Below are 72089 nucleotides of genomic sequence, written 5' to 3' on the forward strand. Positions count from 1 at the left end.
CCTCAGATTCACGTGCAGCATGCAGGGCATCATAAAGGGTGTCATATCTCTGAATACTCATTCCACACCGAATTTCTAAGTTCAATCCATGTACGAAACGAGCAACAGTTTTTGTCTCTTCTTCATGTATGTCTCCCTGTTTAAGCAAAATACTTATAGTTTGGTAGTACTCATCAACTGACTTATTTCCTTGCACTGTTCCCTGCAATTTTCTTTCAAGATCATTGAAAAAAGATTTAGGACGAAAGGTTAGGCGCATATCTTCCCTCACTTGAACCCAAGATTCATAGGGAATAAAATTAGCAACTCTTTCTATATTTCTTTTTCGCCACCAAGATAATGCATACCCCTTAAAAGATGTAGCAACTATCCTAATTTTTGTAAGATCAAAATATTTCTTTAAATAAAAAAGAGTTTCAACAGCATTCTCCCATTCTATGTATTCGGTAGGTCCTTTCTCACCGGTGAAGTTAGGAATTTCATGTTTAATGTTTCCTAACTCCGCATTACGCTGCTGGATCCTTTAACATATAGGATCCACTCTTCCTACTGGTGGCAGGTGTCGCTCATCATTGTGTGGTGGTTGCACTTGCTGTGAGCGTTGCTCCAAATTATTCATTCGTTTGAGTAACCTGTCTATCTTTTGTTCTAATGTCTGGGGAAAGTTTGGAACTTGATCAGCCATCTGTATAGGAAAAAAATATCTAGAAAAAAAAAAAAAAAAAAAAAAAAAAAAAAAAAAAAAAAGATGTGTGAGTAATCACGTTAGTGAAACCAAAAAGTTGGCTCACTCCCTCACTATTCTCAGCTTGCAAGTAAGAGGTGGATTATATGGCTTTTGGGGGTGCACTACACACTCTTACAAACACACACTCCACTCGTGTATCACTCAAGGTGGAAGATACTCTCACAAGCCTTTTTCCAAAAAGGAAAATTCTAGTCCGGTACTCCAGTTGATATGGATTCAACCTCAAAGTTCAAGAGAACGTACCTTGGAAGACTTCACAAGCCTTTGAGAGTAAGGGTGTATCGCGAGGTAGGTAATAAAATTGAGAGCAAGAAGCAAAGAAAAAGGACAATACAAGCAAAGAAACTAAACAAGATTTGAAAGAAAAAGGAAACCAAGGAAGGAAGTATGGCAGAAAGATATACAAGACCAATATCAAAAGATAGAGACAAATAGAATATAAAAGGGGTTCACGTGTACCACAACCAATTAGGAATCTATCAAGAACTCCTTCCAACCTTATACTTTTCCCCTTCCTTGTCCCTCCAAAATTCTCCTACCAGCCAAATTCTTTCCCCAACCTTATTCTTCTTCTTTATTGCTTTCTCTTTTTTTTTTCTTTTTTTTTTCAACTTTCCTGATTTTTTTTATTTTTTTGATAGGTAACCTCCAAATAACTACTGTAAATAACAACAAAAATTTCGGACCAAGAGGAACCACACAACCCCTTCAAAACAGAATCAAGAATTGCCCAGAAAAACAGAAACAATGCCTTGACTTTGAAGATCAATATCTCACTAACCAGAAGGAATTAGACAGTGTATAATATATCATAAGAACGCCCCAGACGATATCTAAAACATATCCAAATTTCAGATAAAACTAACCAGTGGATCTCGAGATATAGGTAATTCTTTGAAACTGGTCACAGCTCGCGGAAATCTAGACAGGGTGTGATTGAGATGTGATTGCGCGTAAATGCGCTTTGGATATAGGTAAGGGTGAGATGGAGTTGTTTTCTTGACCAAATATATGGTAATATGGTTCTTAGGAGGTGTGAGGTCTCGTAGATATTGGACGGGAAAAATGGAAAAAATTTCCGGGATAGGTTTTTCAAGAAACTGGAGAACATGTATCAAGATTCAAGAACACAATCAAGAATGCAAAGGAAAATTTTTGGGGTTTTTAATGAATAAGACACGAATAAAAGTAGTATGTAAGATAAGAACGAGATAAACCTAGGGAACCAAAGAAACCAAATTTCTAATGATAATGAGATAAACCTAGGCTCTGAATACCAAATTTCTAATGATAATGAGATAAACCTAGGCTCTGATACCAAATTGATATGAACCTAGTCCAAGGTTCAAATAAAATGGAGTATTGTCCCAAGAATGCTCTCAAAACTAAAGATAGAGATGGATCAAAATACCTTAAACCTCACGAGAAACCCTTTGTCTCGAATCCTCAAAGACTTGGAAGAATCCCATGTAGCTTCAAGTACCTCGATGTTGCAATCTTCAATCAACTAGAGTCGGATCTAGTTTCCTTCGATTCAAGAACGAGTCCATGAACCTAAATCTAAGGTTGAAGAAAGTAAGATTGATTCGAGTCCACGAATCAATTTGCTAGTCGAGTCCACGACTAGCCACTAATTGAGTCCACAATTAGCCATAAGGTTTCTTACACAAGTGTAAAGAAAGACTTAAGAATTTTATTGAATTAAAGCCTGTTTCAAACTGATATGGATGTGCCCTATTTATAGGTATAGGGCAACATTGTAATCTAAATACAATGGGAAAAAGAGTCCAAAACCTAATCTAGAAAACAAGTAAATAGAGTTTTATTTAGAAAAGGATTTAAGGAATCCTTTCTAAATACAACTAGTGTTTTCTCTTTTATGCCAAACAATTTAAATTAATGATGACCAAAAATAATAGGGCTGATTTGGGCCTAATTCAATCACCAAAATCAGCACTTAAACAATTATAAAAAGCCTTGAATTCTTCTTCATCTTTTGCAAATGGGCTTGACTTGGATTTTCACCATCTTTGAATATCACCAATGAAGAGTTGCTTAATCGTTTGGACTTGGGCCTTGTGATTGACCCAATTGGTACTCTTGATAGATCTTCTTGATAGATCTTTGAATATCACCCTTTCTCAATGATCTCAACTCAATCATCAGTAAACGTTTGTCTCTATGTTTAAAAACAAATTCACACCTACAAAAATTTTCAGATATGAAGTAAAAAAAATCAGTAATTAAATACACACGCACATTAAGCATTACATAGACGCACATTAAGCATTACATAGACGCACATTAAGCATTACATAGACGCACATTAAACATTACATAGACGCACATTAAGAAGAAATTTCAAGCATATTAAGTATAAAACTCACACACATCAGTAACATTTAATAGCATACAGGAAACACTAACTTGTTAAGAAACTCATTTTACATATAGTAATTTGAAATGTAACTTACTTATTTGTATTATTGGCAGTATAAACCCAGTTGTTGAGCATGATTTCATTCGGAGTGTGCGGTGCAGTGAAGTTCAGGTTCATTGTAAAGCATGGGTAGTCCATCGAATAGATCTTTTTGATTTGGGCACAGTGTGTTTGTAGTCTCTCCTCAACAGGTGTTGATGCTTCTTTTCCAGCTTCTTTAACACTTGTCTTATTTGTATTCTGAGTGTTATGTGTTTCAACATGTTCTTTATTTGGACTGTCAGCATTGTGCTCTTCGTCACAAGACTTAAACTGGTCATTCTTGTTCCCATTCGAAGTATTCTGCTGAAGATCATCAACAACGTAGCAAGCAGCAATATTTAAAACATCATCTGAGATGCGGGTTTCTGTCTGTGCCTCCTTTGGATTTGAAGTGGCAACGGAGGTCACTGTAGCACTATCAGCATTGTTGCAAGTGGGGCTTGGGGTTGGTGTTTTTAAAAGGTTGAAACTAGGAATTTCATACAGCTGTTCTTCCAAATATTCTTTCCTTTTTTTTATTGCAAGGTCGATTGCAATATATGTTTCCGGATCGCCCAAAAAGGAGTCTTGGCTGCTAAATGCTTCCCGCTCTTCCTGGGAGAGACATGATTGCATGCCTTGAACTACAGGACTGAGTGCCTTCAAAGCCATTGAATGCAGGGTTTTTAGATTCTCATTGTTTTCAAACATGGCTGGTGAATTTTTTGAGTAGTCAATCAGGGTTACCATCTCACCAGTAAACCTCTGCATAGACTGTACATAACCAGTGCAGAATTCCTGTTGCAAGAATTAATATGCGTACGATTATGTCATAATGTGCGTGGAATAGGATCTTTAAATTTGCAAGAACATGAATTATTGTGTGTGTTGTGGTAAAACATAATGTGCTTTACAATTATACAGTAATATAAGTGAAAGTAGTTTGAATAAAAATAAACAAAAAACGTCATAGAATGAAGAACACACCTTCACTCTTTCTAGTGGCACAGGTTGTACTTCAGTCTGTTGTTGACCATTGACAGCAGGAAAAGCTTCCACTTCCGGTTGATTAGTGCAATCAAATTCTTCTGAATACGTTTGAGTGGGCACAAACTGTGGATTACATTTATGAATTCTGCCCCTTCCAAAAGCCCCAGACTTAAACTCTTCCAATTCTCGGTCTTTTAAATGTTTAGTTGTCCATCCTATTAAAGCTGGAATAGCTCTTTTAACAGGTCTATGGAATTGTAACAGAACACGATCAACATAGTGTACCTGAATACAAATGACAAATGTTAGCAAGAGAAGGCTCTATGTTTTGTATTTTAAATAGAACAAATACATATGTAAGACTTACAAGCATGAACAGGAGGGACCCAGGGAAATAACCAGTCGGGGTTGGTTGCCAAGCAAGTACTGCAGTATTCAATCGCTGCAATCGGAAGCGGCACCAATTGAATTCATGGATTTTGGAGATATCATTTAATGCCTCTAAGATGCGTGGACCAACATAGCCACTCTTAGGTCCATCGATGTACATAGAGCTTAGTATCACCATGAAGTGGATCTTGAACCAGTCTCCTCCATCAGTGCACTCCATCATTGCTTTAATAGCCTCACCATACAGGACTTTGGTTGGGTTCTTTGGTTGAATCTTGGCTTTCCAATCCAAGAACAGTGGGAGAGTAGGAGACAACCTGTCTTTCTCATATGCAATTTAAATTGGTCCCCTTGGAAGCCCAAGGCAGATTCAACGTCATCTTCTGTCACATCAAGCTTGGAACCAGAGTACAATGTTAAGGTTCCGTCCATTGGATCGTAGTTATGGAGTATCCAATAGCTCAGCCGTATTGGGAATTCAGTAATCTGCAGGCTAAGGATACTTCCAAAACCCATATCATTGACTGCAGCTCATTGTTCAGCGCTAAAATCTTTCATTGCGTCAACCAACTTAGCTGATGATCCTCTGTTCTTAACTTCAGGCACACCGTCATAAATTCCTTGGTTTCTATTTTTTGATCGCTGTCTTTGTTTTCCAACCTGTACAGCCCCCCCAGATGATGTAGCAATAACCATATCTAATTTCTGCTGGCTTTCCCGTTTTTTACCTATTGTTTTTTTTGAAAAAAATAAATAAATGCAAGGAAGGTTAAATGCATGATCAATGTGCAGTAAGTTGAATGTAGTTTGCACAAGGAAAAACTACATAAGTTATGTAACATAAAGATATGGGAGTTTTGAAAGTTAATGTGCGTTAGGATAGTTCTTTATATGTGTGTTAGTATAACTTATTCAGTGAGTCTGAAATTTAATGTGCGTCAGGTGAGTACAGGTTATGCGCTATTTTAGTACTTATTATGCGTTAGTTCGTAAAGTAATTGAATAGAGACATTACTTAAGGTGTGTGTTTAATAAAAACCTAATGTATGAATTTGAAGTTCAGTCCGTTGAAAAAACATGTTTGTACAATGAGATACTAGTATGCATCAATGAGTATATATATATATATATATATATATATATATATATATATATATATATATATATATATATATATATATATATATATATATATATATATGTATGTATGTATGTATATATATGTATGTATATATATTGCAACAATTTAGCTCATAGCATGGTTGAAGTAGCATGACGTTGTGTTTGCATCTAAACTTTATTTTTTTGTATCATTCTGAGATAAACATGGAAATCATACCCGCGGTGCGTGAAATTAATCAGTAAACGATATTATTGGGATGAACAGTGGTCGAATTTACCGTGCGTAGTAGCTGCTATTTGAGTAGATTTATCAGATTGTGGAGCATTTCCCGGCGACGCCATGCGTGCAATGTTGTTAAAAACAGTTTGGAATGGAGAATGACGGCTGTAATCTGTAAAATTTTTGAAAAATGATATTGGAATCTGAAGAAGACGAATGTTGGAAGATTTCTGTGGAGTAGTCGTGGAGTACTAATTCAGTTGTCTTAGAACCGGAGTGCGCGAAATTTGTTTGAAATGATAGAACAGTGATATTTTTAATTTGAATGCGCGAAGTAAACTAACACAAATGCATACCGAAGTATTATTCTAACGGCCGCACATCAAAGAGATATGATACGCACATTAAGGATATACGAGACGCATATTAAAGATATACGAGACGCTTATTAAAGATATTCGAGACGCATATTAAATAGATATGATACGCATATTAAAAGAGTAATGAGAGAAATGATTTATCTCAATTGGTACTCAAACGAACGCACATTAAGATATGAGGTGTCGCACGTTGTTCGTTAGTAAGTCGCACGTAATGATGAATATGAACGCACATTAATTTACTTGATTTTTTTTTCTTTGTTTTTAATAATTATTACTTTCAATGTTTTTTTTGGTATGCAAATGAACGCACATTAAGATATGCAGTCACGCAAGTTGTAATGTGCGTTAAAATATAACCTAATTTGCTTAACGTATCAAAAGGATTTTTATATAACGAAAATATATTAATGTTTGCTAATTACATAAACTAATACTAAGTGGGCTATTTTTTTTCAAGACCAGCTTTTTTGTTGTTCTCAGTGGACAATTGGTTATTTTCAGCATTTAAAATCGCTGCAATGTACTTGATCCTGAGATCATCAAGATCTTTTGTCTTTCCCTTTCTGATGCCACAGTCCCAATCGCTCGATCCAGTCCCCATGTATGTTTCCATGTGGCGCATTGTAAATACACCACAGTCATGCTTGTTTGTTGTATCTCGACATCTCATCTCCATTCTTGTTATTAAAGCTTTTTTAACTGTCTCTGAAGAAGTACGCAGCATCCTACTGTTCAAATATCGCGCAAAATATTGTTGCTGCAATAAAATAGATAATTATTTTTAAAAAAAAAATTATAATAAAATGTTAAAGTTTGTATAATGACTTAAAATGTGTGAGTCAATACTTACCAATGTACGAGGTAGATTGCCATATTTCGCTGTGCTAGTACCACCAACAGAGGAATTGTCAAGTATATCAATCCGTGCATACCCAGTGAATAAATCAATGCATATTACATAAATGTGATCAGATTTGATGACTGGAAAAAAGAACTGCAAGTTGGAATTTGTTTTAAATGTGTTAGCACAGAGAAACAATAAATACAAATCTTTTTTAAAGAATTTGGAAAATAATATACCAAACGTCGGGTCAAAGGATTATCATAAGCTTCAAGCTCCCCATCGACTTCTTTTTCGAACTTATAGTAGAATTTATCAGTGATCTCTTCTGTTGGTGCATTCACAATATAATTTGCCTACAAAATCATGTCGTTTAGATATTAATTATACATTTCATTAATAAGTGATGTTATTTTATATATTTTTTTCTAAAATCAAAGCCTGCGAAAGCATATGTTATCATGTGCACGCGTAAATGAAAAAGTTTACAATTACAGTTTCAATCCTATAGATGCTTCAATATGTTATTAAATGTGCATGAAACTATAACTGGTTCAAAGAATAACTTACCATTGGATTTGTCGTAAAAAAAAAAATCTCTTAACTGAGTCTTTGGAACTGTAGTTATACTCCAAGTAGTTTAGGATCAAACTCCATGTGTCTAACACTGCCGACTCTACATGATTTTTCTTTAGCAGTGACTTCATATTGATCAAGAATAGGAGTTTTTCACCATCCTCAAACACTTTATCAAATCTACAAATATGCAGATAAAAATATTTAACATAAAGATTAGAAAAAAGAAAAAAAATAATAAAATAAAAAATTCAAGATATTAGCAGGATCAATTAGCAAAAAAAAAAAACAAAAAAAAAAAAAAAACAACAACAACAAAATAGGGATCTTATGTATAACTTACTCAATCGATGCATCTGCCTTTTCAATCCAAACTTTAAGTGCTTTTTCAGCAGTAGTGATTGGTGATGAGACTTGCACCTGTCTTAAAAAGAACGGGGATTTCATTGTTTCTGACCGTTTTCGTGTTCTCCGTCCTCTCTGCTGATGATCTTTAGCAGGCTCTGATATAGCCTTTCCAGCTTTCTTTGAAGCTGCTGCTTCTGGGACTACGTTTGGTTGAACACCAGGAGTCACTGCATCGGAAGGAAGATGAGCTTCTTGAACACTAAGACGCGGTGTTGCTATGCTTACAAGTTCAGCGTCCTTCGCATTCGTCCCGGCATCAATAGGTGACACTGTAAGATTTATTTCAATCTCACCTTACCCTATCTCTGCTTGAACACCAGGAGGCACTGCATCGAGAGGAAGATGAGCTGCTTGAACACTAAGACACGGCCTTGGTATGCTTACAACTTCTGAAAGACAAACTCTATGCTCAGCGTCCTTCGCGTTCGCCCCGGCACCAATAGGTGACACTGGAAGATTTATTTCAATCTCACCTTGCTCTATGTTAGATACTGAAATGTCTGGTGTGACTGTTAGGTCCTCTTCATTTCTAGCAGTCATAGTTTTCTGACACTCACCATCAGCATGTGTAACACTGTCCAGCAGTGAAATTTGTTCTGGAAGCTCAGCTTGCTCAACCTCCTTAAGTCTAGTGTTTTCTGCAACGTCTGCACAAGCTGCACTGGCAACAGCCTTAATGTGCTCACTATCAACTTCATCGGCTCTAGTTTGTTGTGCAACGTTTGCAAGAGCTTCACTGGCAACAGCATTAAACTGCTCGCTCTGAACCTCATCAACTCCAGTTCGTTCTTCAACGCCCGCATTAGACTCTCTGGCAAGAGACGTAACCTGATCACTCACAACCTGCTGAACTATAGTTTGTTCTATGACGTGTGCAACAGCTTCTATGGCAACAGCCTCAACCTGCTCACCCTCTTTTTCAACACATTCTGGTTGTTGGTCTGAATCCTCATGCTCCTCTTCTGAAACGTCATCTTGTTGTTGTTCATTAAGGTAGATAGAGGCAACATGTGCAATATCATCCAGAGTATTTGTATGTGGTTGTGTTGGAATTGGTGTTGTTTGAAGGGGGCTAATTGCAGAGTCTGAAGCAGGGATATCACAAGATTCCCTAATATATTTCACCTTATTTTGTATTGCAAGTTCAATTGCAGTACAGTTTCAGGGTCAAATGCGCTTCTTTCCTCTTGGGAGAGGGTTGATTCCACACCTGGAATTGCAGCAGCAAGTGCTTTGTGTGCAAGCGTTTTCAGATTCCTGACCCTATCTGTGTTGTGGATGATGCAGGATGATCTGCTGTTGTATTGAATAAGATTGTTCACCTCATCACAGAAGTTTTTTAAACTCTGTTCATATGCATTGCAGTATTCCTGTGTAAGAAATGAATATTTGTATGATTATTACATGATGTGTACCAATGTTAATTACATCTAACAGACCTTAATGTGCGTCCTGTATTGTGTTAATGTGCTTTCAACCGATATGTATATAACCGTGGTAATATGCAAAGGGTTATCAACTAGTGTGCGCCACAGTAAATCCTAACGTGCGTGATAAAAATACTAAACGTGCATATGATTATAACTTTATATGCGTTTAAAAACAAAAAACAAAAAATGAACATACCTCCTCAGCATCAATCCTAACATTCTGTACCTCAGGGATACTCTGAGCATTAACAGCAGGAATGTGAGAAGCTGGTTGGGTTGGTATATATTCTGGATTGCGTGGCTCGACTCTTCCTTGTCCAAAACCACCAGCCACAGCTTCTGCTCTCTGCCGCTGCTTTAGAAGTCGAGTTGTCCACCCTACTAATGTCGGAATAGACCTCTGGACAGGTCGGTCGAAGTGGAGGATCACCCTATTAACATAATGCACCTGAATACAAATGAAAAGATCGTTAAAATAAATATCTACCACATTTTGCCTTTTTATTTTTTTGCAGAAATTTAATATGCTTCAAAACTTACAAGCATAAACAGCATGCAATTGGGAAAATATCCCTTTTTGTTTTCCCTCCAACTGACAGCTGCAACACTCAAGGTTCGGAGGATGAATCTGCACCAATTGAAATGGGGAATTTTGTCTACATTGTCCACAACTTCCAGAATATGTGGCACAATATACCCATTTTTTGTACTTTCGATGTACATGGAGTTGAATAGAAGAATAAAATGGAATTTGAACCATTTCCCTCCATCAGTGCAGGCAAGCATTGCTCTTACAGTTTCCGTATACTTAACGGATGACAGTTTTTCTGCCACAATATTCTTCTTCCACTCGTTGAACAATGCATTAGTAGAGGAGATCCTCTTTCCCTTGTATTTAATCTCAAGGGGTCCCCTAGGCAAGCCTAAAACAGCTTCCACATCATCTTCGGTTACATCCAAAGTTTCATTTGTACGTAGAGTCAGCTTGCCTGCCATGCCATCATAGTGTGTTAGGATCCAGTAGCATAGGTGGTTAGGGGACTCTTTGATTTTCAGATTTAAAATACTTCCAAATCCCATCTCCTGAACTGCAGCTTTTTGTTCTGGACTAAATTCTGCAATGGCATTAACCAACATTGATGATGACCCCCTGTTCTAAGCTTCTTTAAATTTGTTAAGAATGTCATCAGGTTTAGGCTTTCGTGATCGTTTCTTTTTTGAAGACTGTATAGGTCCATCATCCACTGGAGCTACAACAATCTGCATATTAGCTTCCCTCTTGCGTTTGGAACCTATATTTGGAAACAAATACAAACTTTTGCTATTTTAAACTGCAAAAGAGACTAAATGCAGAATGTGTGTTCATTTGTTCGAAGGTGTGCGAGTTTATAATTTATGTGCGTCAGTCTACAGGTTAGTGTGTGTTAAAGATGAAAACAAAATGCGTACAACAATTTCATAATTTTTGGGGCTAATCATAAAACATAGAAATAGAATATGCGTATAATAGTAAACAATGTGCGGCAAAAAAAAAAAAAAAAAAAAAAAAAAACATTAAGATGAATCCACGCGAAGTATACATTCAACGAAATAATATTCCTAAATTCGAATTTATTAGGGATTGTCAACTAAAATCACAATGCGTGAAAAACTGAAATCTTAAATTGATTTGAATTGACTGGAATTCTAATCGACGTCTCCAACTCCGACCAGGATCGAACCCCGGCACCCCTCCCTTAAAAGACTTAAAATGTTTTTGGCCGTTTGTTCGCACAACAAGAATAGAATATAAGAATATTGAAGTATTAGTGTGTGCATATTAAAGATAAACTTCACGCACGTTCTTTGAATTAATCGCGCACGTTCAATGGTGTGTGGACTCGCGCATGTAATGCATGTGTACACGCACATTAAGGTATATATCATTAAACAAATTATTATATTATTGATTCAAATCAGTATGTCCTCGTTTAATTAACAAATTTCACATTGTAATCATCTTTGTTAAAAGTTGTTGATTAAGGAATTTAACGCACATTAAGGCTATACTAAAGGGATATTCTGTTTTTTTTATTATTATTAATTTGTTAGTAGTTGTTAATTAAGGTTATGTATTGTTGGGAAATGAATGAATAATCTAACGCACATAAACAACTAAATACAGGCATATTGTTTCTTTTCAAGGAATAAACATATGAGTCCACTGGCGAAATGGTAGAAGTTTTTGAACACATCGACTCCGCCCAGGATCGATTCCCCCCGAAAGACTAAAAATTTTTCTGGCCGTTTGTTCGCACAGCAAAAACAGAATATAAGCGCATTAAACTATTAGTGTGCGCATATTAAAGATTAAATCCACGCACAGTCATTGAAGTAATCGCGCGCGGTCAATGGTGTGTGGACTTGCGCATGTAATGCATGTGTACACGCACATTAAGCTATTTTGACACGCGGAGCGTATCTCTATTTATTAGGCACACACACATAATATATACAATTAAATAAATTATTATATTATTGATACAAATCAGTATGTCCTCATTTAATTAACAAATTTCACATTGTAATCATCTTGTTAAAAGTTGTTGATTAAGGAATTTAACGCACGTAAAGGCTATACTAAAGGGATATTGTGTTTTTTTATTATTATTATTTTGTTATTAGCTGTTAATCAAGGTTATGTATTTTTGGGAAATGAATGAATAATCTAACGCACATAAACCACTAAATATAGACATGTTGTTTCTTTGAAGATTTGTGAACAGTTGGCAGGCAACATATATTTTGGTTTACAATGAATAAATGGATGAGCCCACTGGCGAAACGGTAGAAGTTTTTGAACACATCGAATCCCCCCAAAAGACTTAAAAAGTTTTCTTGCCGTTTGTTCGCACAGCAAGAACAGAATATAAGCATATTAAAGTATTAGTGTGCGCATATTAAAGATTAAATTCACGAACACTCGTTAAAATACGGGCGCACGTTCAATGGTTTGTGTACATGTGTACACGGACGTTAAGCTATTTGGACACGCGAAGTGTGACGCATGTTAATCCATGTGGATACGCTCATTAAGTTATACGTAAGGGCACATTTTACGATTGAGATAATTGGACGAATATAAATCGAAGTAACCGAATTTTTAAATGATTTTGTTAAAAGGCATTGATAGAATAATGTAACGCACATAAACAATTAAATGCAGGCATATAGTTTTGTTTTCAATTTATCAAAGTATCAAGACGCATATAAAGTTGAATAATGATTGGATGGTGGTTCTGGAAATCATTGTAATTCAATACATGGTGGAACGACGGTGTGGAACAGTGTATCTTCATCAACACGATGGGTTTGAGTTCTTGTGCTGAAACATTGGCGGGGATACTCACATCGAGATTCGAAAAAGCTGCAGTCTGATTGTGGGAAGGGATGCATAACCTCGCACGCGCCTAATACTCGGAAAACCCGCTCTCACGATAGTGTTTCTCCAGTCGTTTATAAAGCTCTTCCCCGATTTCCATCCGATAATCATAGCCCCTCGAAGCATGCTTCATACCTGGGAAGTTGAATTCCGAAAATGGGATGTGGATATTCCCTTCCACAACTTGAACAATCCAGCGTTGTCGGGTAGGGAAAATCGTCACCTGGGCTTCTTTGTCCAGGTCGGTTGTTTCAGGTTTAGAATGTGTCGCTTTAATTATTAATTATGTTTAAAACAACAAGACATGGGGGGTGGGGGTGGGGGGAGAGTGGTTAATATGAGCAGGATAAAGATTTCAAAGAATAAGAAGGAGATGAAGAAAAGATGAAGGATCCAGCGTGGGTGAGAAAGAGTCACCATACGGCATTGTGTATATCCATGTATTGCAAAGAAACCAAGTAGGAGTATTAAACAATTAGACAATATATAGGTAATGAATTTTGATGTTGGATTGTTGCATCTTACCTCCCTTTTATAGTCCAATAATAACATGGTACGGGGTGTGGGTGGGGGTCATTTACTTTCGTGGTTATAGATCATCATATTTTAATATGCGCTTACTCAGTTGCTTATGTGCGTTTCAAAATAATACAGCGTGCGTCAACGTATAAGTTTACTATACGCATGGTATTGTATTCATGAGCCGATATTAAGTAAACAATAAAAGCATTTTAAAGTACTTTGTCACGCACATTAAGCGTGTATCCAACGCACATATATAATTGTCATGCATAGGCAAATTAACCACCTCACCCCTATAAATCCTCCCTCACCACACACCCATACGGTGGGGTTGCGTGGTCAGGCGACAAGACTAATCGTTGTCAGCAATTTATCTACTCCCCATAAAGGAAATCTTGGTAAATGTAACTTTTTTGAAATGATCTCACATTATAAATTATTATCAACACGCACATTGTATTGTATATTGGCGCATGTTACAGTGGAAATTAAAGCACATTAAAAATTGGTGGACACCGTCACTATTCAATTACCAGTCGTATGGGCAAGGTAGGTGAAAAGACTAATCGGTGTCAGTAATTTACCTTTTCCCCATAAATGGAGTCTTCCAACATTGAGTTGTCATTTATTACTATTAACTATGCCTGTGTAGTTGGCGAAACGTACAGTATTTTTGTAGTGGTCAATCAATGCTTTAAAGGACTAAAAAAATGGACATCATTTTTTTCACACACGCAGTACTAATGTTTGGCGCACTTTATAAATTTATGTGAAGCACATTAAATGTGTGAGCTCCATTTCATTTCAATGTTTATGAAATGTCAAAATAATAATAAAGTGTGTCAAGTCAGGGAATGTGAACAGGTATTTCGCCTATAAAAAGGAATGAACACCCAACGACCGAGTATCAAGGGTTTTCTTTACATTTTTATATGTTGAAATGGCATCAATTCAGTTACCTACTCCATCTCAACAACAAGCATCATTTCTTCCTTGTCGCGTTCTTCATGTTGTTCATAATATTTACCCTCATGTTCTTCATACTCACCCCCCTTCTTCTGGTTGTGATTGTAATTAGTTACAAAAACAACACATTCTAAACCTGAGAATAAACATTCCATTAATGAAATACAACACCACAATAATTCAGTCGTCCCCAGATGCCCCCATCTTTCCCCACACTGGCCCCAGAGCGGGAAGTTAGCATACTCAGCCACTCCCTTACGTCGTTGAGCAATTACTGCTACGCTTCGACATCCTTTGAGTAGAGCTCAGCGGTGGTAGCTGTGGCGGACCATGTGGTCATATCAACTAAGACGGCTGTAACACCCCAATTTTCATATCCAAAATTTCCTTAAATTTTTTTTTCTTAACTTACAATTTTACAAAAATCATAGCGGAAGCATTAACTAAGCAAAGGAAATGGGTGTTACCGCCACGCTCAGGTATTTCTCTTATACCCAAACGCTAAGGCTAATAATACAACTTAAATTGAATAATCCAAATTCAACTTAATACATAAACTACAAATAACATTACAATCATTTACTCTCAAAATATCAAATCTCCAATAAGTCAATTTAATTCCTGCTCAACTTGAATTCATCTCAAATTCCTTTATCCATGTTCACCTGTAACAATAATTTTGACACAAAAATAGAGAGTAGACAAAAATTAGCATAAGCTAAGTAAGTTTCACTTCACCCCGTAAAATAATGGCTTGGATTTTATATTTCCAAAAACTCATACAATTTTATTCTTTTCCAAAATACATGTGGAGTTATACTTTTCCTTGTATATATATAGAGAATTAATATTTATAAATGGAGAATTAACAAACCTCATCAAAATCCACTTAGAATCTGGACTAAAACCTAGGTGCACACCCCCAGAGGATTCCAAGCCACTGGGTAGTATATGATCCAAGTAGTTAGGTTATCCTACCTACTACCACTCAAACAGTTTAAAAACTGGATCAAAACCTATGTGTTACACCCTCATGGGATTCCAAGCCCAATGAGTAGTCATTAGTCCAAGTGAACAGTATTCACATTCACTGTACACCACACAGTACATTATTTGCTCAAAATTCCATTATTTCTCCACATATAAATACTCTTCTCCAAAAATTCATTTTCTCCAAAATATATAATTTTCTCCAATACAATTCCTCAAAAATATAATTTCTCAAATTGCGATTTCCACCCCATATAATAATTTCTCAAAAACATAACTTTTAATCCACAATAAGGATGTAATACAAATTTCACCATATGTAACACTAAAAATTCCAAGCCACAGATTCATACAACACGCGGGTTCGACATGTCGAAATCCATTCTCGATATTTCGAGAATCACCACACAATAGTACTATTTATCGATAAATGCACTCATGTCCACATTAATAGCATATACCATATCATATAACATATAGTATCAATACATGTAATACTCGGGGAAAATAATAATTTTAGTGAACATGAAGTCTCACCATCGAAGCCAAGTTTCTATCAAACACTTAATTGCATCCTAACCACCTTGATAGAACCTGTGGATCAATCAAATATAATATAATGTAATTACTACTATAAAATACTACTATTATATTACCAAAATCAATACAGCAGTACTACTTCATCACTTCCCAGCGTATATTTTACTAACCTCATCCTCATCCTAATAATTTTTGTCATCATCATCCAATAATTATTACCCATCATCATAAATATTTAATCATAACTTCATCATCATCCCATCATTATGTAACCATTATCATAATATTTATAATCACTAATCATATGATCCTCAATTCACTAACAGTATATATCACGCCATTAATATTAACATCATCATAAAATTCATAATTCCATTAACTAGTAAACCAAACCTTATCATTCATATCTACAGGTTCACGTCATCCAGCCTCACCATTTCCTACGCTTCACCGTTCATCATCATCAACTTCTTCGCCGGAAAGTTCTGCCGTCAACCCTTCTAATCACACCACCGACCAACACCTATAACCATAGCCGTCGATCTACTACCAACGATCGTCGGAAAAACCAGGGTTCGTCCGAAAGAGAGAAAAAGAAGCGTGAGTCGGCTAAGTGTGTAGAGGAGGGAAGAAATCATAGAGTAATTCTCTGTGTATGGAGGAGGGAGAGAGATAGCCGGAAAAAAAAAAATGAGAGATGAAGATAGATGCACGTCTGATCCCTAACTTATAGGTTAGGAATATGATTAGTAACTGTAAAATGATTATGCTAACTTCAATATATATGGATAGGGATTGGCCATGAATTAAGGTAATAATAATAATACATTTAAATTAGATAATAATATATACCTTGTTAAGTAATTATATAATGTACATATATATACGTATCACATTAATTAATTTATAATTTATAACTTATAATAATAATTAATAATAATAATAATAATAATAATAATAATAATAATAATAAAGTATATTACATAGCATATATCTATTAAGTTTAGAAAATTAGTAGGCTCAATATAATATTTAAACGTAACATAGATTTAGGATGATACAATGTCAGATTTGGAGTCCAAAGGAATAAAATAAAATTAGGGTAACAAGAATAGTGCCCAAAAAATATGGGGTATTACAACGGCACATTCTAAACCCGAGAAGGTTCTTTTATGGGTCTAAACCGTAACAAATCCCGATGTTGTTGGTCTCCAATAAGTTGCATGTAACTGTTGGAGCAATTTAACATTTTTGGATTAGTTGGGGTTTACATTCATTGAAGTCAATCTTCTCAGGTTTAGAATGTGTCGTTTTAGCCCAGTCATACGGCAGGATCCTCTACTCCTCGTGGAGATATATCCTTTGGTACCTTAATGCAGGCTTAACCAAAAGAAATTGTTAGTGTTTTTATGTTCAAAAAGCCCATATTATAATTGGCAATATTATTATGGCATACTAAGATAGGTTTAGAGTCTGTCCGGTTAGGTCTACTGTTTACTGATCAAGCAGAAGCAACGACAGAAGAACTGACACTGAAGATCTGATTTAGGAAAGCTGTTTCCTTAAGAGTCTTACGCGGTATTATCAGCCCAGTATGGAAAGACGATCAGCGTATCTTCAAAGAAGGTAATGGACCTAATCTGCTGAGATTACATTCCTCTTATATATCCCTACCTTCTACAATCAAAGACAATTTATGGAGAGTGTTTATTGAAGGATCTATAATTACCAGTTCTTTAAGGGAACTAGGGTTACGCCAAATAAGATGAAGAAACACTCCATATCAGCTTGATGAGTCTAGATCTTTGATGGTCATGCACCTTCTCAATACAACATGTTCACGGTGATTAAGATGATGAACTTGAGAAGAGTTACTGCTGCTTAAACGAAAGGACATTAAGATCACACTGTTGTGGGAACAACCTTATAGAGCGTCACTGAAGTGGACTGCATCAGAGCTGGCTCTCCAAGTGAAGGGATTTCATTGGACTTCTGTATGCATGGCTCTCCATCTTCAACAATCCACTAAACCTGTGTAGACTGGGTATGTACCTTGTGTGGGGCACTTGGGTAAGATTATTATACATCTACCTTTGTACATTGGATTATGACTTAGTGGATTGGACGCCTATGTGATCGTCCCCCAGACGTAGATACACACCGTATCGAACTGGGTAAACATTGTGAGTGTTCGTTCTGTGTGTTTGTTTATTTTTCTCTGATGTTCTCTTCATGATCTATCATTACTAAGTAGGTGCTTAACTGAATCAATCAGTATTCTAAGTCAGCAAACTATTTCTGATATTTTAAGTAAAATGAGGAAATGCAAAATTACATGTGGTATCAGAGCTTTTAAGTCTACATAGTGACTTGATCCGAAGGGCTATCTTAGTTTTGCATTCTCTCTGTTTTTGTGGAAGTCTGTCTGTGTGTTCGTTGGCTGGTTGTTGGTTTCAGGATGGACGCAAGTATGAAACCACCAAAACTAGATGGTCACAACTACTCTTTCTGGAAGGCTCGTATGGAGATATATCTTCAAGCACAAGGAACCAGGGTTTATCGCACCGTCCTAACTGGGTGGAGTCGACCTACTACTCCGAATGCACAAGGAGTTGCTGAAGAAAAACCCATGGAGACTTGGACAGACGATGAAATGAATGCCTCTGATCTGAACAACAAAGCACTGAACTCAATTGTTGGATCACTACATGAATCTGTTTTTACGCTTGTTACAGGGGTAAAAGAGGCTAAACGGGTATGGGAGATTCTTGAAACCAGATTTGAAGGAACCAGTGATGTCAAACAGTCAAAGTTGCAAATGGTTCTGTCAGAGTTCGAAGCTCTCAGAATGACTGAAGACGAAACCATTTCTACCTTCCACAGTAGGGTTTAGAACTTGATGAACCGAGCCTCAATTCTTGGGGAACCATTCACTGATGAAAGAGTGGTCAAAAAGATTCTCAGATCCCTACCTAAACGTTTTCGAATGAAAGTAACGGTTATTCAGGAACACACAGGTTGGGAAAAGAAGACTGTCGGAGAACTCATGGGAAGCTTGCACACATATGAACTGGAAGTTCTTGCTGATGATGATGTTGGAAGCAACAAGAAAGGAAAGTCTGTAGCCTTTGTGGCTGAAGCTGATCGAGAATCTGACACAGACGACATAGATGATGAAACCCTAGCTCTCCTAACCAAAAACTTCAAGAAAATCTTAAAAGGGTTCAACAGAAAGGGTCAAGGTCAGTCTACAAGAACACAATACAAAGGCAACAACCCTTCATATCAAAAGGTTGAAACAGCACCCTTCTCACAGAACAATCAATCTCAGACTGGGCGATCGAGACAAAGCAGAAATAGTGCCACAGACACAGGAAAACCCCTCAATCGGTCAGTGCAGTGTAGGGAATGTGAAGGATACAGTCACATACAGGCTGAATGTGCAACATATCTTAAAAGGAAAAAGGCTATGTCTGTAGCTACTCTTAGTGATGATGAGGAAGAAAATTTAAATGATCAATCAGATGATAATGTAGGAAACTTTGTAGCGTTCTTCACTGCCACAAACATTCAATCAGATGGAGAATCATACATATCAACAGATGATTTTGAAGAGAGACATATTCAACTTGAGGCGGAATTTGAAAACCTTGTCGCTAGCTGGGAACAACTTGTGAAAGTAAATAAGAATCTGAATGACGATCTAAAGCAAAAAGATGATCTTATAAAGAAAATGAATGTTGAACTGGTCATAAAAGAAGATCTCATCACTCAGATACGGTCCAGAGAAGGTAAATTAATCAAGGAGTTGGAGAGCTTGAAGAAAAATATACAGATGATGGACACCACATCTACCTTAGATAAAATTCTAGACTCTGGCAGAAACCCTAATGATAAAAAGGGTCTGGGATTTGAGCAAGGAGAATCTTCAAACAACGCACCAAAGTTCATCAAAGAGGGAATGTCTAAGACCACAGCATATCACAGGTATGAACAAGGACAGTCATCTCAGTCAGTACAAATCAAGGAAAGGAGATACGGTACTAACACTGACCAGGACAAATCAACTTATCAATCTCATTATTCGAGATTCAAAAATAAGATTGTCAAAGTTAAATATTATACTCCCATTTGTCACTACTGTCACACAAAAGTTCATACTCGTCCCGAATGCTATTTTTTCTACAGAGATCAAAGGAAGGAAAAATATCAGAATAAGACTATTACACCATTCACTAGACAGGTTTGGGTCAGAAAGTCAGAAGTTATCTATTATCCCACCATTGTTCTAACTGCATCTACAACTGATGCTAGATGGTATTTCGACAGTGGTTGTTCCAGACATATGACAGGAAACATTAAATGTCTGATGGCTGTTCAACCTAGCAGTGGAGCTGTAACATTTGGAGATGGACAAAAAGGTAAAATCGTTGGGAAAGGTGTCCTAAATGTTCCAGGTTTACCTCAATTAGAGGAAGTCTTGCTAGTCAGTGGATTAAAAGCGAATCTTATTAGCATCAGTCAGTTATGTGATCAAAATTGGAATGTATGCTTCGATCGTAACTGCTGCAGAGTGAGTGACAAAGCAAATCAACTTGTCATGGAAGGAACTCGGTCTTCAGACAACTGTTATGTTTTGACAAATGAAACTGCTTGTCACCTATCCAAATCTGATGAATCAAAACTCTGGCATAGAAGACTGGGTCACATAAATTTCAGAGATATGGATAAGTTGATAAAACTGGAAGCAGTAAAAGGTGTACCGAAGATCAGAATTGATCCAGAGAAAATTTGTGGCGCATGTGCTATTGGGAAACAAATCAGAACTCCACACAAAGCAGTAAGAGGTATCACCACTGAGAAATGTCTAGATCTTACAGACTGAAAGCATTGGAGGAAAGAAATATATATTTGTGTGTGTTGACAATTTCTCTCGATACAGCTTGGTTTACTTTCTGAGAGAAAAGACATAAGCCTTCAAGGCCTTCAAGACTCTGTGCATAAGAGTTCAGAAGGAAAAAGATGAGTCTATTATAAAAGTTCAGAGATTGAGGAGTGATCATGGAAAGGAATTTGAGAACTCACTATATTCAGACTTCTGCTCCGAGCATGGTATCTCACATGAGTTCTCAGCTCCTAGAACTGCTCAATAGAATGGAGTGGTGGAAAGAAAGAACCGAGCGCTACAGGAAATGGCTAGAGTTATGCTACATGCCTCACATATGCCACAACGTTTCTGGGCTGAAGCAGTACACACAGCGTGTCATACTATAAATAGGGTCTACCTTAGACCAGGAACGACGAAAACTCCATATGAGATCTAGAAGGGAAAGAAGCCAAATCTGAAATACTTTCATGTGTTTGGGACAAAGTGCTATGTGCTGGCTGACAGAGAACAAAGAGGGAAGTTCGAACCCAAAAGTGATGAGAGCATCTTTCTTGGATACTCTCCGAACAGTCGTGCCTACAGAGTCTACAACAAGAGGACTCAGTCTGTGATGGAGTCAGTAAACGTGGTTGTCGATGACAATCCAGAAGAACCAGTGGACTCAACAGTAATAGAGTCACCTCTACGTGATTCAGATGCAAGTAATAACAACAGTCAGCTCAAACCACAAGATTCGTCAGATGAAGATCAAGAAAGTTCGGAACAAGAAATGGATCTCATGAATGATGTTGGTAAAGACAAACCCACCAGAACTCAGAAAAACCATCCATCAGATAACATTATTGGAGATCTTTCAGATGGAATGAAAACCAGAAGCAGAATAAGAAATAATCTGACAGAGATATCTGGGTCTTACTGCTATACCTCAAAGATATAACCCAAAAATGTCAAAGAAGCTCTACAGATTGATCTGTGGATCAATGCAATGCAGGAGGAGCTACATCAGTTTGAGCGGAATCATGTCTGGAATCTTGTACCAAGACCTGATGGTGTCAATGTAATAGAAACGAAGTGGATCTTTAAAAATAAAACTGATGAAGTAGGGAATATAGCCATAAACAAAGCTCGGTTGGTGGCTCAAGGTTATACACAGATTGAAGGGATTGACTATGACGAGACATTTGCTCCTGTAGCTAGACTTGAGTCAATCAGAATCCTGCTGGCTGTCGCTTGCATTTTGGGATTTACATTATATCAGATGGATGTCAAGACAGCGTTTCTGAATTGTTATCTCCATGAAGATATCTATGTGGCTCAACCTAAAGGTTTTGAAGATCCAGAACGTCCTTCTTATGTCTATAAGCTTCGAAAAGCTCTCTATGGCCTTAAACAAGCCCCACGGGCCTGGTATGAACGTCTGACACAGTATTTGCTCCAGCACGGATATAAACGCGGAAGTGTTGACAAAACTCTGTTTGTCAAAACGACTGGAAGTCATGTAACCATAGCTCAAATCTATGTTGATGACATTGTGTTTGGATCAACCTTGCAGAAATACACTGATGAGTTGGTAAAAGTCATGGAGGAAGAGTTTGAAATGTCCATGGTTGGTCAACTGACATATTTCCTAGGCCTACAAGTCAAGCAAAGTTCTGAAGGATACTTTATTTCACAAGAAAAGTATGCTAAGAATCTTGTCAAAAAGTTTGATCTGGAATCATGTAAACCATTCAGAACACCGATCTCCACTTCTACAAAAGTATCGAAAGATGAAACTGGTATATCAGTGGATAACACAGTCTATCGTAGCTTGATAGGCAGTCTGTTGTATCTAACAGCCAGTCGACCAGACATAATGTTCAGTGTTGGAATCTGTGCAAGGTATCAATCTGACCCAAAGGAATCACATCTGATAGCGGCAAAACGCATTCTGAAATACGTGAAAGGAACGATACAGTATGGACTCTGGTATTCCAAGGATAGTGAACTGAATCTGGTTGCATATTGTGATGTTGATTGGGCAGGGAATATTGATGATCGGAAAAGTACTTCTGGAGGATGCTTCTTTGTTGGGAAGAACTTAGTATCATGGTTAAGTAAGAAACAGAACTCTATCTCACTAAGCACTGCAGAGGCAGAATACATAGCCGCAGGTGGTTGCTGTACTCAGTTGGTTTGTTTGAAACAGATGTTTCTGGATTATGGTCTTACACAAGGAACAATGACACTCTTTTGTGACAATGTCAGTGCTATCAACATCTCCAAGAATCCTGTTCAACATTCCAGAACGAAGCATATTGACATCAGGCATCACTACATCAGAGACCTGGTTGAATCCAAGGAAATTGAGTTGGAATACATTTAGACTGACAAACAACTGGCGGACATTCTGACTAAGCCACTGGATGCTAATCGTTTTGAAATTCTCAGATCTGCTCTGGGAATTTGCAGAATTGACTGACTAAAGCAGTTGGTCCGTCAGAGAGGAGTTGGTTTATTACGAGTCAGTGTTATGATTTTGAATTTCCTTAAAGACTCCTCTCTTTTTATGTTAAGAAGATCATCTAAGCTTATTCTTCTCAGAAGATATCTTAAAAGATCTCAATGCTTTTTGAATTTCAAATTCCCTTGGGTTCCGTTTCCTTCCTAAAAAGGAGTTGTACCGTTGTGTCCATCAATCACTTCTGCATGATATTTTGACTTGTCGCATTAATTAGGGTTAATCACCCTTAAGCCTATATGATACCGGGTCAAGAAGAAAGAACTCACCTCAGCTCTCATCTCTCCATTTCCCGTGCTTATCTGCTCTCGGTGTTTTATTCTTCTCCTCGCACTTAATCTTAAATGGCGGACCCCGTAAGATACATCATCATTAAGCTTGGAAGTAAGGTACACCCTCCGGCGGCAGCCCTCAAACACATTCAGACGCTTCTACAGTTGGCTATGAAGAAGAAGCTCAAGCTTGATCCTCTGCTTCGCGACGAGATTCTGGTGACTGTTATGACCAACTATCCGTAGTTTTATGCTGAATGGTCCGCAGATGATGTAACTGAACTTCTTGTGTTGGTCGCCGAAGCCAGTGATGACGTCTCTCCAGTGTTTATTCCAGAACCCTTGGATGGAAATCGGGCCGGGGCATTCCTTCAATTTTTTGCTCAACGTGCCCTAGAATCTGTTGAAGAAGCTCGACGACGAGAGGAGTCCCAAGCTCTGTATCTTGAAGCTGCTCAGAGAGAAGCAACACACAGACAGGAGGTTCTTCGACAATGGGTAAATGATTCTGAAACCCCTATTGAAATTTCTCCTGATAGACCTGTTGATTCTTCTATTCCATCGTCTGTGTCTATTTTGCCTGAAAATCAATCTGCTTTGGGTTCCGAGAAGTCCCCTGTGAATGTTGATCCTCTATCTTTGCCTGTGACTAATTTTGCTGGTGAAAAATCTGATGCGTTGCATGTGTCTGATGAGAAAACAAAGTCCTCTGATAAGCCAAATCCACTGAGTCTGGTTGTTTATGCTTCTGAGAATATTGCTCTGCCTCCGTCTGAAATTGTTGATGTCTCTAAAGAGTTTTGTCCTGCTGTTGATCCTCTTGCCTTACCTGCAACCGTTAAAACTGTTGATTTATCAAGTCCCCACAAGTCTGAGAAAACAGGTGGAGTCCCTATTTATACTGCAATATCTTTAGGAGAAAGCCTGGAACATGTGCGACATTTTGCTGGGTTACCATCTGCTTCGATCCCTCAACCTTATCGAGTGATACACCCTTCAGAATCCTCCAGTGAAGATGATAACATACTGGCTGAGGTGTATGGATCCCAAGCACCTTCTTCTGCTGCCCCTACAGTTGAGGCAACTGCTCATCCTGATTCCACGAATTTCAGAATTCGAGAGATATCAAATATTGTTGGGAGCTCATCTGCAAATATTTCTGATTCTAGCCACTCTGTGACTCCAGTCCAGTCCCCTTCCAGAGAAACAAGACGGACAAAAAGGAAGAATGTTCCAACAAAGGTTGTTGTTGAAACCAGTGCTGATAATGTTGATGTGGATCAGCCTGTGAAGAAGAGAAAGTCAAGTGAGACTACTAAGCCTGAAGGAGACCCACCTATCCACCAAGTTTTCAAGACTCTACGTTCCTCTGTTAAGCAACAAGGAACTACTGCTGCTCAAGCTGCTTCTGCACCAGCCCCCTCTGCCAGAAAAGCGAAACCTACCACAAGGTCAAGAGGTCGAAGTGTAACTCCGGAGGCTCCACCTATTGAAGGAATTGATACTACTGTTTACAAGCCTCAGTTTGTATCCCCTGCTGCACAAACAAAATGGGCCACTATGGTCAGAAGGGAGCTGATTGTTCAAAGAACTGTGGATGAGAATCAACTGAACTCCGTTTGTGACATCCTGCCCTTGCTGAATGAAGTTGGTCTTTTGAAAACTGTTACAGATGTTTGCCCTTACTCCAAGCTGCTCACATATGAGTTCTATTGCAATCTCAGTGATGAGATTGACAGTCTCACAGGGCCACGACCGATGCAAATCTTCATCAGAGGGAAGTGGTATGATTTTGGGCCAGATGTAATAAATAAATACTATGGCTTGCCTACAGTGCAAGAAGAAGCTGTTACTGAATGGGACGTGGTGGCCAAAACTCTTACCGGTGGACATACTACATCTTGGCCTACAGGAGATAAGGACTATTTGCTGAGCTTGCATCTCACGTCTAGATATGTCATCCTACATCGCTTGGCTCTGCACAACTAGCTTCCATCAGCTCATTTCAACACAGTTGGCAAGCTTCTGGCAGGGTTCTTATTTAGAATTGGAACTAAGATGCAGTGTGATCTGGGCAAATGGATTTTTTATCATGTTCTAACTCTGATTCATCCCCGGGAACAGAAGGTAAGATTACCGTTTCCAAATCTGATATTTGGCATCCTTACCTCTCAGGGTCTTAAGCCTATGCCCAGCGAAGTGGTCAGTCCGACGCTGCTATATACTGTTGATAAACGTCTTCTTTCTGGAGATCATCTTAAGGATGTCGTTCATATGACTGCCCCATCCAATTCGGAACCTGATGCTGTGAATGATGAGTCTCCTCATGCTAAAGATGTGAAGCTTTACGAACAATTGAAGGCGCGAGTTGCTGATCTTGAGACGGTGCACGATATCATTGCCAAGCAACTGACGGGTGCGCGCACTGAGCTAGCTACTGTTCTTCTCCGCATGAGCCTGTCTGATACTGCTGCTGCTGCTGAGGATCCCGTGAAATCTGACTGTGACTCTCCCTCAAATGCTTGATCTTTGGCTACCATTGGCAAAAAGGGGGAGTAGTAACTCAGGGGGAGTTTTTTTGTGATCGAGTACTTTCTGGCCCTGGCTGGGCGTTATGTTTTGATGTCGTTTGTTTTTTTTTTTTTTTGTTTTTAGACTGCTTTGGATCTTATGTTCTTTTTATCCTATGTAATCAGTTTGGACACTTGGGTTGCTTCTTTTAATAACCTATCTTAGTTCTTTTTATATAGTTGAGTTGTTTTGCCAAATAATAGCCAAAGGGGGAGTTTGTTAGTGTTTTTATGTTCAAAAACCCCATATTATAATTGGCAATATTATTATGGCATACTAAGATAGGTTTAGAGTCTGTCCGGTTGGGTCTACAGTTTACTAATCAAGCAGAAGCAACGACAGAAGAACTGACACTGAAGATCTGATTTAGGAAAGCTGTTTCCTTAAGAGTCTTACGCGGTATTATCAGCTCAGTATGGAAAGACTATCAGCGTATCTTCAAAGAAGGTAATGGACCTAATCTACCGAGATTACATTCCTCTTATATAGCCCTACCTTCTACAATCAAAGACAATTTATGGAGAGTGTTTATTGAAGGATCTATAAGTACCAGTTCTCTAAGGGAACTAGGGTTACGCCAAATAAGATGAAGAAACACTCCATATCAGCTTGATGAGTCTAGATCTTTGATGGTCATGCACCTTCTCAATACAACATGTTCACGGTGATTAAGATGATGAACTTGAGAAGAGTTACTGCTGCTTAAACGAAAGGACATTAAGATCACACTGTTGTGGGAACAACCTTATAGAGCGTCACTGAAGTGGACTGCATCAGAGCTGGCTCTCCAAGTGAAGGGATTTCAATGGACTTCTGTATGCATGGCTCTCCATCTTCAACAATCCACTAAACCTGTGTAGACTGGGTATGTACCTTGTGTGGGGCACTTGGGTAAGATTATTGTATATCTACCTTTGTACATTGGATTATGACTTAGTGGATTGGACGCCTATGTGATCGTCCCCCAGACGTAGATACACACCGTATCGAACTGGGTAAACATTGTGAGTGTTCGTTCTGTGTGTTTGTTTATTTTTCTCTGATGTTCTCTTCATGATCTATCATTACTAAGTAGGTGCTTAACTGAATCAATCAGTATTCTAAGTCAGCAAACTATTTCTAATATTTTAAGTAAAATGAGGAAATGCAAAATTACAGAAATATCTCCAAAAGGTGTAGACGGATCCTGCCGTTTGTCTGGGGTTCTTTATCAATTAAATAAGCTATCTTCGGGCATTTGATTTGAATTGTTGTGTTGGTTGGTGTTGATTTAGATCGTTAGGGGGATGTTGTTTATTATTATTTTCATTGTGTGAGTGGTAGTGGCAGATCAATGTATAAATTAGTTCAATGTAAATAATAAATCTTTTTTTGGTTGTTATATATTTTTTCTTTTTATTTAATTGATAGTCATTAAATAAACAAACAAAATTCAAATGTGCGTTGTAATTGTTATATTTTTATTATTATTATTAAATTATTAATATTATTATCAACACAGAAGGAGTAAATACCCTTTTTTGAACGTGAGTGGTGTAAAATCCGTAATATGCGTTGATTTGGTGTTTTAAATGCATGCAATAAGAATACAATGTTGCATACGTAAATTATTAAACGTCAAAATATTACTGTTCGCATATTAAGAACTAAGTTAACTCATATTCATTAAGTTAGTCTATAAAATACATTAAGGCCGTAATGTGCATTTCACACAAGCTTATTAATCTGTGATCAATTGAAAGGTTACATAAGTTTTAAGATACAATAAATAGACGGATGAGCCTAACGGCGAAGTGGTAGTGTTGTTTGTCATTATTAACTCTACCTAGGATTGAACCTTCTCTCACCACAAGACTTTAATTTTTTTTATTCAAATAAAGAAATTCAGAGTGTTAGTAATCAATAAGGCAAATTGTCTTTGATCATTTGTTCGCACACTAAGACCTGACCTTACGCATAATAAATTAGTATTTCTGTGCGCATGTTAGAGATGAAAATCACGCACGCTTTTTAAAGTATTGGCGTACCGTCAATGGTGTATGCATTCACGCATGTTAATACAACTGGTCACGCACATTAATATTTTCATGGACAGACATTATAATATAGTGTTAAAAATCAGTCGCGCACATTGAAATATTAACATACGCATTTTATATAATTTTTGGGTGCACATATTATTATTTTTGGAAGGATAATATTTGATTATATTATTAACTGTATACAACACCAATTATAGGTAAGTTAAAAATGGAAAGAATATATTATTTATTTTATGAAACGGGGAAACACTGTATTTTTCAAATTATTAAATTTAACCTAGTTATTCGCCTATAAAAGGGGAGGAACACTCGTTAAGAAAGCATACGTCGTAATGGCACTGTTTGAGTCTTTCACTCCATTACCACAACCACCATTAGTCCTTCATCGTCGTATTATGTACATTCTTTACAGTGTGTACCCTCCTCATCATATTCGCCCTCCTTCTCCTTGGTGTTGTCGTTGTAATTGATTTCAATAACAACACATTCTAAACCTGAAATCAAACATCACTTAATACAAACATCCATCCTGAGATCGATGGAAGTTTGGGATGTTCTCCGCCACCGATTCCAGTTTGAAAGACGTGGTCTGCCCGCCCATTCAGAGCAGATCCAAGAAACTTACAAGCTCGCGGGGGACATGAACATGGTGTTTTTTTTTTATTTAATGTTTTTTTTTGTGTGTTTTTTATTAAGAACGGGGATAATATTGTATCTTGGCAGTTTGCGCATGTTAGATGTTATGTAACGCATGTATTTTCATTGGATAAATTTATTAATAAATTAAAGTTTTAATACACAAGTCAACTCGCATATTGTTTATTTTCTACGCATATTAAGCATTAATGTTCTGCCAATTAAATATATACATATATATATATTATATATATTTTATATTATTTTTTTTATTTTTCGTACGCACAATATATATATATATATATATATATATATATATATATATATATATATATATATATATATATACACGCATGTTATACTATTCAACGCATATAAAGAGTTTAATATAGGCGTATTGTCTTCCTTTTTTTAACGCAAATAATGTTTAATGTTGCGCAAGTTTTATGATTTGTCAACGCATTTTTTATTTTTATTGGATCTAAGTCAGTTATAGTCTAATGCATACTTTGTTTGAAATACACGAATAATAAAGTATAAAAGTGCGCATATTAACGAATAAATTGACAAATATCCTTTTAAGATCACCCCAAAGCAAACTGTAATATTAATAGACACATTTTAATTTTTTTTTCTAAAAAATATATATTAAGTTATGCATAAAGAACACGCATGTTAAGTGCATATGTAACGCATATTAGGGCAATAAGTCCCGTTAAAGGTGTTCCCATAATGGGAATCTTTTAAAGTTGTCTAGTCATTCAATCTTTAAAAAAACGTACCCATTGTTTTTTTTGTTTTTTTTTTAATCTTTGTTTTTATTTTGTCCAAGTCAACGAGTATATAATGTCTCGCATATTAAGTAGGAAAGACACGCACAATAACGTGTTAACGTGCGCATATTAAAATATAATGCTGCACATGTTAAGTAATACGTGCATACGCCATACAATAATGGAAACGTATTTAAAAAATGGAAGAAAAATATTTCAATATGTGAAATACTATAAATTGAAAACGGAAAAAAATAAAAATTTATTTGAATAATAATACCCTTTATTATGATAGGAAACGGATTCTTCAATGGGTGCGTGTTATTAGGCTTCGTATAAGGAATCCACTTGTTAATAACCGTACGCATTCAAGTTAATCGCCTATAAGAGTGGAGTATCTCATTACCATACTGTATATATATATTGAAACGAGTATATAATCGCTCTCGCACATTAAGTATGAAAGACACGCACAATAGCGTGTTAACGTGCGCATTTTAAAATATATTGCTGCACATGTTAAGTAATACATGCATACGCCATATAACAATGGAAAGTTATTTAAAAATGGAAGAAAAATATTTCAATATGTGAAATAATATAAATTGAAAACGGAAAAAAAATAAAAATAAAAATTTATTTGAATAATAATACCCTTTATTATAATAGGAAACGGATTCTTCAATGGGTGCGTGTTATTAGTCTTCGGATAAGCAATCCACTTGTTAATAAACGTACGCATTCAAGTTATTCGCCTATAATAGTGGAGTATCTCTTTACCATACTGTATATATATTGAAACATTGTAATTTGAGTTTTACAGACCATTCATAACGATGTTTACATATTCTCATCTTACTCGCCCTCCTTCTATTTGTTTGTCAATGTAGTTCATAACAATAGCAACTTTATTCTAAACATCCCATGTATCAAATACAAAATACCACAACCCCGGAAGTTTATACGAGGAGGTACAGGAGATATGAGTGAAGCAGACGTTCTTCGTGCAGAGCACATGTTTTAGTTGTTTTCATCTAAAACAACACATTCTAAGCCTGAGAAGATCTTCTTCTGTGGAGCTAAACACTTACTGATTTGGATGTGTTGGATCGGTTAGATTTTAGCTTCACAAATGTCGATCTTTTCAGGTTTAGAATGTGTCGTTTTAGCCCAGACATACGGCAGGATCCTCTAATTCTTTTGTAGATATATCTTTTGGTACTTAATGCAGGCTTATCCAACAGAAATATCTTCAAAAGGTATAGATGGATCCTGTCGTTTGCCTGGGGTGCTTTTTTTTTCTTTTTTCTGTTATTTAAAATAAGCTCTCATGTCTTCTTTATTGTGTTTGTTGGTTGATAATAAGTGGGATGTTTCCTTTTATTATTGATGTTGTTGTTGTTGTTGTTATTAATATTATTATATTTGTAGAAGTAGCAGTTGAAAGTGTAAGTTATTGCAATGTGAATAATAAATCCAATTACAATTTATTCATTTTTGGTCAATTGGTTATTTTTCATATTGGGTAAATAAACATACAAATCCGAGTACTATTAGACAAAATTCAATCAACGCACATTAAGATCAAATGCTACGCATATTAATATCTCCGGAAAAAAACACCCAGACTTACGTATTTTTTAAAGTTCATTATGTTACTGTATTGCGCATGTTAAGCTTTTTTTTTGTATTTCCAACGGACTAAACTTTTAAAACATAAACCAACGCACATTATATTGCAGTTTTACGCATCTTAAGCGTTCGTATCGCATTTCAAGTAAATGTAATCATTTTTCTTCTTTTTTTGTTTTGATTTTCTAGAATTTTTCTTTAATATATTCTATTTTATGTAATTAAACGAACGGATGACTTTTTTTTTTCTTTAAACTAACGTTCCCGCACGCAAAGATGCATGGATGAACACGTGAACAAAATTTTATCGCATTTGTTGGTTTAATGCTGCGCAAGTTAAAGGGCTTATCAACGCATATGTAAGCAGCGTAAAAACAACCAACTTCACCATAATAAACTTAAAATTTATATTATTAAAAATATTAAATAGTGGACACTTATTACATCAAAACGTAATACTAATAACGTGTGTCCACCATAACATGCATGATCAAGCTTAACCTGTCCTTTATTTCTTCACGAAGACTGGCCCGTTTTTTGAGTCGACTTCTTCCTCTTCAGCAGCTTCCTCAGCTGCTAGGTAGGCAAGAGCCTCCGTTTTCCAGGTATTGTAAGACACCTCTGTCCCTGTGGAATCATCAGAGGTGTCCTCACCAGGGAAGTCGTCAATAAAAGCCTCGAACCTTTCTTTGAAATTTGGATCGTTTAGATCCTTTTTCAGGTCGGGTAGATGGTGTTTTGGTATTTTGGAAAGTGGTTTACGGGGTTGCTTGGACTGGCTGTCTTTCTCAGCATTTTTTGTTTTTTCCATCTTTGATTTGAGATGATAAGGTGTGATGGACTGATGGATGATCCATTCTTTATATAGGCTCTTCAAAGGTGTGATGGGAAATGGAAATGAACCGGTGCATGTTAAAATAAGTGACAACTGTATTTCATTGTCAGCAGTTTTTTCATTTCCTATAAAGGAAATTTGTTAAAGTTGAATGGTCATTCAACTTCTAAAAAAACGCACCTATTAATGGTAATCTTTTCGAAGTTGAATGGTTATTCAATATTTGAAAAGACGCACCCATTTGATATTTTTTTTTTATTGGGACTAAGTCAGTTAGTAGTCAATGTATAAATAAATAAATTGACTCATATCCTTTTAAAAATATCTCAATGCACATTGTAATAGTAATAGACGCATTTTAAATATATATTTGTTCCGTGAAGTTTATGTTGTCCATACACGTACACGCACATTAAGTGTAAATGTAACGCATATTAAAGTATAAACGTGCGCATATTAATAAATAAATTGACTCATATCCTTTTAAGAATATCCCAACGCACATTGTAATAGTAATAGACGCATTTTAAATATACATTTGTTCCGTGAAGTTTATGTTGTCCATACACGTACACGCACGTTAAGTGTAAATGTAACGCATATTAAAGCAATAATTTCCGATATATTTGTACTTGGCACTGGAAATAAGTGAGAAGTCAATTTCTGTGTCAGCGATTTTTATATTTCCCATAATGGTAATCTTTCGAAGTTGAATGGTGACTCAATATTTTAAAAAGACGCAACCATTGAATTTTTTTTTATTGCGTCTAAGTTAGCGAGCGTACAATATGACGCACATTAAGGATGAAAGACAAGCATATTAACATGTTTAGGTGCACGTATGAGTGAATGAATCGACGCATTTTGCTATTTAAACCCACCATTGTGCTAGTCTCAAATCTGTCACTTACAAACACATTTTGCATTTGTATTTTCCCTTTTAGGCAAATTTTCAATGGCCGCTGAACTTCACTCTCAAATTGTTGGCAACCAACTTAGGATAGATCTGCGGTGGAATTACATGAAGGTCCGGGTGGTTCGTGTTGTTAGGCTGCCAGAATCAAGAGGTTCTGAAAACATAAAGTCTATTGAGTGTGTGTTGCATGATTTCGAGGTATTTTTTTTATTTACCGTATTATAAATTTTAATATTTTATATTTCTAAAATTTAGTGTTTATGCATTTTTTTTTTAATAATTGCAGGGAACTGTTTTACACATGCACATTCCACAAGTGCATGTTCAAAGGTGCCTGAACAAATTTGAAGTAGGCAAAGCCTATCTAATGCATAGGTTTGACGTGGCGCTTAACACCTATAGAAACAAAACTTCGCCTCTCAGGTATATGTTGGTGTTTTGCGATAGAACTCGCGCAGGACAGCTGAAAGATGATGAGTTGCCAACGTATGTTTATGATGGTGAAGAATACAACTTCGACGAAGAGGTGACCTATTGCATACTTACAATTTTTTTTTAATATAATTTTATTGATGTATTTACAGTTTCATAACTTTCACGATTTTATGGATCAACAGGTGCCGGACGCCACAGTTGCAAATTTGCCTAATGAGGACAGAAATAACGAGGAGGGTGCGTGAGGATGAATAACGATGAATGTGTGAACATTTTATGTTTTTCATGTTATTTTGTTATTCCGTATTAATGTACTCCAACAATTTTTATTTGAATGATATTTTATGGTGATATATTATGTCATTATTGACGAATGTTCTTTTAAGAACACCCCATTGCACATTGTCATATTAATAGATGATGATAGATACGCATAATAAAGTAAGTGAGTGTACAATCTCATGCACATTAAGAATTTTAGATACACACTATAAAGTGTTAACATGAGCAAATTAATGAATAATAAAGTTTTCTAAAGTTGACTGGCCATTCAATACGTAAAAAAAAAAATGCACATTATGTTACTGTATTTTCTAATGCACATTATGTTACTGTATTGCGCATGTTAAGTTTTTTTTTTTTATTTGCCACGGACTATAGTTTAAGTAGATAACGAAACGCAAATTTTGTTGCAGTATTACGCATATTGAGCGTACGTATTGCGTATGTCAAGCTTTTTTCTTTGTTTTTAATTTTCAAGAATTGCTCTTTAAGAATAGTTTAATATAATTAATTTAATGGATGAGCCCACTGGCGAAATGGTAGAAATCTTTGATCAAATTGATTCCGCCCAGGATTGAGCCCCCATAAATGTTTGATTTTTTTTTATTATATTTTATTTGTTTTTCGTTTAACAAAATACAATAAACGCATGTTAAAGTGATATTTCGCGCTCTTAAATTGGTTTCCCGACGCACTCTAAACTTTTGGGTTCAAAAAATATCGTTTTTCGATAAAAGTTAATTAAATGTATATTTGAACGCATATTTGTTCTTGTCCTCCGCGCATTTAACAGAGCAAAGCAAAGCACATTAAGTGTTTTATAACAATCCACTTAATATTCGAAGATATTTGATGTCAAAACTTTAAGGTATTGGTAGTTGGGGAGACGGATAACATTGAACAGTTATTCAATGCCTTAAAAAACGTGCCCATTAACGCAACATTGAAATCTTCAAATTAGTTAATTGGACCAAGTTATTGGCCTATAAATTGGAAAGAACAACACACAACTGAGCATCAGTTTTCATTTGAAATGGCCACCTCTCACGTGTCCACACGTTCAGAAGAACCATCTCCTTTTATTCCTCATCTTGCATGCCCTCTTCACCCTCCTCGCCCTCCGGATTGTAGTGATTGTAAAGAAATACAAAGACAACACATTCTAAACCTGAAAGAACACTCGTCATCCTCAGCTGCAAGCTCGTCATGCTGCAACCAAACATCATTCAAGGCTGAGAGAGTTGAGGACATCCGACATCCCAAATAACACCTACGGCTGCCAGGAATCTATCATACACAGCAAGCTTAGAGACCACGAGCCTACATGCATCCACACTCCTTGCTCATGTCCAAATCGAGCTCCTGTGGCAGGCTGGCAGCATGTCGGATGATGCCGGAACTAAAAGAAATGTTTTCAAAGCACTAGAAAAGATGCACTGACATCCCATTGGTGTTGTTTCAATGTGTATTTACGTTTGCAAATACTAATGTATTAGATTGTAAATTATTATTTTTATTAATATAGAAACCAACGCTCATTGTGTTCCAATGTCACGCATTTTAAATTGATATGTCGCGCATGTTAAGTTCAAAGCATGTATGTGTCATTTTAAATGCAAATTATTTCATAATCAAACAAACGCACTTTAATTTTGCAATCGCGCATTCTAGACTAATTCTCAACGCAATGTCTGAGTAATTACGTTTTTATTCATAGACCAACGCACATTACGTTTACGTGTTACGCATATATAAACCGCAGTGTAGTGCACCTTTAAAGTGTAAATCAACGCATATTAAGAATTAAATAGAGGCATATTGCTTCCTTTTAGATTCGTTATTAGTAAGTAGGCAACATATATTTTGGTATACAAGGAATAAACGGACGAGCCGACTGGCGAAATAGTAGAAGTCTTTGAATATATCGAATCCGCCCAGGATCGAATACCCCCCAAAAGACTTAAAATATTTTTGGTCGGTAATCAACGCATCTAAAGACTTTGGTGTTTACGACGGACGAAAGATTTTATAAATAAACCATCGCACATTACGTCTACGTCTTACGCATATTAAAAACAAGCTATCATGTCTGCCCCTGTTGTTGTTATTAATAATATATTATAATCAAAGTAACGGATGATCCCATTGGCGAAATGGTAGAAGTCTTTGATTAAAATGATTCCGCCCAAGATTGATCCCCTGTAAAGACTTGAAGTTTTTATTATATTTTACTCCGTACTTGTTTTTTGTTTAATAAAATATAATACACGCATACTAGACTGATTTTTCGCGCACTTTAATTGGTTTCCCGACGCCCATTAAACTTTTGGCTCTAAAAAATCATTTATTTTCGATGCAAATTTATTAAATTTATATTTACACGCATGTTGTTCTTGTAGGTCGCGCATGTAACAGATCAAAGCAAAGCATATTAAGTCTTTTATACCAATCCACGTAACATTCAAAGATATTTGATGTCAGGACTTTAAGGCATTTGTAATTGGTGGGGGAAACGGATAACATTGAATGGTCATTCAATGCCTTTTAAAACGCACCCATTAAAGCAAATCTTGAAAAATCTAATGTGTCTGTAAATCACGCAACATTGAAATCTCAAATCAGTGCATGTGACCAAGTTATTCACCTATATATAAATTATTACAAGGAACAACACACAACTGAGCATCAGGTTATTGAAATGGCTATCTCTCACTTTTCCGCAAGTAGAGAAGAATCATCTTCATGTATTCTTCATCTTCTCTGGCATTTTCATTTTCATCGCCCTCCAGCTTGCAGTGACTTTAACTAAATACAAAAACAACACATTCTAAACCTGAAGCATCATTCGTCATTCTCTTCTTCAAGCTCATCGTCTAGTTTTCAAACAACATCCAAAGGCTAAGAGTTGAGCAATTGTGGGTGGCTGGTGATGTGTCGGATGCTGCCGGAACCAGAAGAAATGTCTTCAAAGTACTAGAAGAAATAAATATGTGCAATCGTTTATGTATGTATCATTTTGTCTGCAAATTATTTCATAATTCAACGAACGCACTTTAAGTTTTGCAGTCGCGCATATTATACTTATCTTTAACGCACATTATATTAACTAATAATTAAACGCATATTAGACAAAGAAAGTGTTAAATGTTGCATTTGTACGCATATTAACCTTTAATGTCGCGAAATTTAAATGTTAATCGACGCATTTAAAGACGTTGGCATTTACCACGGACCAAAGTTTATATACATAAACCAACGCACATTCTGTTTCTGTTTTACGCATATTAAGGCTTAATGTAGCGCATTTTAAAAGTGTAATCAACGCATATTAAGAATTAACTTTACGCAGGTAAAGTAGCAATAATACGCATAATAACGTGTTTAAGGTGCGCATATTAGTGAATAAATTGACGCATTTTCGTTCAATAATACCCGATCGAACATTTTCATATCAACAGTCACGTTCTGCTAGACTTAAAGTTGTCACATACGAACAGTCGCATTCGTTTAAGAATTCGCTATTTAAATCCACCATTATTCTCGACCCAAACCTGTCTCCTTCAAACACATTTTTGCTTTTCTACTCTACCTTGTAAAGAGAGTTTCAATGGCAGCCGAACCCCACACCGAAGTAGTTGGAAACCAACTCCGCATAGGACTGCGCTGGAATTTAATTAGGGTTCGAGTGCTACGAGTTGTTCGTTTGCCAGAAACTAAAGGTTCTGATAGAATCCGATCTATAGAGTGTGTACTTCACGATGTAGAGGTATTATTATTGATGCATATGTTTTTTGTGTTTTTTTTGTTTCTAAATAATTTCAGGGGACTTTTATTCATATGCACATTCCACAACCGTTTGCGCAAAGGCGCGTCAACAGATTTGTGGAAGAAAAAGCTTATCTACTCATTAGATTTGAGGTGGCCTATAGTACCTACAGAAACAAGACCTCTAGTCTCTGGTATATGCTGATGTTCTGTGAGAGAACTGGTGCAGTATTACTGAAAGACGATGCTGAGTTCCCAACATATGCTTATGACCGAGAAGATTATGATTTCGATCAAGAGGTGATCTACTGCATACTTACATTGTTTTTCCCCCCTTTTTTTTATTATATAATTTTATTGATGTATTTACAGTTTAGTAACTTTCACGATTTGATGGATGAACAGGTGCCTGACGCACCTGTTGGAAACTTGGCTAATGAGGATGTAATCAATGAGGAGGCTGCGTGATAAGGATGAATGTTGACGAAAATATCAAGATTTTTATGCGTATTATGTGACTACTTGTTGTTATTTTCGTCATACAATTTATTAATTAATAAAATTTATATATTATCCTTTTATGTCTATTATTTTATCATTAACGCATATTCTACTTGCTTTTTTTTTAATAAAATATAATAAACGCATCTTAGAATGATATTCCGCGCACTTTAATTGGTTTCGCGACGCACATTAAACTTTTGTATTTATTAATAAAATATAATAAACGCATCTTATAATGATATTTCGCACACCTTAATTGGTTTCCCGACGCACATTAAACTTTTGGATTTATTAATAATATATAATAATCGCATATTAGATTGATATTTCGCGCACTTTAATTGGTTTCACGATGCACATTAAACTTTTGGATTTAAAAAATTATTTATTTCGATGCAAATTAATTAAATTTATATTTACACGCATGTTGTTCTTTTATCATTTTGTCTGCAAATTATTTCATAATCAAATAAACGCACTTTAAGTTTTCTAGTCGCGCATATTAGAATTATCTTTAACGCATCGTATATTAACTAATAATTAAACGCATATTAGAGAAAGAAAGTGTTAAATATTGCCTTTGTACGCATATTAAGCTTTAATGTCGCGCAAGTTAAATGTTAATCGCCGCATGTAAAGACGTTTACCACGGACCAAAGTTTCTATACATAAACCAACGCACATTCTGTTTCTGTACTACGCACATTAAGGTTTAATGTAACACACATTAAAAGTGTAATCAACACATATTAAGAATTAACTGCACGCGGGTAAAGTAGTAATAACACGCACCTTAAGCTAGTAGCAGTGATTGTCTAAAAACAAATCAGTGATAAAAACAAAAACAAGTATCTCAACTGTAAAAAGCGTTCTGAAATGAGTTAACTAAGTAGTTGTGTTTCATATTTGCTATCCATTTTCGTTCTCGACTGTAAAGGCGCTGAAAAAATAGTCTGCTATGCCTTTTTCTTACCCTTTTGCTTGTCCTTATTTTTGGGGTTAAGTGGGCAAGTCCTTGTGTCATGGTGTTCTCCTCTAACACCACAAAAATTGCAATTCCTGCCCTCTTGTTTTTTCATTGCCAACTCCTTGCTGCTTTTGATACGCTTGCCACTGCCCTTGTTCCTTGCCTGTTTCGGTGGAAGTATGTTGATCTCTGAAATTTCTGTTGATCCACGATATGATTCTATAATAGTCCTCATGCTGTGCTGAGGGGACAATTTATCCTTTCCTGACAGTAGCAGTTATTTCTGTTCATTAATCACTTGGGAAAATGCAGTCAATTGCTCCATGTTTGAACCTGCCAGATCCATACAACAGTGTATATCATACCTCACTTTGTTCAGCAACATCTTCTTTTCATCCTTTGGTCCATTCTGATCGTAAATCACACCATCTATTTCAAATGTAGCTTTTAAAGATGCATCCTTAGTCCACTGATTAACCACGTACTTCAGAGGGATCCTTTCAAGGTCTCTAAAGACCACAAATATGTGTCTACACAACAGTCCAACCATCTCAAACATCTTGCAACTGCATTTGGCCTCATGGTCATTTACATTGTGCACCACAGTAAATCTTTTGTTCTTTCCATCCATAATATCATAGTGCAACATTCCACCGTCTTCTCTAACACTCAACACCATACATTTGAAACAGGAGGCACATATTTATTCCTGAACTTGATAGAAAACAGTAATGGTGTAGACGATTGATGCGTGCTTTTCAATCCCCAGAGGCGTCTTCATATCTGGATTGTAGCCTTCGTTGTCACTGTTGAGCTTTGCATTTGTGTTACGTTGTGATTTAAGAGCAGTGTCAAAGTTCATCATGAATTCAACTAGGCTTGATTGGGGACCAGTAAAACGGCTGTACGTGTAGTTCTCACTTTCGGAACGAGAAGTTGTCCGGAGTAGTCCTCCCATAAAGCCATCTCTAAAATACGCTGGGATCCAATGCTTTCTAGCCTCAAACATAGTTTTAAACCAGTTGTGTTCGACTAAGTTGTACTTTTCCATCAGCTCTCTCCACTGCTTCTCAAAATTAGGAGGTTCCAGAGATGACGTCCAAACGATTGAGTTCAGTTTGTTCCTGAATTCCTCATCCTTGTTCAGCATAGGACCCACCTTTTCCCCAACTTTACACATGATGTGCCACATGCAATAACGATGCCTGTCTTGCTTGAAAACTGTTGGAATCGCCACTTTCATAGCTGGATCTTGATCGGTGACAATTATTCTTGGTTCCATACCCATTGCCTTTTTAAATTTTTCAAAGAGCCAAACATAAGACTCAATGTCTTCTTTCAACAGTAGTCCAGCACCAAATCTTATACATTTTTTATGGTTTTCAACTCCGGTGAAGGGAGTAAAAACCAGATCGTACCTACAAGACAAAAAGCGTCATCACAGTATGCAGGTGTCAAACTGTTGCACTTAGAGAATTATAGTAACGCACAGTAAGTATTAAAATAGCACACGTATGTAATTGAGGTCTAATTCTGGAAATTCCGCATTTGTATTTCAATTATTTTTCAATAAAATAGTGAACGTGTCTAAATCTTAACATGTATCAACAGATCAGGCAATGCTAAATGTGTATTAATTAATGAAACGTACGCAAGAATGTGAATAGAATAGTATATACCTATTTGTTGAGTACGTGGCATCAAAAGAGACAACATCTCCAAATGCAGCAAAATTCTTTTTTGACATTGGATCTGCCCAAAACAGTCTGCTCATCTGCTCATCTTCATCAACCTCGTAGTCAAAAGCAAATGCAGGGCACATCTCTTGTTTCTTAATAAGATTATGCACCAGTATTTGTGCATCAGCTCCCAATATGTATGCTCTGAGATCCCTTCTGACATTTTTAAAGTCCACAACAGTTGCTCCAACTTCAGAGTAATCCCCCACAATATGACTATATAAACCGTGTGATTTTGATGCTCCAATATTTGCTTTAGCGCAGTCGAGTATAAACTTCTGGTGAGCACTGGAGATGTTTCTATTTCCCTTTAGAAACTGCCTTGCCAGAACCGAAGACATGTTGTGATTATGTTTTTCAATAAAAGTGGTAACTTGGTACCCAGCTGCTCCAATGTACTTAAACATAATCCTAGCTCTGCAACCAGTTCTGTTTGAAACCCTTCGCCGCTTTGGACGGGAAGGACCTTCCCCTGCATCTACACTTGACTGCGAGTGACAATGTTGAGCTCCTGTATTCTTAAATCCTTCTCTGTTGCAAACGATTTGCTTTTGAATTTTTGTCCCGTCACGTGCTGTAACGACGGAACTAGACCTCGTGTCAAACCCAACTTTGGAAGCATAATGTTTGAGAATTCAATACCAGCATCCAATGTTTTAAAAATCATGTCTACTGCTGGTTTGATTTCATCTTCACAGTGAGGAGTCCAATACTGTGTCATTCCAGGAGATATGGTCAATGTATGACCATTGCTGCTGCTGCTGGGACTCAAACTGGGGTTGTTGGTAGATTGAATGTCAATGGGAACTGTAACGTATAAGCATGAAGTTATGATTGTGTTGTTGCAAGCCTCTACGTGCGTAATGTGAACACTTAATATGCGTTAAGTTAATCAGATCATTGTCAATATGGAAGATTTATAAAATACTAGAGTATGTGCGACAAGTGAGAAATTAACGTGCTTTAGGGTAATATTTAATGTGCGAATGTGTAACAGTTAACATGTGTGAGTGTTTGTTAAAATATTATGTCATTACTTAACGTGCGTCAGAGAGTCCAGTAAGATAACATATATATATATATATATATATATATATATATATATATATATATATATATATATATATATAATCCTTAACCAAACAAGGTAATATTATATTACATAATCTAAACCAAACACATCAAGTAATTTTACATTCCTAAAATCTCACATTATCTTTCAGGAGGTAATCCTATTATCTGAGGTAATTTAATATTCCGTGAACTAAACGCCCCCTAAGAGTTTATGTGTATTATGTTAAGAGTTTATGTGTTAATGTTAGAAATTTATGTGTATTATGTATTATGTTAAGATTATATGTATTATATTATGAATTTATGTATATTTTACTATACAATTATATACATACTAAATAGAGTATTTTCAACTTTTCATTGTGCCTCCGGGTGCACGGTATAAGAATTGGCTTATGGGCTATTCTATAGGTATACCGTATACTTGTCTCCCGTGAACTCCGAAACAAAATATCTGATTTATTCGTTCATTCAATCATATATATCTATAATCTCCACACGAGACAAAAAATAATATTTAAAAAAAAAAAATCTTCAATTACAGGTTCGCTCTCCTGAATTCATGTTGTCTTTGGAATTGAATTGATTCTGGGTCGGAGGGGAGGGGAATAAGTTGAGAAGCCATGGCGTGCAGTGCAGGCGTGTTGAGCTTTGCTACACCGCTAATGCAAAAATCCAAGGTACGCCAAAGGCCTTCTACTTCTTCTTCTTCTTCTTCTTCTTTGGATTGCACAGCTTCGACTTCTTCTTCTGCTTCTGCTTCTGCTTCTGCTACCAGTACTACAAGTACTGAGCAAGATTCCAGAAACAAATTTAGTTATAGTAGAGCTTCTCCGTCTGTGAGATGGCCACACTTGACATTCACCGATACCCAACGCAATTCACAACGGTTCCAGTCTCCTCCACTCACCCCAATCGAAAATGATTCCGCGTTTGAGATAGAGGTGAATGACGAGAGCCAGGAGGAGGAGGATTTGGATGGGGGCAGGACTAGGGCTAGGAGTAGGACTAAGGCTAAGAAAATGACGAAATTGGCGCTGAAGAGGGACAAAGATTGGCGAAAGAGGGTTCAATTTTTGACCGAAAAGATTTTGCAGTTGAAATCCGAGGAGTTTGTGGCCGATGTGTTGGATGAGAAGTTGGTGCAGATGACCCCCACTGATTTCTGCTTTGTGGTCAAGTGGGTTGGGAAATCTAGCTGGCAAAGGGCATTGGAGATTTACGAGTGGCTTAACCTTCGCCACTGGTATTCTCCCAATGCTAGAATGCTGGCTACAATACTGGGCGTGCTTGGGAAGGCCAACCAGCAAGTGTTGGCTGTAGAAATCTTTACTAGGGCAGAGCCAACTCTTGGTAACACTGTGCAGGTGTATAATGCAATGATGGGTGTTTATGCTCGAAACGGCCAATTCCTTAAAGTTCAAGAATTGCTTAATTTAATGCGCAAACGAGGTTGTGATCCTGACCTTGTGAGTTTCAATACTCTCATAAATGCCCGCCTCAAATCGGGGCCTATGGCACCAGGTTTGGCAATTGAACTTTTAGATAATGTTAGGAGTTCAGGGCTTCGCCCTGACATAATAACATATAACACTCTTATCAGTGCTTGTTCGCGTGAGTCAAACTTGAAGGAAGCTGTAAAAGTTTTTAGTGATATGGAAACTAATAGATGTCAGCCTGATTTGTGGACTTATAATGCTATGATTTCAGTTTTTGGAAGATGTGGTCTGGCTAGTGAAGCTGAAAAGATTTTTAAGGATCTGGAGTTCAAAGGGTTTTATCCGGATGCAGTGACGTATAATTCGCTGCTCTATGCATTTGCAAAAGAAGGAAACCTTGAAAAGGTTAAGGAAACCTGTGAAGAAATGATAAAGATGGGGTTTGGAAAGGATGAGATGACTTATAACACCATGCTGCACATGTATGGAAAGAAGGGCCAACATGATTTGGCTCTGCAACTTTACCGAGAGATGAAGTCTTTGGGCCGAGATCCTGATGTAGTTACATACACTATTCTTATTGACTCGCTAGGGAAAACAAATAAGATGACAGAAGCTGCGAATATGATGTCAGAGATGTTAAATTCTGGGATTAAGCCAACTGTGAAAACGTATTGTGCTTTGATCTGTGGTTATGCAAAATCTGGGAGGCAAACGGACGCAGAAGAGATGTTCAATTGCATGACACGTTCTGGTATCAAACCAGATCGCTTGGCATACTCTGTTATGCTGGACATGCATTTAAGGTCTAATCAGACGAAGAAGGCAATGTTGTTATATCATGACATGATAAATGATGGATATGCTCCTGAACTTTCCATCTATGAGTCCATCCTAAAAGTATTGAGAAAAGAAAATGATGAAGAAGGTATTCAAAAAGTGATCACGGACTTGGAAGAACTGTGTAATTTGAGTCCAGAAGGCATTTCATCTCTACTTGTTAAGGGGGAGTGTTATAATCTTGCAGCCAAAATGTTGAAGTTATCCATAACACAAGGTTATAAACTGGACAAAGACAATTTGTTGTCTATTCTGGGATCTTATAGTTCATCTGGCAATCATTCAGAAGCTATAGAGTTACTAAATTTTGTGAAAGAGCATGTAGAAGAATCCCAGAAGTTTCTAAGTGAAGCAATGATTGTCATGCTCTGCAAAGCTAACCAATTGACTGCTGCTTTGGATGAGTACTTCAAAAGTAGCAACTACAGTTCACACAATGGTAGTTTTGCAGTGTTTGAGTACCTCATTAAGTGTTGCGAGGCAGATGAACGATTTGCTGAGGCTTCTCAAATATTTTCTGACATGAGAGCTAGTGGGCTGGAACTTTCTCAGGATGTTTACAGAACCATGGCTACTATCTATCTGATGATGGGTTTCCCAGAGACAGGTCATTATTTGGTCAATCAGGCAGAAGCACATGGCATTCCTATTGATGATGTTTCCATTTATGTTGGTCTAATTGAGGCTTATGGGAAATTGAAGCTACTAGAAAAGGCTGAAGATGTTGTGGCAACTCTGAAGCGGAGGTGTAATGTTGTGGATCGCAAGGCTTGGAATGCATTAATACAAGCTTATGCTGTAAGTGGCTTGTATGAGAAAGCAAGAGCAGTTTTCAACAGAATGATGAGAGATGGTCCCTCTCCTACAGTGGATACCGTCAATAGTCTCATGCAAGCATTGATTGTTGATGACAGATTAAATGAGCTATATGTTGTGATACAGGAACTACAAGATATGGGTTTTAAAATTAGTAAGAGTACCATCATTTTGATGCTTGATGCATTTGCAAAGGCGGGGAACATATTTGAAGTAAAGAAAATATACCATGGAATGAAGGCTGCTGGGTATTTTCCTACCATGCATCTTTACAGAGTGATGATTGGGTTATTGTCCAGGGCAAAACGAGTTACAGACGTTGAGGCCATGCTTTCTGAGATGGAGGAATTAGGATTCAAACCTGACCTTTCAGTGTGGAATTCTATGCTCAAGTTATATACTAAAATTGAAGATTTCAAGAAGACAGTTTATATATACCAACGAATTCAAGAAGCTGGACTCAAACCAGATGCAGAAACTTACAACACTTTGATAATTATGTACTGTAGAGATCGTTGTCCAGAGCGAGGTTTTTCACTTATGCAAGAAATGCGACAGCAAGGTTTGAATCCTGAGATGGACACTTACAAAAGCCTCATTGCTGCATTTTGTAAAGAGCTGATGGTGGAACAAGCTGAGGAGCTCTTTGAATGCCTGAAGTCAGAGGGTCATAAACTTGATCGCTCTTTCTATCATTTAATGATGAAAATGTATCGAAGCTCTGGCAATTCTTCTAAAGCTGAACAGTTAATACTGAAGATGGAGGAATCAGGAATTCAACCTTCCACTGCAACAATGCATTTGCTGATGACTTCTTATGGGAGCTCAGGACATCCTAGAGAAGCAGACAAAGTGTTGAATGATTTGAAGTCAACTGGTGCAACTCTGAGTACATTACCATATGGTTCAGTTATTGATTCTTATCTTAAGAATGGAGACTACAATATTGGCATTCAAAAGCTTAAAGACATGATTGAAGAGGGTCCAGAACCAGATCACCGGATATGGACCTGCTTCACTCGAGCAGCAAGTTTATGTGATCATATTAGTGAAGCCAAAATTTTATTAACTTCTGTTGCAGATGCTGGTTTTGATCTTCCTTTAAGGCATGGTTTGATCTTAGTTTCATTATTCTTTTGTTTTGTTTGATAGGGAAGATGTCCTTTCCACTTGTCTTTTCTTACAGATATAGCTAATATTATTTTTGTAGGCTTCTGACCGAGCAGTCGGAATCACTAGTTTTGGAGACTGATCAATACCTTGAGCAAATTGCATCTACAGAAGATGATGCAGCATTTAACTTTGTCAATGCTTTGGAAGACCTATTATGGGCTTTTGAGCAACGAGCCACTGCTTCATGGATATTTCAGTTAGCAATTAAGAAGAGCATTTATCGTCATGATGTGTTCAGGTATGTATACTAATAATCTGTGTGGAAATTGAGACCTAACGGAGGGCACAGTTTTTGCTGCTATTTGGAGTGTTGTATTATATACTTACAGATTAAGTAAAGATATGAAATTTCACATGCATGTCAAATTGCACTGTATACTTCCATGGAATGTATTAATTGATTCTATTCTGCTTTTGAATTCAGTTTACGTCTTTCATTGATGGTCATATTTCTGCAGGGTGGCTGACAAGGATTGGGGCGCTGATTTCAGAAAGCTATCTGCTGGAGCTGCTTTGGTTGGTCTAACTTTATGGCTTGACCACATGCAGGTAAAGTTTCCTCTTTTGAAGTTCTTAGTTCTGTGATTGAATAAGATGATTAATAAGCTCATAAAAAAATTATGTTTCCAAATTGTATTTCCTCAGCTCAACTAATTTTTAGCAGAGCATGTCAGTTTAGATTGTTTAGTTACACTGCATATGTAACTTAGTTTTGAATTTTGAAAGTGTAAAGTACATTGAAACCTGGAAGTGTACTTGGTGACTAACTCAAAATTTGATGATCTTATTTGGTAATGCTTTCCCAGAATATACTTGATGTAGGAGTGTCTCTCACCGGATGTGACCTTTATTAGTTACTCTTTGCAATTTTATCTTCTAAACTTGACAAGGTGTGTTAAATATATGGGATCTTTGTTATAGTTATGTTTCTAGATTTGTTTAATGTTGCCTAACCATTCTTTGGATATCAACACCTTGAATATTCTTATCCATGTTATTTCGAAACTGCACTGGGCATTCTGTAAGAAGCCAATAGTTTATCTAAACTTTAACGTAATGCTGATGTCTGCAGGATGCTTCGCTGGAAGGTTTCCCTGAATCCCCAAAATCTATTGTACTAATCACTGGTACTGCAGAATACAACAAGGTTTCTTTGAACAGTACATTGAAGGCATACCTTTGGGAGATGGGCTCTCCATTCCTCCCTTGTAAAACCCAAACAGGAATTCTGATAGCCAAAGGTCATTCCTTACGGATGTGGCTGAAGGACTCCCCATTTTGTTTGGATCTTGAGTTGAAAAATAGAACTATTCTGTCTGAGACAAATTCGATGCACCTTATTGAAGGATGTTTTGTAAGACGTGGACTTGTTCCAGCATATAAGGACATAACTGAGCGGCTTGGGCTGGTACCCCCTAAGAAGTTTTCGAGGCTTGCTTTACTGCCAGATGAGAAAAGAGAGAGAGTTATTAATGCAGACATTGAAGGGCGAAAAGGAAAATTAGTCAAGTCTAATAAAACTGGGATAACAAGAAAGAAGAAAATCACAAACTTTAGGAAGAAAAGGCTTCTTAGGAGGACTCATCCATGAACATCACAGGATGGAGTCTTGATTGCTTACTGGAGAATAAAATGCATCTCAGTTCAGTATGTCTGGAAAATTCTGTCAGAGAGCCAGTGGTGTCTATTCCTGCTTGGGAGGACAAGCGCTTTTGCTGCAGAGATTTAGTCCCACCCTGCATAATCCGTTTGCATAATGAAGCCGAATAGTTACTTGCAACTCCTTTAGCTTCAAGCTCTGGAAATGTAACACTTAAGCATGCTATCATTAGCCACCACCCGCCAGTAAGGTAAAGCTATATGTTTTAAGCTAAAAGTAGAATAATATGAAGGAAAGAGAGAAGATATGAGACTATATAGATAATACACTGCACAATAAATTGGATAGATTAAACTAGTCTACATATTTATAGGCCATGGGGGATATATAGAATTGAGGCTTGACTCATAGATTGACAATTCTTTCTGCAACATGTGAAATTATGAGACCATGATTCTTCAAGTTACCCTGTGACTTTAGTTTGTGTGTGTTGAAATGGGAAATCTGCACAACAATATAGTTTTTAACATCGTCCATTTAAACATGGCATAATCAGCAGGCAGACAGCAGACTGTAGGTTAGAGAAAGGAGTAAGTTTCAAAGACCAATCAAAATTTTCAACTATCAAAATCTCCTTTTTTGTGTTCAAGAACAATCACTTCTTCTGGGTTGATGTATAATCTAGTTGCGATTTGCGAATACCTTGATTAGGAGGGCATACTTGTAAAGGGAAGATCTTTATGCTCTGTAATTAAATAGAAATTTAATGGTGTTCTTGTCTTAGTAGTAAGAGAACTAGAGTATACTTCTGAAAAGAATTAAATTTAGCTGTATATAGTTTAATCAGGTTGCCAGTTGTCTTTTATTCTTTTTACGGAGTATTTATTTTGGAAAATAATTTATATTCTAAAAATTGGTTTGAGTTTAGATTGGTATCTCCGTATCTATCCATGCCTACTCTTTTTTTTTTTTTTTAACATCTAAAATGATACTGTATAAACTACCTAGGACAACATAGAAGTCAAGCTTTCACTCAGATCCTCACTTCTTACTTTTTTGATTGTGTATCCTATGACAGCATTCTTTCACATTAGGTAATTTTTTCTCTCCAAACGAGTTTCTCTGTAATTTATATGGTACGATTATATTTAACTGTTAAGTATTGCTGTGAGGAACCGGATATATGCCGATGGCTTTGGAATTTGTATCCTGTTTCATTGATTGACTAACTATTTATGCCCTTTGTTTTGTTTCAGGTACTGGACTTGTGGCTGTTTTCATCATGTCTGTTGAAAACTTTGCAGGATGGAAATACCCCTCATCGACTTTTCAAATAACTCATAATTCCTACTTTGCTGGATTTCTAGTGTGTAGATTGATCATCTAACTTGTCTCTAGTATTCTCTTCAGTGTATATATCACTGCTCCAGCAGCAGCAGGATCTGGGGTTCATGGAATTAAGGGTTACTCAAATGGTGGGCTATGACAGCTGGTTGATCTTGCCTCCATTTGCTGGGGACATTGGAAGACTGAGCTGATTCTGGTTTATTACAATATTTAGATTTGATAGGAAATGCAATTTCTTCTCCTTGAAAAGATAGAAATCATACTATAATATCTCCACAGGATCGATCCCTTGACATTTGGTTAAGGATGGATGACAGTGCCTCCCACTCAACCGCCCTCCAAGTTCAACCAATTGCTTTGTAGCATGTCTTTTAATTTTGCACTCATTAATCATTTTGTTTGTCAGTTGTTATTTGCTAGTTGTTTTAGTCTCTAATTATTTATCAGTGTAATATACATCATTAACTCCACAAAAAAGTTACTCCGTACAATTTTAATATATTAAGGAACAAAACTATTAAACTCTATTCAAATTTTATTTAGTATATGTGTATTTTAAAAGTTTATTATCTTTGTTTTTTTTTAACTTTTTCAGTTTTGATATTTTATATGCTTCCCTAGCTTTTTCTTTTTCAATTGTGATACATTGTCCTTATTTTTTATACACGAATTTGTTAAAATCAAGTTTTTTATTTTACAAATAAAATATTGAGACTAAAGGAGATTATAATTAATCGGACTCTCGTAGTTTGATGTATCTAGGACTCTATCTGTTAGTTATGTTCTCTGTATTTAGTATGTACTTCTACGCTGTTATTGTTACTGAATACAATCCATTCACTCGTCTGGTATCATACGCCATCTACAATCCTACCTATGGCTTCTCTTCCTCCTACGTCCGATGCTTCATCGGAACGCACCGTCATTGCCGGAACACCGGCTTCTTCCTCTTCAACGGCTCCCCTCACTCTTTCGGCCGCGCATCACTTTGTCTCGTTGAAGCTCACCACCACGAACTACCTTTTTTTACGCACGCAAATGGTCCCGTTTCTTCGCGGACAGGGGTTGCTGGGTTATGTGGACGGCACCATCGGATGCCCGCCGGTGGTGGCTGTCACGGCGAATGGTTCTTCCACGGTTGACAATCCGGCAGCCTTGGCGTGGATACAATAGGACCAGGCTATCCTGTCCATGCTGGTTGCTTCGCTGTCTGACGAGGTTCTTTATCTTGCAGTCGGTCTCTCCACCTCGTGGGATGTCTGGACGGCGATCGAAGGGGCGTTTGGGTCTACCACGCGTGCACGCACCCTCGGTCTTCCCAGCCAATTACAGGGGCTCCGTTAGGGGGATGGCACGCCGGCGGAATACCTCGACCGTGCGAAAGTTCTCGTGGAGCAGCTCGCCATGGCCGGTCGACCGGTCTCCTTGGACGAGCAGAATCTTTATGTTTTCCGGGGATTGCGTCCGGAATTCCGAGCTATGGCGTTGTCCCTCATCACATCAGGTACTCCGGTGTCTATTTCTCAATTGTCAGATTATTTGCTGGCACAACAATTTATTTGCAGTGAAGATCTTCTGCCGGCGATGGAGTCCCAGCCGGCAACAATGTTTTCTCGTCGTCGTGGTGGTCGGCAGTCCGATGGCCGCGGGCAACAGCGCGGTGGTGGAGGCCGGTCTGGCAGAAATGGTCGCGGTGGTGGCCGGGGTCCTCGCTGTCAAATCTGCGGGAGCCATGGTCACTCAGCGGCGTACTGTTTTCGCCGTTATTCCGACTCGCCGCCGGCGTCTCAGGCGAACCTGGTGCAGTCTGGTGGTGCAGGCGGTGATCTGACTTCGCAGGCCTGGTTTCCGGACACGAGTGCTACGCACCATGCGACACCCACGGAGGATGGCTTGGCCGAAACAGAAGCTTACCATGGTGGTGATACGCTCCGGGTTTGTAACGGTGACGGTATGTCAATTTCTCGTATAGGTCATGCCCGTGTTTCGTCTCCTAAGTCTCTTAAATTGTCTAATGTTTTGGTTGTTCCCGGATTGTCAAATTCTTTGCTTTCCGTTCAGAAATTTGCCTGAGATAACTCTTTTTATTTTGAATTCTTTCCCTCTTATTTTGTTGTTAAGGACATCGCCACCAGGGTCACTCTACTTAAAGGGCCCAGTACCGGGGGCTTGTACATGTTGCAACTTCCGAAGTCCGCTCCTGTTGCGCTATTTTCGGCTCGGGCGCCATCCAGTGTCTGGCACAGTCGTCTGGGTCATCCTCACTCTCGGGTGTTGTCTCGGGTTTTACAGAGTTGTCCGGTTAGCAAATTAGATATTGGTAGTAATTCTTTATGTTCGTCGTGTCAGTTAGGGAAGTCTTCCCGTTTTTCCATTGGCTCGTGTTGAGTCTAGTAGTTCTGCTGTATTGGACTTAATTTACACGGACATTTGGGGTCCTGCCCCGGTTTTATCTTCGACTGTTTTTCGGTATTTTGTCTTATTTTTTTGATGATTTTTCGCGTTATTGCCGGTTGTTTCCCTTACGCTTTAAATCTGATCTGTATGTTGTGTTTGACAAATTTCGTTTGCTTGTTGAACGTCTTTTTTCCTGCAAAATTAAGTCTGTGCAATCTGATTTGGGGGGAGAGTTTTGTAAGTTAGGGACTGTCTTTGAGTCGCTTGGCATCTCTCATCGTCTGTCGTGTGCATACACGCACGAGCAAAATGGGCGTGTTGAGCGGCGTCACAGGCATATTGTTGAGACTGGGTTGGCTCTTCTTGCTCAGGGTTCGGTTCCCTTTAAATTTTGGGACTATGCCTTTGAGACGACCGTTTTCTTGATTAATCGTTTACCTTCGTCTGCTCTTGGTTTGGTTAGTCCTTATCGTCGGTTGTTCAATTCTAAGCCCACGTACTCTTATCTCTGGGTCTTTGGGTGCTTGTGTTTCCCATACCTACGACCCTATAATAAGCACAAGTTTGCTTATCGGTCTTCTTCGTGTGTTTTCTTGGGCTATCCGTCCTCGTTTCGTGGTTATCGGTGCATGGACCTCACTACGGGTAAATTGTTTATATGCCGTCATGTTCATTTTGATGAGGGTGTTTTTCCATTTGTCAGGCCTTTCCCTTCGCAGGTTGCCTCTTCTGGTTATGTTGCTCCGTGGGGGGTCAGTCGGGTGGTTCCCAGTCATGCACCGGTGCTTCCTTTCATTGCCACTTTTGCCTCTTTCGCCTCCGCGGTCTGGTGGTGGTCCTTTGTGTTTGTCTGAGCTGCTCCTCGGCGTGGGCGTCCTAAGGCCGGGTCGCCGCCGCCTCAGTCTCATCCGATGTTGCTCCGCCACATGGAACATACTTCACCTCTTCGGGCTCTGTTGGTTAGCGGGGGTGATCCCTCGTGTTATTCCCAAGCTGTTTAGCATTCTGAATGGAGGGTCAGGAGTTCAATGCGCTCCTGCACAATCAGATTTGGAGTCTTGTTCCGACCACGTCTGATATGAATGTTGTGGGTTGCAAGTGGGTCTTCCGGACCAAACGCAAGGCGGATGGGTCCGTTGAGCGGTATAAGGCTCGTCTTGTTGCTAAGGGCTTTAACCAGATCGCCGGGGAGGATTTCTTTGACACTTTTAGTCCCGTGGTCAAGCCCACCACAGTCCGCATGTTGCTTTCTTTGGCGTTGTCTCGCGGCTGGTCTCTTCGACAGTTAGATGTTCACAACCCTTTCCTGAATGGGCGTTTGGCTGAACTGGTTTACATGAAGCAGCCGCCTGGCTATGTTGACCCAAGTTGTCCGGATCATGTCTGCTTGCTCCAACGGTCTCTTTATGGGTTGAAGCAGGCTCCGCGGGCCTGGTTTAAGCGCTTGCATGACTTTCTTCTGTCTGTGGGGTTCAAGGCTTCTAAAACCGATATATCACTATTTTATTATTCTGTTGCAGGGGCTAAAGTGTTTTTGCTCGTCTATGTTGACGATATTTTGCTGATGGGCAGTGATTCGGCTTTGGTTACCGGTCTGTTGAACCGGCTTGCGTCGGCCTTCAAGATCCGGGATCTCGGGACACCGGGTTTCTTTCTTAGCATTGAGATGGTCCCGCATGATAGGGGTTTTATTCTTTCTCAACGTCGGTATATGACGGATATTCTGAAATGGGCTGGTATAAGCCTCTTCTCACGCCGGTTGCGGTGGCCCGTTCTGCTGTGTCCTCTGATGATCCGTTTGATAATCCTACGCAGTTTCGGCGTCTCTCGGGTGCCCTTCAGTACTTAACTGTGACGCGCCCTGGTCTGTCTTTTGTTGTGAATTGTCTTTGTCAGCATTTGCACTCTCCGAATGTCACGCACTGGGTGCTTCTTAAGCGTGTTTTGCAGTATGTCAAAGGCACTGTTCAGTTTGGGTTGTGTCTCTCTCTGTCTTCATCCATGACGTTGCATGCCTTTTCTAATTCGGACTGGGCTGGCGACCCGGTGGATCGCAAGTCCACTAGTGGTTTTGCGGTCTATCTTGGTTGTAATCTGGTTTCTTGGGTTTGCCGTAAGCAACGCACGATTGCTCGCTCGTCTACTGAGGCGGAATATAAAGGGCTCGCTGATGTTGCTGCTGAGGTCACCTGGGTTGTTTCTCTTCTTAATGAGATTGGCTTGCCCTTACCTGGTCCTCCGTCTTTGTGGTGTGATAACTTGGGTGCCACTTATCTCTGCGCCAACCCTGTTTTTCATGCTCGCACGAAGCATGTTGAAGTGGATTATCACTTTGTTCATGACAAGGTGGTCTTGGGTTCTCTACAGGTTCACTTTGTGTCTACACAGGATCAGGTTGCTGATATCTTTACTAAACCGTTGTCTACCAAGCAGTTCGAGTCCTTGCGTGACAAGATTAATGTTGTCTCCGTTCCTTAAGCTTGCGGGGGTGTAATAGGACTCTCGTAGTTTGATGTATCTAGGACTCTATCTGTTAGTTATGTTCTCTGTATTTTGTATGTACTTCTACGCTGTTATTATTACTGAATACAATTCATTCACTCATCATAATTAAAGAAGAAATATTAAGAAGTACTAAAATACTCATCTATTAAATAAAATTTTAATTGAGTTTAATAATTTTGATGCTCTGATCTATAGGTTAAAATTGTAGTAACTTTTTTGAGGAGTTAGGGGTATTGCGACGGTAAAAAGTTAAATACTACAACGGTTAGTAAGGAACAATTGAGGATGAAAAATGCATTTTTCTCTATTTTAAATAGAGTAATTAATTAACACTCATTTTAAAATAAACAAGATATTTCAACAACCAAAAAGAAGAGTGAAATGGTAATAAATCCGTTAACACGGTTTGATTGTTGCCAAGATGCCTCCAATTGCAAAGCAATTGGTTGACCCTATCAACTTCTGGATTCTCATTCCGTTGATTTTCTTCTTCTAATATTAGGGTCATACAATCTTCTCTCACTTTCAAAATGTTATATCACTAAATTTGTAATTATTCACTATTCACTATCTATCTATACAATTCTCTCTCATCTTTCAAAAGTGGTCATACATTCACATCATTTTAATAAAAAAATTTTATTTTTTTATCAAAAAAGTTAATAATTAATAATAAAAGCAAAATGTGTCGGGCAATGGTGTTGCAAGTCTGATAGTGTCCTTGCAACACATCAGAAAACTTGTATGTATCGTATGTGAAACGAGGGACTCCGGGTTGTACGTGATTCTTCTTGGGACACGAAGTGCTGCTATGACCGACCATAGATGCATGCCAGACTCAAACACACGTACTAGTATAGATGTTATAAACGCTAAGGTTCTGTTTGGTAACATAATTAGCTTATCAAGTCATTTTAATTTATTTGACCATTATTAGTTATTTGACTTGGTTAAATATTCAATATAAGTGTTTGATTAATTAGTTTTTTGTAATAATTTATTGCTTCAAAACACTAAAATTCAAAAAGCTGTTCAAAGCAGCTTTTTCGATCAGCTTTTTGAGAAAGTCATCATTTTGCATGTAATCAGCCATCAGCTAATTTACCAAACATCTTTCTACAAATCCACTAGCCCAATTAGCTAAGAGCTATTTACCAAACACCCCCTAAATCTCGCAACCACCAACGATGGTTTCGATCTAACACAAATTAAAGCTGCCTTACAAATTTCGCTCGAGAAATGAGGCTCATAGCTTGGTTGATCTTGATCAGTTTACCAATTTTACTTAGTCTAACCTCTATTAGGAACCTCTTATCCTATCGTCATAATGTAAACTTTACACTCTTAAGCATACAGGATCTTCAAAACACAATGATTTTCACATATAATGCATTAATTAACGTTTAATGAACGTACCGGGTTCCATGTTTTCTCTATGTTGCTTGAACTAAAGACTTGGTTTCTCCCTCTAGACCTTTAGCATTTCCTTAATCTAAAAATTTGGATGGAGAGAATTTTAGTTATGCGGAGGGTGAGATAGAGGACTAGAACCTCATATAATAACCATTTATTCTCATGTTCCATCAAAGTGAAAGATCAGATAAACTGATGAGCAGTTACAACTGATATTATCTCTTAATTGACCAATAATAAAATTAGAACATTATTAAATTTCAAATGAATATTTATCTTAATTGGAAAACTCTCAAAAAATGTATCTTAATTGGGAAATTTTAAAATAATTAATTAATGAGCCACATCAATAATTATTCTAACATTCTCCCACTTGGCTTATAAGTCATATATTTAATAATAAAATGCAATATGCATAGTGTAAGCTAATTCCTTCCCGCCTCTTCATAGCCTCAAAAAATGGGAGGGCCCGATCGGCGGACTTAGACAGGAATCGGCTGAGGGCGGCCATCCAGCCAGTCAGGCGTTGCATTTCCTTGAGGTTACTGGGGGACTGCATGTCCAGGATAGCCTGTATCTTCTCTGAATTGGGCGAGGAATGAGTAACCATGTAACCTAAAAACTTTCCCCCCTCTGACCGCGAACGCACACTTTTTGGGGTTCAACCGTAGGTTGTATTTCCTCATGACACTGAAGCAGTCTGCCAGGTCCTTGGTATGATCCGTTTCCTCCTTGCTCTTGACTAACATGTCATCGACGTAGGCAGTCATGGACTTGCCGATCAGATCTTTGAATAACGGGGCCACCATCCTGGTGTAGGTGGCTCCCACGTTCTTGAGGCCGAACGACATGACTTTTTAGCAATAAACTCCATCCGGGGTCACGAAGGCGATCTTCTCCTCGTCCGCCTCATGCATGAATATCTGATGATACCCCCGGAAGGCGTCCATGAAGCTGAGCAAAGCGCACCCGGCCGTATCATCCACTAGCTGGTCGATTCGTGGCAGAGGAAAAGGGTCCTTTGGGCATGCCTTGTTTAAGATCCGTGTAATCCACGCACATCCTCCACGCGGGCGGCTTGGGCACCAACACCACATTGGCCAGCCAGCTGGGATATTTGACTTCTCGAATATGCCCTGCGGCCATCAAGGTATCTACTTCCTTTTCTACGAAATCCCTGTGATCGTTCGACAGGTATCTCCTCTTTTGAGCCACAGGTCTCAAACTAGGGTCGAGCGCCAACCGATGCGTTATCACTGCCCGGTCGACGCCCGGCATGTCTTCAGGTCCCCAGGCAAATATCTCCTTATAGCTCCTTAGCACCTCAACAACTGCCTTCTTTACTGATGCAGGCACACCTACCCATACCCGTACTATCTTTTCCGGTTGGTCGGGCTCCAAAATGATTTCCTCTAACTTGACTGCCAGGATTGGGCGTTCTATCGGCCGCTCCATCTCCTGGTGGGCGATGGTGTTCACCCGGTCAAACCCCTGTCCCATCTGGTCGGCGTAGGGAATTTCACATAGAGGTGCTCGATGGAGATTAGGGCGCCCAAGTCTTCGAGCCCCGGTCGGCCAAGTATAGTGTTGTGCGCACACTCCAGAGCGACCACAACGAATTCCATCTCTAACGTCCTGATCTGGGGCCAGGTTCCCAGTTTTACCGTAAGGGAGGTGCACCCTTCGGCCTCAATAGCGTCACCTGTGCAGCTTGCTAAAAGGGTCTTGACCGACCGTAACTGTTCCTTGGGTAATCCCAACTTCTGGAAAGCTCCCAGGTATAGCACGTTGACGTTGCTGCCCGTGTCCACCAGCACTCGGCGGATGACCGACCCCTGGATGTCCATAGCTATCACCAAGGCGTCCCGATGAGGAGTGAGACCCCGTGGTAAGTTGCCATCCGTGAAAATGGTCGGGCTCCCTACATGCTTTCTTCTGGTCCGACTCCTAGAAAGCTATCGCTCACACGTATAACTGTCGCGCCCGGGCCTTCCGAGCCCTCGCCGAGTCGCCACCTTCATGATCGCTGATAGTGTAAATTCCACGTAGTGCGGTCAAGGTAAAGATACGTGTAACACCCCGAAATTTTGAAACTTTTAAAGCTTATATAAAAGGGTAATTTCTCATAAAATCCCAAACAGAGTAATACTAATAACAAGTGTACGGGGTGTTATGCCACATCTGAGCTGGAGAACTCAGATGCACAGGCTAAACTAACTAATATCCTCAATACATTATTATGGCACGCAGGCCGAAAGGAAAGACTATCTATCTAATCCACGATCTTCTAGCGCACTCTGGGATCTACTCGTCTGTGCCTGAAAGCCAAATATATCTGTTCAGCGAGAGATGCTGGTAACCCACTCCAACGCGTTGAAATACATTATAGATAGATATATATAGATATAAGAAAAGTCATTTTGAAGCAGGAAGATATATCCTAGGAAACTCTAGTTTCAAAACCGGAATAGACTCGACAGATATGGATCAGCACACTGAACAGTTATAACCAAGTATGTAAAGATACTAGCATATAACCTATGGGATAAGCACATTCAACAGTTATAACCAAGCATGTAAAGATACTAGCATATATCCTATGGTCACAGATTCACTTCATCTCATTTATATCATCATTCATCTCATCACACAAGCACACTTTGATGGCGCCACAGGACCAATCGCATGCCCATACATGAGGGTCAACGCATATAGCTCTGACATGGCCCCGCAGTACCCTGCCTCGTATCGCAACACAAAGGGGTCGATCGCAACCGACCGATGAACCGTAGCTCATCATAATGTTTGATCGCAACCAAACAGTGGACCGCAGCCCAAGAGTGATCATCTGACCGCAGCCAGGAATATGAACCGCAGCTCATGTAAAACGTTTGATCGCAACCAAACGGTGGACCGCAGCCCAAGAGTGTAATTCTGACCGCAGCCAGCTTCTGAACCGCAGCTCAGGAATAACCAATTTGATCGCAACCAAATTGGGGTATCATGCACACATAACACATAGCAAGCACATGCAACCCACATTAACACATTGGGAAAGGGGAGAAAACGTATAATGAAACCTATGCGTGGTCATTCACATACTAGGAATAATCCTAAGGGGTTCATACTTCTTTCACCTAGGCCAACGGGATACCAATTCAACTAGCATGCGATATATATAAGATTCATTTATCCTACGAATGGTACCCGAAACATCAAACTAGACTTGAGACACGATAAACAGAGTTCGTTGGGACACCACGAGGGTCGGGGAAACATCAAATGGGGAAGCCGAAGACCCAAGTTGGGCAAATTCCAGCGGGTAGCCGGTGGGTGGCGGATCACCCGCCTGCTGCCCGCCGGCGACAAGACTCCGGGTAACGGGTGCCCGGCGGGCAGTCGTCTGCCCGCCAGCTGCCCGCTGCCGGCGACGTCTTTCTCGGGCAGCGGGTAGGTGGCAGGTCCCCCTACCCCCACCTACCCCCCACTGACTCTTTATCAAAATAAACGTCCCGGGATCCGTTGTGGAACCTGAAACCATGCTTAGACACTTTTAAACGCAATTGGTGACACCATGTAGACAATTAACGGATCAAAAGCAAGGATCATATAGCACATATCCTATCATGACTATTAAACATAATCAACACCCGAACATGCGAAATCCCACCGAATTATATCAAGAATAACACAATACGAAATTCCCAATTTTAACCTAAGGCTCTAATCATATTCAAATCAATAAAATCATAGTTCCTCTTTTAATCATCAAAACATCAAGATTCATCAAGAACATCACATAATCATCAAGAATCTCTTATCATCATCAAGATCATCAAGATCACACATAAACTCATCTCACAATCATCAAGATCATATCATCAATATCATAAACGATTCATCAAGACACAAGTATAAAGAGGAGGCCAAAGAAGATAATTATAGCAAGGAAAATAGGTTTTGTTGAGATATGGGTTACCTCTTAGCCTTAATTAATTTCTTTGGCTATGAAGGGTCTTTCTTTAAGATTCCTTCTTTCTTGATTTCTCCTAAGGGAATTCTTGGAACTTCCTGTGTGTTGAGAGATTATTTGTGGTGTGACTTCTAGGTGCCTCCTATGTCCTTTTATATATATATATATATATATATATATATATATATATATATATATATATATATATATATATATATATATATATATATATATATATAAGAGTCCTAATTAGGGTCTGAATGGTATGGGTTTACTAGTCCTATTCCTTATAGGACTAAGGACTTGTTTTAGGGGTAAGGGTCCATGGTCTATAGTGGACTATATTAATTAATTAAAGGGAATCCTAATCATAATCTGAATAGTAAAAGGCCTACTTCCTTTATTCCTAATAGATAAATAGGACTAGGATTCCTAATTAGAATCTGACTAGTAAAAGGTTTACTTTCTTTATTCCTAATAGGCTTAAAACTCTAGTTTAGGCAAGGGTCCACGATTCATGGTGGACCTTATTAATTATTTAAAGGGAAACCTAACCAAGTTAAATCATATTTAATTAAATAATTAATCCGGGATTGAAGGCCGTAACACGGGGTGTTACAATACGACCAAGTCAAAAGCAAGTAAAGTCTTTTATTGATCGGTAAAGGACCCAATACAAACTAAAATGGCTATTCCGAGGACCGACTGACTACGGTCGGGCAGCTCTGTAAATAGCTTATCGATCATCTCAAAAGTCCTCCACACTGTAGCCGCCGTGGGTATTTATAGCCGCTAGGCCGGAGACACAATTCCGGTCGGCCGGCATGTAACCCACGTAGCACCCACGCGTCTTCACCTCATGAGCCCTGCCTGTCATCGTGTAACGTCGCCACGTGTTTCTTCTCAAATCTCTCGTTTAAGGGCCATCAACCGGGTACTGAAGACATCGGTTGGGAGATACGCCGGTCGGGTCCGACCGGCTTCCTTTCGGAATGTCCGACCTGTAAACCTGCATAAACAACAAGAAAAGACGTGGCATGCCGGTCGGGATATATCCTACCAATCGCCTACTATCATGTTGATCACCAGTTATGCTTCCAATTTTTATCAGCGTCCTCTTCCTGCACAGGCTGCTTCCCTTTATCTGTAGCTCTCAGGGTGACCGAGCGGGCGCCTTTTTTTGCCAAGGCGGGCCCGGCCGACGCCACTGATTGGGGGGTAGTGGCCGGCCGCGCTTTATGAGCGCCTCGATCTCCTCCTTCAAGCCTTCGCATTCCTCCGTGGTGTGAGGATTCGCGTGGTGATACCTGCAATAACAGGCGGCCTTTCTTTTTCCTCAACCTTGCGTCGTAGCTCTTGAACCGCGGCGGCCAAGTCGGCCATCTCCAAGTTGGGTGGCCCGGGATCATGAGCGACTCCATGTGCCTTCAACGACCTCCTGCTTGCGCCGTGCGGCTATCCTCCTTTGAATAACGGCTCGAGGCGGTTCCCCCTCAGGCCGCTCTCTCCCCCTCGAGAAAAACTTTTTATTCTCGACAGGGAAGCCCCATAAAATTCTTTTTTGTTCATTACTAAAATGAATCGAATCCTATCAAATATTGAATGGGCGGGGGAGCGTGGCCTGGCTCGACGCCCTAGCTAGTCCAACACCGACCGGGTGGGAGCTGTGGGGCCCAACCGCGAATGTACCGAGCGGGAAGCATGTAGGCTCCCTTGTGTGTACCGTTCTGAATGCCCCAAACGTTGAGAGGCCTCGTCGCGGTCTCCAGCAGGAATCTATTGCGTGGGCTGCGAGTTTGCAGGGGGCGGAACTGGTCCTCTTCCACGCACGTATGCATCGAAGGCTTGCGCCAATAACTCTGCGAAGTTGGCTTGAGCCTAAGCGACAGGTGGTGGTTGGTTGATTCTCGGTGACTCATGAGTCGGCGCGACTGTACACTCAATACGTGCGGCCGAATGCCCGCCTGAAGTGCGGCGACTTAATTGCTCCCTTAGATCGCCCACGGAGGCGCAGCTACCAGCTAGTGGATCTCATGCATTAAATACGATAGCGACATGGCCGTTTGCCGGCGGGGCCACATCGTTCTGTCCATTGTTTCGATTGCTATGCAGGGTACGAGCCATTAGCAAAGCTTAGAGACGGGACCTCTTCTTTCGATCCAACGGACGACGCCAATGTTGGTTTTACGGCTTTTGGTTGCTGGTCCGGGGGCCAACACTACCGTAAAAATACTATAAACGAGAGTTTATGATGAAAAGAGGGAGTAAAGCAATGGAGAGAATAATGCGATATTATTTCTTTAGGGCTTCGGCCGCTTAAATGCCAAAAGAAGCCAAAGGTGATCGATTTTCCCAGCCCCTTTACACGGTGATCCTAGAGGGATACTTATACAAGAATACAGAATATGTATAAGGAAAGTAGGGTTGGCGTTGAGCCAAAATCTACAAGGAAAGTAGGGCTGACGGGTAGGGACGAATCAGCTATAGAAACTGGCCGTTATTGCGCCTTAACTACCTAAATTAATAAAGGAAGCTACTTGCATTAAATGCGGAAAGTAAATCTCCGTGGGACATGTCTGCAACCGCCTCTGGAGAGTACTCGGTCGGGGAGTATCCTGGTTGCTGAGCAGATGTCTCCGAGGAGTTGCGGTGCTCGGGTGAAGATGTCCCGACCGCATAGCCTGGTGGCCTGTCTGCCTTCCTGAATGGTTCCCAGCCTGAGACGTGCTGCCTGCGGAGCCCGGTCGGCCGCCCGAATTCTGTAAGGCACTCGGTCGGGGACACACCGGCTGTCACATCTGCCCGTTTTAGGATCAGGTGCACATACCACTTCCTATGCGAAAATGCGGTATGTGCACTTGAAGACTTAAAACCATGCACTTGAAGGTAAAAAATGTGCACTTGAAGGCAAAAAAGTTACATTTGAAGGCAAATAGGCGTGCAATTGATGCAATTTATGGTGCCAAAAAGGGAGGTTATTCAACTTAAGTGTTATTAAACCAATTACCCATACAAATCATTTGTAAATCTCACAAATTTTATTAGAAATTTAGTAATATGTTATTGAAAAGAATGCACAAGATATAACAAATACTGTCCAGAAATTGTGCACTTGAAGACAAAGAAACATACACTTGAAGGCATAAAACTGTGTACTTGAAGGCAAAAAATCTGCACCGAAGGAAAAAAGGGTTAACTTGAATGCTAAGTTTATTTTTATTTTATTTTATTTTTTTTACACAATATTGAGACACATATACTTTTAGACATTAATTTGAGCACTTGAAAGCATAAAGAAGATCACTAAAAGGCAAGGGAGAGAAGAAAAAAATGACACTAAAAAAGAAAATTCGAATGAAATTAATTATGCACTTTTAGAAAGGAAAACATGCATTTGAAGGCCAAAAGATTTACAAAAAAAGGCACAAAGATGTGCACTCAAAATAGAAACTAAGTACTAAAATAAAAGTGATGTACTCGAAAAAGAAAAAGTATGCACTTGAAGAAGGAAAAATATGGACTCGAAGAAGGACAAATGTGCACTCGTAAACCATACACAAACTGACTTATTTACTCAAAATTATAAATATGCCACCGCACGTTTTTTAATTAAAATTCAATTTGGGCTGTTGATTTGGATTGCATCTACTGCTTGGAATCTGTCCACATTTTTTACCTGTTGAGACTGTTTTATTTGATCCGCAATATATATATATATATATATATATATATATATATATATATATATATTCTTTTACAGCAATTCACATCTTTATTGTATACTTATTTATTTTGTTTCTTTCAGTATATGAAATTATGACTATCAAAATGTTTAAAAAAAAAAAAAAAAACCATTCACAAACTAGATCCAACAAACGTATACACTAGGTCTCGCCCTAGGCAATTTATATCATGCACCACGACGTACATAGCAATGTGCGTTCAGACACAAAATGCGTGCGTTTCATGCTGACGTCATACTGACGTCACTTCGTCTATCCGAACAGATCAAACTTCATTGTGTGTATTCAGTTAAAATTTTATGTGTATTGTGTTATGAATTTATGTGTATTCAGTTAAGAATTTATGTGTATTATGTTATGAATTTATGTGTATTATGTATTATGTTAGATTATGTGTATTCGAGTTTATGTGCATTCGAAAAATGAAATTTTTTTTAACAACTTAATAAAACGACGTCATTTTGAAAAGCGCGGAGCGCACAGTGCTATGTGCATCCTGTGCACGGTATAACGTTTGCTGCCCCTACCCTAATTACTAATTACTCTGTAATCTGTATCTGTAGTATAAAAATTTGGTTAATCCAAATTCTCAATCAAATTGTGAAATGACAAAAGAAAAGAAGGAAATTCCATTCCGATTTCTATTTTGTTTGCGCTGTAGTCGTAATAAACACGACTGCACCGAGAGCGAACTCATAAGAAGCGCCCGTCGAAGAAGTTTTTTATCACAAAACCGTTTGAATATTTGCATAGAACATCAACTTTGATCCCAAATTATTCAAGTTTCGGCCGCGAATTGCATATGCATTTCGACTTTTTCCTGAAATTTAGTTGAATTTTTTCTAAATTAATTTAGGGCTAATTACTACATAGAAGTGGAGGGTGGTGGCAGAGGGATCTGAGAGAAAGATGTTATCGAATCATTTGCAGAATAGTATTGAGACGGTGAATGTGGCATGGTCGCGGCTGCCATCCGCGGAGGAAGATGGGGATGACGACGAGGTGGGAACCTCGAAGAAGATCGAAGGCAGCTCCGTAGAGAGTCTCGACTATGAAGTCATCGAAAATCATGCCTATCGACGGGAACAGGTCTCAGTTCTTATTCTACTACTGTCTTAATTGTTGTGCTCCTCCCAATTTAGTAAAATGAGGGATGCTTTACATATAATGTGGTGAAATTGTTGCATTGTGGTTCTTCTGTTTGTTTGCTTTTTTATTTATTTATTTTTAATATTCTTTTGGATGTACAGGCTAAGAAAGGGAAACTTTATGTAGGAGGGTATTTGATCGTGATGAAGTGGTTCTTTTCCTTATTAATTGGAATTGGTGAGTTTCTATCTATAGATTTTTAATTCTTTTTCCCTGGCCCTGACATCAGAACAATTTAGGAAAACTTGTTTCTTTTACTTCTGCTGTTTGTCAGTGTGGTTGCCCAACCTATAGAATGGTTACTTCACTTACTTGCAACTCCTTTAGCCTTAAGCTCTGGAAATGTAACACTTAAGCATGCTATTAGCCACCACTTGCCAGTCAGGTAAAAGCTGTATGTGGTAAACTAGAAGTAGAATAATATGAGAGAAAGAAAGAAAGAAGATATGAGGCTATATAGATAATACATTTCAGGATAACTTGATTGGAAAGATTAAAATAGTCTATGTATCATATTCCATGAGGGATATATATATATATATATATATATATATATATATATATATATATATATATATATATATATATATATATATATATATATATATATATATATGATTGAATCTTGATTCGTGGATTGACAGCTCTTTTTCTGCAACATATGATAATTGTGAGACCATGACTCTTCAAGTTACCCTGTGACTTTAGTTTGCAGGTGTTGAAATGGGAAATCTGCACAATAATATAGTTTTTTAACCTCATCCATTTGAAACATGGCATAAATCAGCAGGCAGACTGTAGTTTAGAGAAAGGAGTAAGTTTCAAAGACCAAACAATTTTTCAACTATCAAAATCTCCTTTTGTATTCAAGAACAATCTCTTCTTCTGGGTTGACGACTTTATGTATAATCTAGTTGCTAATACCTTGATAAGGGGTGTATACTTGTAAATGGAAGATCTTTATGCTCTGTAATAAATTGCAATTTAATGGTGTTCTTGTCTTAGTAGTAAGACAACTAGAGTATACTCCTGAAAAGAATAAAGCTTAGCTGTATAGTTTAATCAGGTTGCCAGTTGTCTTTTATTCTTTTATTTATATTTATATTTATATTTTTTTTGAAAATGATTTATCTTCTAAAAATTGGTTTGAGTTTAGACTAGTATCTTTCCATGCCTACTCTTCTTTATTAACATCTAAATATGATACTATTTAAACTATCTAGGGACAGAATAGAACTTAAAAATCAAGCTTTAATTCAGATCCTCACTTCTTACTGCTGATTATGTGTGTGTGTGTGTGGTTCTTTAGATGCATCCCATGATAGCATTCCTTCACATTATGTAATTTTTTTCTCCAGATGAGTTACTCTGTAATTTGTATGGTATGATAATTTTCAACTGTTAAGTATTGCTGTGAGGAACCAGATATATGCTGATGGCTTTGGATTTTGTATCCTGCTTCATTGATTGACTAGCTATTTATGCCCTTTGTTTTGTTTCAGGTACTGGACTTGTGGCTGTTTTCATCAACATGTCTGTTGAAAACTTTGCAGGATGGAAATACTCATTGACGTTTCAAATAATTCAGAATTCCTACTTCGTTGGATTTCTAGTGTATACATTGATCAACTTGGTTCTAGTATTTTCTTCAGTATATATTATCACACATTTTGCTCCAGCTGCAGCAGGATCTGGGATTCCTGAAATTAAGGGTTACTTAAATGGTGGGCTATGGCAGTTTGTTGCTCTTAGTCTCTTACCTCCGTTTGATGGGGACACTGGAAGAATGAGCTGATTCTGGTTTATTTTTGTAGGAATTGACACACATGGTATCCTCCTCTTTAGAACCTTAATTGGGAAGGTATGGTAGCATGTTTTAGATTTAATTTGTATTTTATAGTGTTATTATAATGAAAAGCTTCATTTTGTTTGTTCTTTCTTCTAGATTTTTGGAAGCATAGGTTCAGTGGGAAGTGGTCTAGCCCTTGGCAAAGAAGGCCCTCTTGTACACATTGGTGCCTGTATTGCTTCTTTGCTTGGACAAGTAAGTAATATGGAGTACTTCTGGTAGTAAGTCTAATCTAATATCTATGAGTTGAAGTCATTTCAATGGACTTTATAATATATCTTCAGATTAATTTTATAATATCGCTCCATTATAGTTATTGGATCTATTCTTCATTTCTTCATGCCAAATTTGAGAGTGCTACAGTGCTACCTACACTATTCACTAAGGAAGAGAAACATATATTTTGTCATTTTTTTTCTTGAACTTTTTAATCAGTGTTTCTTCCACTTTTGAGCTCAAAACTCAATTGGTTTTTAAATGTGAATAACCTCAGGGTGGCTCAACAAAATATCATTTGAGTTTGCGGTGGCTACAAGTATTAAACAATGAACGGGATCGTCGGGATCTTGTAAGTAGTAGATATTATGTGTGGTTAGCATTCTCTTATTTTCCCCTCTGATGTTTCCGACTCTTGCAAATGTGCCTACACTATTATTTCACATTGTTGAAGTCCAGCATTTTAATTTTCCTTGCTTTTACTGTAGAATATGTGGTAACCTATTTCTACTTCTAAATCGATCTTACAAGTTCAGTTTTCTGTCTTTTAGCTAGGACAGGGATTGGACTATCAAATTTAGAAAAAGAATTATGGAGCATTGTTTTTGGAATATTTTCTTATTCAGTTATTCTTTGAGTAAAATCACCAAGCTACAGGGGTGTATTACAGTTTGAGCATTCCAAAAACAATGCTCAAATTATGGAGCATTGTTTTTGGAATATTTTCTTATTCAGTTATTCTTTGAGTAAAATCACCAAGCTACAGGGGTGTATTACAGTTTGAGCAAGCTCTCCTTTCCATTTCTAACAAATGTTTCCTTTCCATCTAACAAATTCAGTTTTCTATATCTTTTGGCGAAGGCCGGGGTTGACTATCAAACTAAAAAAATTATGGAGATTGTTTTGGGAGTATTTTCTTCTGAGTAAAAATACCAAGCTACAAGGGTGTATTACAGTTTGAGTGGGCTCCCCCTTCATTTCTAACAAAGTTAGATCCCTAACTCGTGAAACTGTGAAAGGGAGAAGACCAAAGTACATTGATGTGTGCTACAGTACATACATGCACTATAATACTATATATAATAGATGATGCTCACGAAGTTGGCCTTTTGAAATTGAATTCCAAGCTGCATTTTGTTCATGTGCTGGAGCAAAATCTCATCTTTGGCTCTCTGTGCATGGGTGAGATTTTGTTTTCTTATTTTTATTTTAAACACTTGGTGGGTCGATGGCTAATATGGGTGGGTTGGGTTAAAATTGGTAAATTGAACAGTTTATTTAAAGTAGATAACGAAATGAACATATTGACCAACATGTTGAAACATAATGTGAATTTGATAGGAAAAAATATGGGGCAAAATTGCCACATCACAACGTAGGGGCCAAATTGGCATTTCAAGTTTTCAACCAATGATCATTTATCTTTGTGTTTTTGTGCCTTCATTGCCCATCTTGGTTCCATTTTGTGCCAACAAATTGTACACCAAGTCTTGTCTTATGTTGGCTGGAGGCATGCTATGAAAGAGGAATTTAAAGCTCTTAAGGATAATGGAACATGTAACTTGATTTCTTTTTGGTAAGAAAGCAAGTAGTAGTAAATACGTGATGTGGTAAAAACAAACCTTGTTGATTTTGTTGTTAGGTTTAAAACATGATTAGTGGCTAAAGGCAATGCCAAACGTACAACATGGATTATGCACACGTACATTTTCTCCTGCAGTTATGATAACCTCTACTCAAATGTCTATTTCATTAGCTGTGACTAATCAATGGCCTCTAAATTTCATACTAAGAACTTGGGTGTATTGAAGTACTTTTTGGGGATTAAAGTCATAATGTTGTTGGAAACAAAAAAACATAAAAAAATTCACTTGGTTCATGAAAGGGATATTCCTCTCTTGTAGCAGTTGAAGCTGAGGCATTTGGAGACTCATCTATCCATATATAGCATATCTTGTGAGCATGGTAAGTTAGTTTATGGACGTCTTAGTGGGATACAGTAATTCAAATTGTGAAATATCTTACGGGTTCAACAGTAAAAGGGATTTTGTATGTTGATCGTAGACACACTTCATGAAGCATTTTCTGATGTGAACTAAGCTGGATCTCTGTTACAGAAAGTCAACTACAGGGTGTTTGCTTTTATAGGAAGAAATATGGTTTCTGGAGAAGTAGAATGTGGTGGCATGAGCTAACGTAGAATTTGAATATCATGCTATGAATCAAATAGAATTTGAATATTGTGCCATCAGGCCATTCACATTTCGAACAATACAATCTTCTGTGAATGAACAAAACATATCGACATGAGGTGTCGTTTATGCAGGAGAAGATTAAACAATAATTGGTTGTATTTTATATGTGCATAGTGGTGAGTAATTGACTGAATTATTTACCAAGGGACTTACTTGAAGTATTATTAATTATTTGTATTGAGTTGGGCATGATCAACATCTATGTTCCAACTTGCGGGGGAGTTTTGAGAATATGAAGCAGATATGGTATTCAATGCAATCAGAGACATTAGTACGGTAGGCCAAAATCAGATAATTGCTTATGTACATGTATATACCTTAGGCTAAAAAAAAGTAATCAGAAATAAACAAGCTTACTTTGTTTCTCCTTCCCTTTACTATAAGCTCACAAATTATTTGGCCTACGTTTATATCTGTATTTTCTTAAAAATATGATGTCTTCTGCTTGAGTTTTTTAAGGTTTTCAGAACCTTTATGCCTTAATATTGTTTCGAAGCATATCTAGACAAAACATGCAAAAGATTGATGTTTCAACTTTTCTTAAGATAGCCTCTGATTTGTACTGATTCTTTTATTTGGTGAATGCTTTTACAAGGTAACCTGTGGATGTGCAGCAGGAGTTGCTGCAGCTTTTAGAGCTCCAGTTGGTGGTGTATTATTTGCCCTTGAAGAAGTTACGTCTTGGTAATCTTATATTCTTATGTCTCATCCATTATATGCATCATTCTTTTATTCATCGAGTGTTTAAGACTTTTCTTGCTATGAGACGTAACTTGTAAAAAGAACGAAAGAAAAAGGCTAAGAATGGCCTGTAGAATCATACGTAGAGTGGTAGAAGCCAAATGATCTGATGGAAGAATGATGTATTATGTGGATCATGTGGCTAATTTCTGGTTTGCTGTACACATGCTTCTGCAAGTGAGTATTCGATGGTTCATGAGCAATGCTTGGATCTAGTTGTGTGTTGTGCAGTTGGGCACTAGGGCCTTAAACCAAATGGATCATCTTCAAGTTTAAATGTGACCTAATCACTTGTTTAACCCATCATTTAATGAAGGTGGAGGAGTCAACTCATGTGGCGTGTCTTCTTTACCTCTGCCATTGTAGCTGTTGTTGTTCGTACGGCAATGGGATGGTGCAAGAGTGGAAAATGTGGCCATTTTGGCTCTGGAGGCTTCATTATATGGGACATTTCAGGGTTAGGATTTGAACTTTGTTTTATTTTTCTAAACTAATATCCATTATAAGCTTATGGTGAATCACATTTCCTTTAGAGGTCAAGAGGACTACTCCTTTGAGGAATTATTGCCAATGGCAGTTATTGGTGTTATTGGAGGCCTTCTTGGTATGTAAGTGTTATTATTGGATGCATGTGTAAAGGTTGGAAAAAATAAAGATGTACTTGCAGCTTGATATAGCTTAGTTTTAATTGTTCCAGGAGCCCTCTTTAATCAACTTACTCTTTTTATTTCCCACTGGCGTCGAAATTATTTGCACAGAAAAGGAATTCGTATCAAAGTAAGTGAAGATCACAATTTTGCCTTCAGTATTCATGCTTATTATTGTGTCAGAGGTTCTTTGGCTCAAAATATGGCTTATTTACTTATTTAAAAAAAGAATACATTACATTACAGATTATTGAAGCCTGTGTTATCTCAGTGATAACTTCAGTTATTTCATTTGGGTTACCATTGTTTAGAAGATGCACTCCCTGCCCTGATCCTGATGTCAACTCAAGCATCGAATGTCCACGTGCACCAGGAATGTATGGAAATTACGTAAATGTAGGATCCTGTGTTATTTTTAATTATTTTAATATTTTTTAATTTAGATCTTAGGACGCATCTCAATTCTATATGGTTAGCATCTTTTACTTTGAAGTCAATCTTGTCTTTTTTTTTTTTTTTGGGAAAAGGTACAAATAGGCCATTGAACTATTTGGGAGATAGCAATTAAACCACCGAACTCGAATAAGCTCCGAATTCATCTATGAACCCGGAAAAAAAGAGCAATTAGCATTTTTAGCAGGTTAACAACAGGTTTGCGCTGATTGGGATGCCATGTATATTTATATATATATATATATATATATATATATATATATATATATATATATATATATATATATATATATATATATATATATATTTTTTTTTTTTTTTTTTTTTTTTTTTTTCTTATTATCCTACTTGGACTACATGTAAGCATTTGATCTTTTGAAGTAAAATTTTAAATCCCTAATTTTCTCTCTATTTTCTTCCCCGATTTGGACAGTCAATTTCGGACAGTAAAAAATGTTGTGGTTTACTGTCCGAAATTAGAGAAGCGATAGTTAGGGGATGAAGAATTGGGGAAGAAAATAGAGGAGAGAGAAAATTAGGAATTTAAATTTTTACTTCAAAGGATCAAATGCTTACATGTAGTCCAAGTAGGATAATAAAATAAAAAATAAAAATACACGTGGCATCCCAATCAGCGCAAATCTGTTGTTAACCTGCTAAAAATGCTAATTGCTCCTTTTTTTTTGGGTTCATGGATGAATTTGGAGCTTATTCGAGTTCGGTGGCTAATTGCTATCCCCCCAAATAGTTCAATGGCCTATTTGTACCTTTTCCCTTTTTTTTTTTTTTCATTTTATTGGAGGTGTGGACACATGTTCACCGTGGTTGAGTCTATCTTGTACTGTATATTGCTTCCCTCTATTACATTACAATGGAATCATTACTCATGGTTATGTTTATATGCATTTGCAGTTTCATTGTCAGAACAGCAATGAGTACAATGACCTTGCAACTATATTCTTCAACACACAGGTTGCTGCAAGTTCCACCTTTTTTTTCTGTGTTGTGATACCTATCTCACTCTCAGCAATTTTTCAACTCATGGAATCTTATGCCCGGCACATACTTTCAGGATGATGCTATAAGAAATTTATTTAGTGCAAAGACAGTTCATGAGTTCAGTGCTCAAAGTCTCCTGACATTTCTGGTATTGTTTCCCCGACTTCCCTACTGTCCCATTTTTGTAAATGACAACCTTAACTAATTCTAGTTTCCAGAATTCTTATTTTAATGTTTCTTAATTAGAATCCAATTTTTTTAGTTGAGTATGAAATTGGTCTTCAAGAAGAGCACAATTTTCCGACTTTCTAATGTGAAATTAATTAAAAGCGAAGGCATTGTCAATGTGTTTAGTTTTATAGTGAATTTTTTTAATTACCTGCAATGATAAAAGAAGCAAACTCCTTTTGAATGCAATACCTATATTTGTCATTTTGTTTGTGATATTGACTTCCGGAGAATCATGTGTCTCAGGTAATGTTTTACACCTTAGCAGTGGTAACATATGGTACTGCTGTTCCAGCTGGTCAGTTTGTTCCTGGCATAATGATAGGATCAACTTATGGACGCCTTGTTGGCATGTTTGTTGTTAGCTTTTATAGGAAGCTTAACATTGAAGAGGGAACGTGAGTCTCTTTCTATTCTTTTGTTTTTCATTTTTGTTTCATTGAGATGACAATTCCCAGCTAGCCTTT

The 72089-nt window shown here is 37.9% G+C and overlaps 4 protein-coding genes across 6 annotated transcripts in view; 2 read left to right on the forward strand and 2 right to left on the reverse strand.

The window, feature by feature from the left end:
- Positions 1–39015: 39015 nt before the first annotated feature.
- LOC109163769 (protein FAR1-RELATED SEQUENCE 5-like) lies at positions 39016–39705 on the reverse strand. Its single transcript, XM_019312475.1, has 2 exons — positions 39360–39705; positions 39016–39290 (listed from the first exon to the last, which is right to left on the reverse strand). Exons 1-2 carry the CDS (start codon positions 39703–39705, stop codon positions 39016–39018), a joined length of 621 nt encoding a protein of 206 aa, XP_019168020.1.
- Positions 39706–39729: 24 nt separating this feature from the next.
- On the reverse strand, positions 39730–42403 carry LOC109163770 (protein FAR1-RELATED SEQUENCE 5-like). The gene is made up of 5 exons (XM_019312476.1): positions 42382–42403; positions 41462–41572; positions 40706–41375; positions 40435–40444; positions 39730–40317 (listed from the first exon to the last, which is right to left on the reverse strand). Exons 1-5 carry the CDS (start codon positions 42401–42403, stop codon positions 39730–39732), a joined length of 1401 nt encoding a protein of 466 aa, XP_019168021.1.
- Positions 42363–49553, forward strand: LOC109163814 (pentatricopeptide repeat-containing protein At3g18110, chloroplastic). Of its 2 annotated transcripts, XM_019312522.1 has the most exons (5): positions 42365–46040; positions 46145–46345; positions 46566–46656; positions 47180–47957; positions 48964–49553. In XM_019312522.1, the coding sequence occupies exons 1-4, from the start codon at positions 42463–42465 to the stop codon at positions 47696–47698; spliced, it is 4389 nt and encodes a 1462-aa protein (XP_019168067.1). In that variant the 5' UTR covers positions 42365–42462; the 3' UTR covers positions 47699–47957; positions 48964–49553. The 2 variants fall into 2 exon arrangements, with proteins under 2 accessions (XP_019168069.1, XP_019168067.1); XM_019312524.1 differs by lacking the exons at positions 47180–47957; positions 48964–49553 and adding an exon at positions 46914–47089 and having other exon boundaries at positions 42363–46040.
- Positions 49554–63994: 14441 nt separating this feature from the next.
- Positions 63995–72089, forward strand: part of LOC109163815 (chloride channel protein CLC-d-like) — an 11008-nt gene continuing 2913 nt past the window's right edge. Inside the window, exons 1-14 of one of the 2 annotated variants that reach the window (XM_019312525.1) lie at positions 63995–64174; positions 64336–64411; positions 65737–65958; positions 66049–66095; positions 66180–66278; positions 66577–66651; positions 69150–69238; positions 69612–69752; positions 69829–69899; positions 69993–70072; positions 70189–70338; positions 71308–71367; positions 71468–71542; positions 71869–72020. In XM_019312525.1, the coding sequence (XP_019168070.1) occupies positions 63995–64174; positions 64336–64411; positions 65737–65958; positions 66049–66095; positions 66180–66278; positions 66577–66651; positions 69150–69238; positions 69612–69752; positions 69829–69899; positions 69993–70072; positions 70189–70338; positions 71308–71367; positions 71468–71542; positions 71869–72020 (1517 nt within the window). Of the gene's footprint in view, positions 64176–64335; positions 64412–65736; positions 65959–66048; positions 66096–66179; positions 66279–66576; positions 66652–69149; positions 69239–69611; positions 69753–69828; positions 69900–69992; positions 70073–70188; positions 70339–71307; positions 71368–71467; positions 71543–71868; positions 72021–72089 lie in introns of both variants that reach the window. The other variant, XM_019312526.1, reaches the window with a different exon arrangement.

The sequence above is a fragment of the Ipomoea nil genome, unplaced genomic scaffold, assembly GCF_001879475.1.
Source record: "Ipomoea nil cultivar Tokyo-kokei standard unplaced genomic scaffold, Asagao_1.1 scaffold3043, whole genome shotgun sequence".
Classification (NCBI taxonomy): domain Eukaryota; kingdom Viridiplantae; phylum Streptophyta; class Magnoliopsida; order Solanales; family Convolvulaceae; genus Ipomoea; species Ipomoea nil.

What these genes read in the sequence shown, in the direction of transcription:
- LOC109163769 (XM_019312475.1), bottom strand. Translation starts at nt 39,705, where the DNA reads ATGGTGTTGAGTGTTAGAGAAGACGGTGGAATGTTGCACTATGATATT. An exon ending in CTGTTGTATGGATCTGGCAG is followed by an intron (nt 39,291 to 39,359) that starts GTTCAAACATGG and finishes TGCTACTGTCAG; the next exon opens with GAAAGGATAAATTGTCCCCT.
- LOC109163770 (XM_019312476.1), bottom strand. Translation starts at nt 42,403, where the DNA reads ATGAATTCAGGAGAGCGAACCT. An exon ending in GAATTCAGGAGAGCGAACCT is followed by an intron (nt 41,573 to 42,381) that starts GTAATTGAAGAT and finishes TATACGTTACAG; the next exon opens with TTCCCATTGACATTCAATCT. An exon ending in ACAGTATTGGACTCCTCACT is followed by an intron (nt 41,376 to 41,461) that starts GTGAAGATGAAA and finishes ATGCTTCCAAAG; the next exon opens with TTGGGTTTGACACGAGGTCT.
- LOC109163814 (XM_019312522.1), top strand. Translation starts at nt 42,463, where the DNA reads ATGGCGTGCAGTGCAGGCGTGTTGAGCTTTGCTACACCGCTAATGCAA. An exon ending in GGTTTTGATCTTCCTTTAAG is followed by an intron (nt 46,041 to 46,144) that starts GCATGGTTTGAT and finishes TTATTTTTGTAG; the next exon opens with GCTTCTGACCGAGCAGTCGG. An exon ending in TATCGTCATGATGTGTTCAG is followed by an intron (nt 46,346 to 46,565) that starts GTATGTATACTA and finishes ATATTTCTGCAG; the next exon opens with GGTGGCTGACAAGGATTGGG.